The sequence below is a fragment of the Dermacentor silvarum genome, chromosome 11 (genome assembly GCF_013339745.2).
Source record: "Dermacentor silvarum isolate Dsil-2018 chromosome 11, BIME_Dsil_1.4, whole genome shotgun sequence".
Taxonomy (NCBI): Eukaryota; Metazoa; Arthropoda; class Arachnida; order Ixodida; family Ixodidae; genus Dermacentor; species Dermacentor silvarum.
Genome location: NC_051164.1, coordinates 36,806,558 through 36,878,646, shown reverse-complemented (window position 1 = coordinate 36,878,646; position 72,089 = coordinate 36,806,558). Strand labels below are relative to the sequence as shown.

Here is a 72,089-nt window from a genome sequence, read left to right as displayed (position 1 = left end):
CGTGTCGCTAAAGTGGACACGCTATGAATTCCGGTGCCGTGCACACCATAAGTGGCTCCAAGAAAATCAACGTTGCTCTGCAAACGAAGGAACTGCCTCTATTCGCTTATCGAATGTGCAGAAATGAAAAATGGTGATTACTTACTTGAATTCCGACGGCGTTTATAGCTTCTTCACTCGATCGTAAATTGTATTTCGCTGAAACCCAGAACTGTCGTTGTCAGGTATCGCTTTCTGAACCAAGAAAACAATTTACTTTATGTAATCCTCGCCCTTCTCGAGTTATTTTGCATCAAAAGCTCTTACAGTGAGCCGACGCTCTCGAAGCCGTACCGCAACGCAATCTGCCGTGTACGCTTGCAGCTGCTGGTGCATGCATGGCTCTCATGCAGTTTCCTGCGCAAGATACTTATAGGGGTTTTATTGCGATAGCAATTATATGGACACTCAAAAGCAGATTTCTGCCGTCGGCGTCGCCGTCGCCGTGAGGTTCCGTATGACGTCAATGGAGATGAAATCGTCGCCGCGCGCCGCCGAACGCTGTATGTGCGCGTGAAAGGGCGCGAGGGACGCGCGCTTTCACGGGGAGTGAACGCACGGCGGAGAACAAACGCGCGTTCTGCGCCGTGCTCCCTTAAGGGCTGCAGAAGTAGGCGTCTCTTTCCTCCTTTACAATCACCATATATGTAGAGCAAACGCGCCTTCTTCCGACGCGCGAGAGGCCGTGGGGGAGGGGGGAGGGGAGGGAAGGGAGGCGTCGTTTAGCTGTGGCACCAAGTGCCTATTTATATCACAGGCTCCGGCAACAGTCACCAATGCCGCACGCATTTTGAGCGAACGCGGGCAAAACGCCGACGGCGTCGACAACAGTTCTGCGTGTTGCCGGTGCTGCTGCATGTCCAAGTTTATACAGCTGACAAAGCTAATATCATTACTCCTTATAGCTCTCTACAAATTTGCTATCGCAATTGATGCTTCGCCTTTCAGGTGAAACTGCGACAACTTTTTTTTAACAAGGAAATTCGTCCTCGATGATCGGAACCTCTTCACTGTTTTCAATTTTCACGCTGAGAGAAAGGACAAAGAAAGAGGCCAACATTGCTACGGTTACAGTTTCGTAAAACGTTAGAACAACGTTTTCCCTGCGGCCCTGCGTTAGTTCGGGACACTGAAAGTTGCGGCGCTTTCTCACTTACGGCGCTGAAGACATTTTTCACGAGCGCCCCCTGGGCAGCGCTGGTTTCCTATTGACCCTTTTCGCGGCGAAGTTTGTTTTAGAGAAATGAAATGGCGCTTTCGGCGGCGCGCAGCGCTTGGTGTCAGTGGCCGCGTACGAATACGAAACCATGACCACTTTGCTTCTGTTCGATCAGCTGTGGGAAATTCTATCGAGTTTTCCCTAACGCACTGCGCTCGAATCATGCTGTATTGAGTCATGATGATTGAAGACGTGTGCAGTAGATGGCTGCAAAAATAGTGACTGGCATATTAATTGGTACGGACAGAACTTGTTTGGGTACTGCTCATTAAACCGCTCGTTAGCGATCGTTAAACAATGACAAATGAGTAGCACCGCTTCCTTTCATAGTACGTTTCGAGCACAGTATCTACACACATCTACCCTAACTGGCACGGAAAGTTAGTCCACTTTATCGACAACGTGTGAAGAATAAGTGAATGGACGCACACTTGAATATATGCGCGCTATATAGGCACAATAAATGACCGACTACACCGATAGCGCACATATGGTCGAAGCTGAATGTTTCGTGTTGTTCCACACGACTAAGCGAGTTACTAGCGATGATACATATTTGCTACAATATATTGCAATGCACAAAACAGCTACGTTTCAAGCTTTCTGCGCAGCAAGAACAAATTTATTGGGACTGAGCACACCCGCGAGTGATTAGGCAGAAAATAATCAGGTAGTGACCGGGCACCGAGGAACTGAGTCAGAAACGTGACAAGCCGCTGCTTCAGAATATTTGCCTATTTAAGAACGAAGCGCAAAACACACTAATCCTGATTCAATTCATGAGCGTAAAGCTTGAAAAGCTTCGTATACATATTTGGCCCCTATTTTAACACAATTAAGCACCATATACGCTGCTCTCGTAGTTTGGCCATAACTGTATCAGCTCCGAAGGCGTTTTAGCATGTTCTCTGAAGGTGTGACCAAAGCTTCGTGTCGCCCATTCAGTCACGGTCTACGCTATCTCTCAAACTAGATGTTTGCTAAGCCGAACCGGCGTCATACACATCAATTGTAAACTCGGAGGCAGCGGATGCATTGAGGCAAGCAATGGACGTGGCACCACGTGATTATACATGGCAGCGCCCGCAGGATCGCCGCGAAAAGGGTCATAGATACACAAGGGCTCTGCACTATACTTTCTGACGTCATGCCAGTACAGCCGAAATTTCCATTGCCAAGCCCGACGTGCGGAAAATGGTGGCGTCAAAATCATCACGTCTTACGGGGAAGCATTTGCATTAGAATCTATGGCAGTCGCACCTAGTATAGCATGACGTCAAAATAAAGTTAAATATGGGGTTTTACGTGCCAAAACCGCTATCTCATTATGAGGCACGCCGTGGTGGGGGACTCCGGAAATTTGGACCACCAGGGGTTCTTTAACGTGCACCTAAATCTAAGTACACGGGTGTTTTCGCATTTCGCCCCCATCGAAATGCGACCGTTGTGGCCGGGATTCGATCCCGCGACCTCGTGCTCAGCAGCCCAACCCCATAGCCACTGAGCAACCACGGCGGGTATAGCATAACGTCGTAAAGCAGAGTGCAAAGGGCGTGCTGTCTAGGTGGATTTGCGTGCACGCACCCTCGATTGTCGAAATAAAAAAAATGTTAAATTTAGATTTTGAACTAACGACACTCATAAATTGAGACTTTTCGATCACCTCGAGATCAAAGCACTAACTTCATTGCGACCGCAGCGCAAAGAATTAGCACAATGCAGTCAAAGCTACGCATCTGGCGCGCCACGAAGTAATGATGTGAAATAAATTAAAGAACGCAACCTTAACGCGGGAGAAATTGCGGAGATGTAATGACTACTAGACAAGTTCAAGATTGAAATAAGCTCAGACCAACTGGCACTCAGCCAAGGCTACCCGAACCCACTCGTATTCACTGAGACTCGTGGGTGGCTCTCAGTCTACGCAATTCAGGGCATTTACATGAAGCCGACAGAAGCAGGTCGAGTCGGTTTGCCGATTTTGGGAATCGACCAGACGGGTTCACGTGAAAGGCTGGTCTGGCTGAACGGGCGTCGTGTCGAGCTCAGCCAGCCCGACTGCATGGGACAGGTTGACCCAATTAGACGCGTTCGCTGCGCGCATGTAAACGCGGACAGGTCAGGACGGCCACCGCCTAGACATAGGTGGGACCAATGAGACGTGTTTCATGCGCCCGTAGCGGGACAAGTACTGTGCCGTGCAATCTCATTTAATGATAAGACCCGTGAAATAAAGATGTTACGCACAGCGGCGAAAACCAGAAGCACAGTTCGAACGCGTCGATGTCTCGTCTCGACGCTGTGTGCCGCTGTGGTCCATATACACGTGGGAAGTCAGTTATGTGAACGCGGTCCCGTCGGGCTCGCTCGGCAGGATGTCTCACTCGATCCGTTCGCATCAGTGTAAACATAGTCGGATTGAATCTAATTCCGTCCCACCTATCTTCCCGCCTCTGCAGGTGGCGCGAGCCATCAACACACTCACGCTCCTGCTCGACGGCGACCATACACCGTCGGCTTGGGTTCCTCCAGCCAACGCCACCGACGGCAGCGGGGCACCAGGTCAGGTCCTTTGGAAGCTTGGCGGTTGCGCTTCCTCCAACGCGTCCGCCCACGTGACGTCGCTCTACCCCGCACTTCCGGCGCTGGAAATCGCGCACAGCGCCTACAAGCGGTTCCGCAACGTCACGGAGGACGTGCCCCTCCGGGGACTGGAGGCCTACAGCGCAGAACAGGTCTTCTTCCTGACGGCCTGCCACGTGACCTGCTGGTCGACGAGCACGGGGCACCGCATGTCGCCGGAGTGCACCAACGCCATGAGCAACTTCGCCCCGTTCGCCGAGGCCTTCGGCTGTCCCGCCGGTTCACCCATGAACCCTCACGAGAGGTGCCAGTTCTTCTGAAGTGCCCGCGCGATCTCCAATACGATAGAGGGGCTTGGAAAAAAAGAAAGCATTTTGGCGCTTCGCTTTTTTTTTCTTTCACCCTTGCTTTTTGCCAACGCCGTGCCCTGTGGTTTCCGCTTCAGCTTCTTCCTCCCTTCTTTTTTTGTTTTTTTTTATCAGGACTGCGCGAAACAGCTGCCACGTCATTTTACAAACTGTCCGCCTATTCAAGATACAATGTGAGCATGCCCTATAATGATGAGGCTACCGTGTTACTATATTTACTTCACGACATAGGACTGCTGTAAAGCTCCTCGGCGGGGTGCTTTTTCTTTGTTCTGCCGCCGTATTGTTATACCTTTTTTTTACTGTTAAAGTGCGTGTGTTGGTCTGCTAACGAAAGACGCAGAGGAAATGCTGTGAACACTCTCTACACAGGCTGTCTATACATTCTTTCAATTACGGCTCTAATATATATGGAGCAGGTTGGGATCATTCAATAATGTATTTTGGTGTTTTTAAATGCTAAGCATTTCTTGCCGGCGGCTCTGTCAGTCGCTCCCGCGGCGTCCCACACCTCCACAACGCATGCGCGTCCCCTCCCTCTTTCTCTCTTCTCCTACGCTCCCCCTTTCTCTCATCTAGGAATCCTGAACGGAGCGGCGCCCGCGTCCTACACCCCCACAGCGCATGCACGTCCCCTCCCCTTCTCTCCTCTCCTACGCTCCCCCCTTTCTCTCCTCTAATAATCCGGAGCGGCGCGCACAACAGGTGGTGCGACCGCTGCATACTCCGCTGGTAGGGCCACGGTTGTTCCGCGGTATGAAAATGACCGAGCACGCGCGCCTCATTTTCTCTCCTGTGCAGCGCCGCGATGAGGGCTCGGGCTACTGCCGCGAAACCACCTCCCGCTCAAGCTAACCATCTCCCCGCTGCTTCGCATCCACACATGGTTCCCTTTAGCGGGAGATGGAGCAATTTTTTTAAGACCGCACTCTAGGAAATGTCTATACATGCAGCAGTGACCATTTTCCGTCGTTACCGATGTTTTTGCAGAGTAGGGGGCTGTGACAAGAGGTATGAGAAGCGTATAAACATTTTTTTTCAGTAGTTCAGCCTCTTTTGCGAGTTGTGCACTGCGAGGCCTGAAGAGAGCCTAATGACGCGAGGCCCTGGAGAAACACTGCATTGGAGGGGCTGTGAATTTAAACCACCAGGATTTCTTGAACGAGTAGTGTCAAGAGCCTTGTTGCGTTCCGCCTCTGTCTAAATGGGCCACCGTGAATCCGCGACTGGGCATTGGACCGGCGATCTCGCGCTCGGAAGCGGAACGCACTACCTGTGCTTGACTGAGAACTTTCATTTATTGCGATAGCAATCATATGGACACTCCAAAGCGGATTTCTGCAGTCGGCGTCGTCGTCGCCGTCACCGTGAGGTTCCTTGTGACGTCAACGGCGATGAAATCGTCGCCGCGCTTCGTACACTGTATGTGCGAGTGAAAGGGGGCGAGGGGCGCGTGCTTTCACGGGGAGCGAACGCACGTGGGAGAGCAAACGCGCGTTCTGCGCCGTGCTCCCTGAAGGGTTCCAGAATTAAGCGTCTCTTTCCTCCTTTCCTTATATAGAGAGCAAACGCGACTTTTTCCGTCGCACGAAAGGCTGTGGGGGGACGGGAGGGAGGGGAGGCGACGTTTAGCTGCGGCACCAAATACGTATTTATATAAAAACGCCGTGCGCGTTCGGTGCGAACGCGGGCAAATCGCTGACGGCGTCGACAACAGTTCTGCGCGTTGCTGGTGCTGCTGCATGTCCAAGTTTATACAGCTGATAAAAATACTATCCTTACTCCGTATAGCTCTCTACTAATTTGCTATCGTAATTGATGCTTCGCCTTTCGGGTGAAACTGCGACAATTTCTTTTATTCCAAAAATAATAGCTGATAACCGCGACGGGAATAGACCACAGCACGTCAAATGGAATGACGGAGTTTACTAATTAAATTAAAGAACTGTATAGAAGCAAGCAAATAGATGTAGGGTAAGGAATTATAACGACTAGCACATAAGAGTACATGAAAAAAAAATTGCAGCCGAGACGGTGCCGCGCTATCCTGCCGGCTGCTTCTGAAAAATTTGTGTGCCCTACAGAACGTTTTCTGGCTGCGGCTAAATATAGAGGCTAGACCTTCCTAGCCTTCATAGCTAAACTATACAACAACGAACGATAATAAATTTGGAACAGTCATCGAAAAAAAAACACCGCATATCCATGGGGTGAATGATGATGAGTGGGCGAAGCTCCGGAGGGAATCATCAGTAAACCGTGAATATTCCGTGTAATTCGCCCAGTCTCGCCGCACTAAATCGAACAATTGACTTCCACCAATGACACGCGCCATATGTGACGTCATTCCTATTAAAGACGATAGTCTTTCTTAGGGAACTTAAACGCTGAAAATTTGGTCTGTCTGTCTGTCTGTCTGTTTGTCTGTCTGTCACCCGATTCAGCCACCCGGCCAAAGTTGGACCACTTGCTTACCGCCCACACTACTTAAACTGGTACGGCTGTTCATAGTTGTGAACGTTATCGATCACAAAGTAAATATTACGCATATCTGAGGCGCAACATCACTAGGTAAGTATTAGGAGGTGTGTTCCTTTAATAGAAAATACATATAGATACGTAACTCTAAAGACCCTAGTTTCTTAAGGTGCGCTGAAAATGCCACGCTATGCGCGCCGACGAACGATGTTCCCCGACTGCGGGCCGACGAGCGCCCTCTGCCATGGAGGAAGGAAACCCTCTGCACAAGCTCATGTTTCCCGATGTATTGCCAGATGGCGTCCATGTCTCACGCAGCGCCTCCTCAATTTTATCAATGCCAGCCAGATGCGGCCGATTCAACATAAAGGAACCGCTGTCTGAGGCAGGGCAAAACATAAATGGCCGCTTGATGAAATAATGCGGTAAAATGAAATCTGTTCAAACAAACCTCCATTGCATTTATCATGCCAGGACGGAAATGGTACGAGAACAGCATCACGGGTGGCCGCGGATCAGACCAGCACTCATGTAGTACGGCTGGCAGAAGACTATCGTCTTTCGACGACATTTGCAGCGAAGCACGCAGATACGTGGCAATTTTTTTTTATAACAGCGCCCTTCATTACAATTGCACCATTTCCCGCTTAAGGGGACGCTAGCACAAACGCGTTAGAAACGCGCAGTACTCTCTAGTAAGGGGGAGAGGCGAACAGCGTTTTACGCAACCGTTTACACATGCCGGAACGTGCATCGCGTTTGCCGATGCCATCACATGACTGCTGAGAGAGTATAGCCCCCGTATTCATAAACGCTCCTCGACTTGAACTTGACTTGCCACCGCCTTCAACGCGTTTCGAACGCGTTGCCCAAGGCGGTGGAAAGTCAAGTTCAAGTCGAGGAGCCTTTATGAATGCGGGGGTAAGGCGGAGAGGCCACAGCGTCTTACACCAGCTTCCTACACGGGCCGTAACGCGCTAGCACAAACGCGTTAGAAACGCGCAGTCTTTTGTTAATGTTGGGTATTTATTGTCATCGTGGTGCGTGTGTCCATGTGCGCTTCGTGGCGTAGTGGTTAGCGCCGCGCGTTCGGAAGCGAGGGGTCCCTGGTTCGATTCCGCGCTACGGACAGAACTTTCGGAATTTTTTTTTCATAAAAATAGACGTGGCTACCTACTACTACTACGACGACGACTACTACTACTACTACATACTACAGAGGAGAAACAGACGCACACCCTAAGGAGCTTCGCCCCTAAAAAACATTATTGGATGGAACTCTAACCGGAAGACTTTGAACGCTGACGAGGTGCAGAAGTAGCACAGAGAATAAGATGCGAAAGCTTCATTGCATCCTCGTCCACCGTTCGGCACAGCCGTGCGCAAGATTCAAGCGCCTTGGGGTGCTTTTAATATCGCCGTTGTTAGCTTTCAGTAGACCTGATATCTTTAAATAGTGTCACTTTGTCAAAAGTGATTGTAATTTTTTTTGTCCTTACAATCGGGCATTGCGGTAAAGAAGGAGAGACGATACAGCTACCCACGCAAGCCTCTTTCGAAGTTTATGTACAAGCGTCGGTGCAGGATACTGAAGCAAGGTTATACAAGGTAGCAAATTCCTTAAAAAGAAACAGCAAGAGCTTGATTATAGCACATTTGGCTAACTAAAGCCTTGGCAAACTCCCTCAGATGTGCATGACAATAAGTTTTTTATTCATAACTTTCTTTCGCCCCTTTGTTAGCGGGTGCAGGCTGCTGCTGTTTTGGCGAGTAAGCAAGAACTTGTGCCGTTGGCCATGTGTCATTCGGAATGATGAAGGCGATCGCCAGTTGGGAGTGAGCGCTTATCGGTGGGCGGTGATCCCGTTTAACTCCACAAACTCCAAGAGTCTATTGGAGAGATTGGAGGTGTGGAGGTGGGAACAGTAGGTCGCTGGTGATGACCCTTGAGTGGTCCATGTGCAAGCACTGGGGAAGCACAGAGAAGGTGCTCGAGGGTCTCGGGGTCGCCGCAACGTTCGCAGGCCGGTGAGGTGGAGCGTCCAATGGCGTGCAGCCGCGCAGCCATCCAGACGCAGCCCACGCGCAGTCGAAGGAACGTTGCGCGTTCCCTCCTGGTAAGGCCACCCATGATTGCATGAGATTCCTGCTGCTTCTCTTCCCTCATCTTTATCTCCCACTTCCCCTTCCCCTGACGCTGCGCCATGCTCCGTATTGGGCAGCAGAAATGAGCGTCATTTTACTCAATAAACCACTACTACTACATTCGGCATGTGCCTGAAAAGACAACTTGGGTCGCTGGGTATGTGCACGGGCACATGAGCCCATTTTCTTCCCTATTCGCAAGAATGAATATGTACCTCTGCGTATAAGCGCGAATAGACAAGCACCGCAGGAGGTAAGAAGTGTAGAAGTTGCCAACAGAAAGTTGAAGTTGGCTACAGAGAAGTGAAGTAGTGGTTTACAGAAGCGGCTGAGTGTGGAGCGGAAAATATGAACAAATAGGATGATGATGATAAAAACTGTTATTAAAAAAAGTTTTAGTTACGCGAAGACTGGTCAGGTCCCTAGTCCGGGAAACCATTGGCAAAAGCCGCTGCTCGTGCTCTTTCGACGAGGGCTCGTTGCTCCTCAAGATGTGAGCTAGACGGAGCCGCCTCCCAGCCCTCCCACGTTGGCTGGTTTATTACGGCAAAACTGCTATTTTTCTTACAACCTCATGTCACATGGCATAAGTCTGCCTTCGGGCGACAAAACTTTCACTGCGCTGAAAAATACTCGGGATCAATAGCGTTAAGCCTAGCTGGATTATTAAAGGACGTAGCCAACGGAGGTGTGTCTTCTGATTCATTAAGACCCTTAGCGGGCCCTGGCAGTGTGTGCCGCTCAAGAAGCAAATGCTGCAATATATTTGAGTATACTGTTAACGGAGAGGGGGAGCCTAAGTCAGCAAGGGATGACGTAGAAGGATCCCGGGGAAGAAAAACTCGGGCCGAAGCATGTGCACGCTCATTTCGCTCAACCCTTCGGTGACCTGGTACTCATATCAGCTGCTTCCGTTGAGCTCAAGCCTTAGATTGACTGAACGTAATTGAAGTGTATGTCGAAGGAGTTGCCGCCCTGACACTTGTCGATACAGGAGCCGCAGTATCTGTAATTTCCACCAAACTCTGTCGCATACTAAAAAAAAGTTCTGACGCCTTTATCCGACCTCTCCCTTCGAACCGCGACCGCTCAAAACATTGCGCCTCTCGCTGCCTGTACTGCGCGAGTCTTCATTCAAGGAGTTCTGTGTACCGTCGAACTCGTCGTGCTGCCTTCGTGTTCCCATGACATTATATTAGGCTGGGACTTCCTTGCAAATAATAACGCCGTTATTGACTGTTGCCACGCCGAACTTCAACTTTCTGCGCTTCACGATTTTGAGACAATCGACGACCACCCTTCTCGTGATAAACTGTTTGTGTCCGAAGACAATGCCGTTCCTCTGTGCTCTTCCCTGCTTGTCCCTGTGTCGTGCGCCGCTATTTCTTATGGCACTGTTCTCTTTACGCCCTCTAAAGTGTTCCTTCACCGCAAATGTTCTCTACTGCCCTTTGCTCTCCTTACTCTTCGCAGTAGCGCCACAAAGATGCTCGTCGACAATCCTACGGCGTGTCCTTTACCTTTATTTCATGGCAAATGCCTAGGCCTTGTTCAGCCGGTTGACACCTTTTGCATCTTTGACGCTACTGCGGCTTCTACTCCTAAGGACCATAGTGCACTTTCTTGTGACCCTGCGGTTGATCAGTCCCTCCTCAACGCTTTCAACCGCTCCATCGACGATGAAACGTCATATTCACTAAAACGCCAGCTGCTCACTCTCCTGCATCAGTTCCGCGCCTCTTTGGACAGCCCTGCTTCCGGTTTGAGTCGCACAACAACCGTTTTTCACCAAACAGATACTGGCAGTCATGCACCTCTACGGCAACGCCCTTATCAGGTATCCGCCTCGGAGCACCGTGTAATTGATGACTAGGTTTATGACATGCTCAAGCTCGGCGTTGTATGGCTTTCAAACAGTCCCTGGGTGTCACCGGTCGTTCTTGTTAAGAAAAAGGGTGGCTCTATTCGGTTCTGCGTCGACTACCGACGTCTGAACAAGATAACGCGCAAGGACGTTTACCCGTTAGCGCGCATCGACGACGCCCTTGACTTTTTGCAGGGAGCAGAGTACTTTCCTAGGCTGGATTTACGTAACGGATTCTGGCAAGTCCTTATGGAACCATCTCATCGACATAAAACAGCATTTGTGACACCTGACGGATTATATGAATTTACCGTGATACCTTTCGGCCTGTGTAACGCTCCAGCCACTTTTGAGAGGATGATCGATAATATTTTACGCGGCCTCAAATGGAACACATGTCTCTGCTACCTGGACGACGTCGCTGTCTTTTCCACTGACTTCCATACGCATCTCAGCCGTCTCGAGCATGTTCTGAAATGTCTCACTGACGCGGGACTTCAACTTAACTTTAAAAATGTCAGGTTTGGTGCCCGAAAGCTCACCATTCTCAGGTCATGTTGTCTCGCGAGACGGCATTCTTCCGGACCCAGCCAAGCTCCGTGCCATCACTGACTTTCCAAAACCGAAGAAGTTAAAGGAGCTTCAAAGTTTCGTTGGTTTGTACTCGTATTTCCGACGTTTCATTCGAAATTTCGCATCCATAAGTGCACTCCTGACAGACCTTCTAAGCGGCGACAAATAACTTTCAGCTTGGTCGCCCGCCTGCGATGACGCCTTCAGGAAATTACGCCGCCTGCTAACCTCGCCACCTATCCTCCGTCACTTCGACCCTGCCGCCCCACCGAGGTCCACACCGATGCCAGCGGCGTTGGACTCGGTGCTGTACTCGCGCAACGGAAGGCGAGGTTCGATGAATATGTCGTCGCCTACGCGAGCCGAACTCTGACAAAAGCCGAGGCTAATTACTCGGTTACTGAGAAGGAGTGTTTAGCCATTATTTGGACCCTTGGGAAATTCCGCCCTTATTTGTATGGTCACACTATCGACATCATCACTGACCACCACGCCCTTTGTTGGCTGTCCACCCTCAAGGACCCATCTGGCCGACTTGCTCGCTGGGCCCTTAAGCTACAGGAGTGCGACATCCGCGTTCTTTACCGTTCTGGCCGCAAACAGACGGACACTGACGTCCTTTCTCGCTCACCGGTCGCAGCTGACAACGCTTGCCTATCCGCCCTTGAGCCCGCACTTACATCACATGCACTGCACAACATGCCGTCGGAGCAGCGGCAGGATCCCTGGATCAGTGCTCACATCAGCATCCTTTCTGATCCATCCACCTCTTCACCATCTCGCGCTCTTCGCCGCCAGGCTACCCACTTCTGCATTCGCGATGGCCTTCTTTATCTACTTTCTAACTACCTTTCTAACGGACGCAAGTGGCTTCCTTGTGATACCCAGACATCTCCGTGACCTTATCTGCGACGCTTTCCACGCCGACCCACACTGCGCGCATGCCGGCCTCTTCAAGACCTCCGCTCGACTACGCCTCCGATTTTATTGGCGCGGCATGTATAACTACGTGCGAAAGTTCATTCGCTCCTGTACTCAGTGCCAACGCCAAAAATTACCTCCCGGACAAGTCTACCCGTCCCAACCCCTTCCTTGCCCTAGTCGTCCCTTTGATCGTGTTGGTAGTAACATATACAGACCGCTACCATCCACTCCAGCAGGGAACCGCTGGATTATTGTTGCCGTGGATCACTTGACCCGTTATGCTGAAACCGACACTCTGCCGACTGCCACCGCCCGCGACGTTGCATCGTTTCAGTTACACCATTTCGTTCTGCGCCACGGTGCCCCTCGCGAACTTCTGAGCGATAGAGGCCGAGCCTTTCTTGCCGATGCTTTGAAGGCAGTACTCGACGAATGCCGAATCATTCACCGCACAATTAGAGCATACCATCCGCAAACTAACAGCATGACAGAACGCTTCAGCCGTACTCCTGGTGATAGGCTGTCAATGTACGTCGCCTCTGATCATTCAAATAGGGACCAAGTTCTCCCTTTAGTGACGTATGCGCACAATACTGCGGCCCAAGCAACTGCTGGATTTTCCCCGTACTTTTTCTTATATGGACGAGAACCATCGAATACGTTCGATACAATTCTTTCATATAAACCTGATGCGTCCGAAAGTACTCCGCTGTCTGAAGCTGCTCGACATGCTGAGGAATGCCGCCAGCTTGCCCGCTCTTTTTCCACCGAGGACCAGTGGCAGCAGGCAATCCCGTCAACCTGCCGACCGTTCTGCACCAACATTTTCCCCTGGCTCTCTGGTCTGGCTTCGGGTACCCGCTACCACACCCGGCCACTCCGCAAAACTTGTCGCGAAATACCTCGGACCCTACCACGTTCTGGAGCAAACGTCATCCGTCAATTACCTCGTGGAGCCCCTCAACCCACCGACAGACCTGCGCAATCGCGGCCGTGAACTTGTCCATGACTGTCGCATTAAGCCGTACTATGACATAATGACTTAGATGGGATGATGAAGTTACGAAATTTGCAGGCGCAAGTTGGAATACGCTAGCGCAAGACAGGGGTAATTGGAGATCGCAGGGAGAGGCCTTCGTCCTGCAGTGGACAAAAATATAGGCTGATGATGATGATGATGACATAATATGTCTTCGCCTTAAGCCGTCAGGATGGCGCATTGTTCGGCGGAGGGCGATTGTAATGAAGAAGAGTAACCTGTGCCTCAGTAGCATCGCCACCGGCATGAGCTCGTGGTTGCTGTCCTTCCATGAAACAATCCGCTTCAATGCCCACCAAAGAATAATCGTTGCAAGACATGACTGCGCCTGACTGTAAAAGTGCAACATGCCTCGCTAAAGCGCAAAATATTGTGTTTTTTGACACTGAAAATCATTTGGTGAAGTAAACGAGTCGGCAGCCTCTACTGGAGCTTACCTTCAAATGTACTCAAGAGGCCGCGTTGAAGAACGCTTCGATTTCTTCAGTTTCGCGGAAAGGTACCCGCTTTCTTCGAGCGCCGCTGGTCTTGAAGAACTCAAGTGCGCGTTGCACGCACACCACTTCTAGCTTTGCCGATGCCACGGTTGGCGGTGTTCGTCCAGACGCTGGGTTTCGTAGACAGCAGTTAGCCCACCGGAATGCGAAGCGTGGCCGTCGCAAAGCAACTGCCATCGCCCGAGATGACGAATGACGAAGTCGGCGATATAACGAGGTAAGGCGCTGAGAGAAATACACGTAAAAAATGATCGGCATTGACGTCACATTTCTCAGGGAGGTTCCTGTAAACAAAGCGAATAATGCCTTTGAAAAAAAAAACGATTTCGTATATTTCGGTCTGGTTGGCAATTGAACCTGCGCCGCCGTGGAGCGAGACGAGCAAGCTTCCCCGACGTCACGGCGGCTCCATGTTTGTGGATTACTAAAGGTGTGCTTAGTGCGTGCGTGATTGCACACGTCACGTCGCAGCCATCTCGCTGACTAAAGGTGCGTGCGTCTCCGGACATGTCACGGCGCAGACAAAGGGGGCGCTACGTCATTGGTGAATAAAATGAGTGCCGCACACCTTATCGATGGTGCCATTGATCAACAGACGCGCGCTACTCTGGCGCCATCTCGCAGCGATGGTCCCCGCCGAACACGTCTTGCGCTGCACTACGCTTTTTTTTTCTGACGGTTTCGTCATGCCCTCCTCCTCTGCTTTCCGCCTCATGGTTCCACTGGAACCTCCTATCCACTTTCGACCCCCGCTGCACTCCGCGTTCGCGCTTTCGCTCGGTGCTCGTTAACTCGGTTACGCCGAGGGACGCTGAGGTACGCCGACGCTCAACGCAGGCACGGGCGCTTAAGAGCCGCGCTCTATAAATAATAGCATAAATTATTACAATTACTACGAGATTTCCATGTCAACTTTCTGAACCATTAGTCATCGCAGCTGATGGCTACGAATGCATTGTTGTTCTTCTTACAGACAACAAACCTGCACAACGACTTTAGCACTGGCGACTGTTAACTGCTATCCTTTATTGTAAAATGCAGTAATTGTGTGCGTGTGTTCGGGGGGTTTTCTGTCCCTCCCCTCCCCTAGCCACCAGGGTAAGGTAGGAAACCGAATTATCCTTCTGGTTAACCTCCATGCATTTCCTTTCTTTGCGATCTAATTATATGAATCCTTATGTGGGCGAAACCCATCGACACCACCCATCAGCGGACCAGCCGTGGAGCAGTGGGAGGCCCAGCTGACATGCCCGAGCCCTAAAGACCTGCATCATCTGGTGAGCGGGGCCAAGCTCACCAGATGATGTCCAGGACGTCGTGAGGCTTAGGCTCACGACATCCTGGACTAGGGACGCCGGTCACCTCGGACGATTCTATCATTACCTCATTTCTACAAAAAAGTGTACACATCCTCCTTCAGAAAGTTGGCATCGTATTCGAAATAATTTTAAGTGTCATATTTTCTGCCTAAGGGTAAATTCGACATTCTGCTGTGGGTAATTGACTTCAATATTAATTGTAGATAATTCCACAGAACACTGCCTGACTTGCTCTTTCAAGTTGTGTCTCTCCTCCTTACTTTTTTCTTGGTCCCGTAGTGGATATGCGCCATGGTATAGGAAGCAAGCAATCACGCGCATCCCTGCAGGCTCGTGAAACCCTCGAGACACTGCGAACCCCTTTTTCAGCGAGTCTGCATTCAGTAGCTCGTCGCACTGCACCTCGTGTCGCTGATCTCGGCGCCAGGCATCCACATCTCTCGTTCACCATGGACGCACACAACAAGAGCGCCGACGAGTCTAGCACGGGAGCCGCGGCGGCCGATACGACCACTAGTGCGGCTGGGACCAAGCCTCACACGAAGCACAAGTCGAGCGACAGGAAGCGCCAGCGCCCGCAGTCCATCGATGAGAAAAGCAAGTGAGTGCTACTCTGGCCCGGCCCCTTGTCTTCAAACCCTCATCAGCGTGTCGCTTGCAAAGACGCGCGCAATAACCGCAATGGCCCGTTACACGCGTGTTCCTTGAAGGGGGGCTTTCGTTAAAAGGAATGGGATATATTGTCGGCACCGGTGTGGCAGCCCCCGAAAATGGTTTCTGGCAGTGTTAATTGATTGATTGGGCTTCTAATTGATTTGGTTATTAAAGCGTTAGCCTGCACTGTCACAGTGCAAAAATGGATATGAGAAGCTTGGCAAGCCGTTCACGGGTTATATATATATATATATATATATATATATATATATATAATGCTGATAATCGCTCTTCATCGGGGTAGTGACATCTGTCTTTGGACGTACGGGCAAATAGGCTACTGACCTTTTTTTTACATATAGAGTGCATTCAGGCCTAGTGTGTATAGTCACTGCATTTGGAAAATCTCGTACTTCAGTACCAGACGTATTGGGCATCGGCGTCGTTGCAGTATATAACACGCCAAAGTGCAAGGTGAGTGAAAGCCCATTGGTCGGAGATACTTTCGTTGTTACTAAATTATTTGATATATTAAAGCCTCTACAACCTGATTGTTGCATCTGCAGTTGAAGACAAGGAAGTGTCCACTACGGTGTGTATTGTTCTGATTTTACTAACAGTTTAGTTTCTTCTCAGTGGAAACAGGCCTATAGAAACTTCGTATTGCTCATGCATATGGACACGCCAACACATGTGAAACCCAAGAAACTTTTGGAAAGAGGCTTCAAGAACCATACGGTACGAACCAGTACAAGGAAGCAGAACTTGCTATTGCGAGTGAGAAAAAAAAAGTGAATGGCAAATGTGCATGCTATCTCTTCGTCTGCACCTCCCAGGAGTCCCGACTCGGCTGTGTCCAACACGGAGACCAGCACCAAGACCAGCAAGCGGCCGAAGAAGAGTCGCGAGCCTCGCGACGACGGTGGCGCGAGAGATGCGCAGAAAACTCCGGAAGGGGTCGCTGCTGCACCCGAAGCTCAGGAGAAGCCGCAGCCCGAGCTCCGCCTTCCAGCCCTGCCTTCTACTTGTACCGAACATATCCTGTTGCGCCTGGTTGCTCAGCAGGCTCCTGCGTTCGACGTAAGAGGGCATGACTGTGTGGTCTTTTGTTCGAGATGTGTTCTGGAAATTTTGTAAGGCGGCTGGGTTTTTTCGGCATTGTTGTAATCAAAAACTATCTTCCGCGGGCGTTAGATGCAGATTGCCAAAGCGGAAAACACATAGGACGAAAGTAAAAAAAACCACTAAAATGCATGTTCATTTGAGAACGCTGAAGCCTAGTTATAAACTATATAAATGAAAGCTTGTGAGAAAAAGAGTTGATAGGCTATCAGCCATATGTAGCCAAATCGCAAGTTGAGGAGTGAGAGGAGTGTAGCGGAAAGGCGCGAAACGGACAGGTCCAGACGCGCACTTCACTCGAAGCAATCGGTTCCTCGAAATGTCGCGAAAAGAAGCCCAGGCCCTTTTCTCATGAGCTGCTCGACGGCGAGTTTTGTTTTCTGCATATCGACGGTTGACTAATTTCTCGTGCCCTAGAAATGTTGGCAATGATATCCTAGTTTCAGCCTTTCTACAAAATACAAAATGTACAGGAAGTCTTCCAGACGACATGCACGAAGAAAAAGCAAGAAAGACGGGGGTGGGGGAGTAGGGGGCGTTATAAACTAGTCGCCTGACGTCATCTTCCCTTCTAAACCCCGTAGAATTTTGTTTTTTTCGGCCCTTTGGTGTTAGGTCAAGCCGTTGATGTAATAAGTGATACCAACTATGGTTCTCAGCTGAGCTAGTTGGCATAGGAGGAAACGAAGACAATCGCTTGTACTAATGTTATCGCAATGATCCCGCTAAACCAATCATCCAAAACTGGCCATAATTGGCTAGAAATGTGAATGAACTCGCTAAAAATCTGATTTCAATGTTAATAAGAAAGATGAAATGAAGCTAACAGGAATTTTAAACGCTTGAAAGTACTGAAGATGCTATCGAGAGCCACACTGAAGAAGAGATTATTTGCAGCACTGAGTAAGAGTTGGCGGGACGTCGCGGCCCTGAAAGGACCAGGTGAAGATAAGAGACATTAAACTTGTGTTGAACCTAAGGTTGAGACTTCGAAAATGTTGACAGCACAGTATCTCCACGACACGTGATTTTTCTTAATGATCTTAGATTGGTGATAGCATGAACATAACTTAAAATCAAATCCCGGCTGTGGTAAATTGTTAAAGCGCCCTGACCGCAAGCAGACATCTGTTCTTGTGAGTATTTTCTTTTTTTTTATTGTAAAATAGGATTTGTCGTAAGCGGTGAGGGGATAAGGAAGGAGCGTCTGAGTACACTGCTTTACGATAAAGGGTCGTCTTAATCTTTAAAGCATCGTTTGATACAAAAGATGCTACGCTTACAAACGTTCAGGCGCTGGTAGCTTCTACCTTGGTTACTTCTCTTACGCCTTCATCTTTAACTTCCGAAAGTGATACACTTCTAAACAAAGGGGTGCTGCGGCATTCCTGTCCTTGCATACAAACATGACCATTCATCGGGGTAATTATTACACTGACACTTTACATCCTTAGTTGGTCATTTCAAATAATGTTCCCTTTGACATCTATGTATTTGCTTCAACCTGATTATGGAGATTCATGCACCAAAGCTCCTGTGAATTCAGCGAACTAGTTGAGTAGCCTCTACGAACAAACAAGCACGGTCTTGTGGCATTGATGTGTCAACTTTATGTTGTGCTGAAGAAGCAACTCTTGCACTCAATCGAGGCGCAATCTTATTGGAACAGCACACGTTTCTATGCAAATATGGCATAATTGTTTGCTTGACCGAAAGTTGTTGATTTGAGAGAATGTGACTGGAAATGTGTGTACGGGACTTAATAAAGCCCTCCGAATATGATATCTGCAAGTCATTCGGATACCTAGGTGAAAATAAATGCACAGACAGTACTTCTAGGCATCTGTACATATTTTGATGGCACAACTTTTTAGGGAATTATCGAGGCAGAAGTAATCAATTTGTGTTTTAAGCAGTCTAGAAGAGGCAGAGTTAAGGGATGGCCGGGGCTTATTAGCTCTAGGATGATACATCCAGCAGGAATTCTCGCTAGACTAGCAAATCTGCCCATATAAAAACTGCAAGACACGATTGGCGTGCAATTCAAACGCGAGAGCGACATGGGGAAGGGTTTCTATGAACACCTTTCAAAACTATCTGGCATTGAGTGGAGCACTAGGTTCAAAGTAAGTACAAAGTTGTCGACATGTCTGAAAAAAAAATAAGATAATTTACTGTGTTAGGCAACACTCTGTAATTCTCCATACACAACATTAGGTAGGTTTTAGCAGCACCTTCTAACCATTGAGCTAAACACTCGATGAGGTGGCCGTTAATTCTCCAAGAAATTGAATTGCTTTATTGGATAAATCACATAATTAGGCTAATGAAGCTTTTTCATTATTACGGCACATATTTCAAGGTATGAATTGTAGCTTGTGAGTTTGCAAGGCATAAGCAGTTGGAAAGAATTCTGAGCATAAAACCGGTTTCGAGATATGCGGCATCAAACTTACCATAAAAATGCACTGTTGTTCGAGTTACCTTTTTCAGGACAACGTAGTTTTATACAATGAAACACAAAAGTAACTGAAACGCCAGTATATCTTGTTACACACCTTAAAAATAAATATATCGAAACTGGTGCAGTCCTGAGAATTCGTACCAAGTGTATACGCCTAGCTAAATCACTGACTACCATTGGTAAATTGCAATATGGGCCGTCAATCAATTAGTAAAAGTTAATTAGTGTGATTATGGTACTATTTAAATTAAGCATTTTGCTTTCTCGTAGAAGTTTTGGCCACCTCATCGAGTCTCTTACCTCGAGGGTTGGAATTGTGAAATCTCCCACAGGCAATTCTTAAACATTTGATACAGCTAAGAGAAAAAAAATTGGTATAAAGCTGCCGTCTTCAACGGTTCCTTCGGCTTCGAAAGTTCGTCACGAGCCTTCGTTCACATTTCCGATCACCATCGGGAAGGTTCACTTGCTTGTATATTAAATAATTACAATCGCCCACTAGAACGAAACTGTTCAATACAAACCCCTCGTTCTCGTATAAAATTGCAATTAAATCAATTCAGCATATTTAGTATCGAGATAACAGCGGCATTTTCGACCACATTGCAAGGCAGTGGCGTGTTAGCTGCCGCAATATTACATGCTGTAAGTCATGTACTGTTTTTTCTGTTATCGCTTGGAGCAAACATTGCCGGATATACGTATGCAATTTTCATTTCATAAAAAGACGGCAATATTCTGCAATGTCGACTCTAGTTCATGTCGTCTTCGATTGTGGAGGGGGAACTTCCTATCGATGGAAATCTCAAACGCAGAAATATGACGGTTAGACCACCGCTGCGGAAAACCTGCAAACTTTCTTTTATTTAGGATACAAGTAAAACCCTTGTCATATTCTGAAGTGGTCTTCAAATGTGTAGAAAAGTGAACAAAAGTGCAAATTAAAGATTCAAATTTAAAGAGCGACGTTACAACTCCACTAACTCACTGTATCTTGTCCGTACAGTGTATCGATAATAATCTCTCGGTATGGTGTTAAATTCTTGCAGCATTTTGTCCTTTCGAAGGTCCTCTGTTGTCGGCAAAGCATTTTATCACCTTTCAGATAATGACAAGTGGGACACGTAGGCACCACGGTGCCCGAACAGTTTATTCGAGGAATTTTCCAAGCACTTGTTACAAACGAGGCGCATTTGCTACCATGCGCTCATGCTCGATAACCTCACAATATTTCTTGTTGGTAGATTTCATGAAAGAACATTCTGGCAAATGGTTTCTTGTTTGTTTCTTTGTTTGTTGGTTTTTCACGAAATAACTTGTATTGCTCCTCACTGCATAATTATAACTAACCTGCGCAAGATGAGTAGAATAATGATTGCTCCGCAGTTGTGTTTGCGAATTCAACTGGCTCGATCGATTGTTCAGCGCTTCCGGGATCTCCTTTACATTTACTGCGGTAAACGCATGTCCAAAATTTTTGGACATTTTCCCTTCGGCTATCTCTCGAACTGATATTTCAGAAATCGCCTATTCAGAAATGAAATGATATTTCAGAAGGTTGCCCGAATTTCAAGGGCATTCATTTATCAACGTCATCGAGGTACACACTTTCATTAGCATGCGTATTTACTGCACTTATTCGTAATGCACTTGCCGCGTTATAGCAGAATGCGGTTCAGGTATAAAAAAAACTGCTATAACGCAGCGGAAAAGTTAAGAATAAGTGCCCGAAATACGCAAGTTATTATAAAGGCCTTTTTACATTGTGAACTGAAAGTTGTTGAAATTCGAGCGACCCTTAGAAATATATCAATTTTTAAATGATGCCCAATGAGATACACTGGGGCATTGCGGTGAAATTTGAATAATCGGCGCAGTGACAATTCCTAAAATTTCTGGGCATGTTATGGGCTATATTCCTTAGTCGTTTTGATGTCCGCTGTTGGCGCTGGTGACCGACGCAGGAATCGTAAAGTGGTTTCGAAGTAGTTTAAAAAATACAGTAGCAGGTTTCGGCAGTGTTTCAGTATATTCGGCAGTGTTTCAGACAGAGCTTCTACCTTTCAACCAGTTCGCTGAGGCTTCAGCTGTGAATACGATGCCATTAGAGTACGGTTGCGCCACTAGCTGCTGTGATTTGCTGACGCCAGGCTTTGCGGCTTATTGATAAGTTTGCCCGGAAATGAAAGGTTTAAAGAATCTAGGAGGAAGTAACAAAAGGCTGATAATGAAAAGGAATCAACATCAACACCAAGAAAAGCAGGACATTTAGGAGAAGGAAGAACACGGGTCTCTACCAGTGATCTCTGTGCGCTTTAGAACCGGCAAGTTCCACCTCCATAAATAAAGACATGAACTGGAGTCGACATTGCAGAAAGTTTCCTGGAACTTCTGCAATGCATATTGCTCAAGAGCGTCTGCTACTGTTCGCTCCAACCAAACAGAACAGCAGAAAACAGTACAGGACTACCAGTACATATAATATGTCGCCAGCTAACACGTTAATGCACTGCATAATGGTCGAAGGTGAAGCGTTTATCTCAATTCTAAACATTCTAAATGAACATATGGTGTTTTTATTCAAGAGCGAGAAGTGTGTACTGAATTGTTTCCTTATAACGGGCGATTGTAAATATTTGACGTACATGCAAGCGAGCCAGCATGGTGGAGATTCGAAGTTTGAAAGAAGGCTCATGAAGACACAGAGTTCAAAGTTTACCTTTCTAGTTACACTTTCATTTTGCACTTTGGTTCACTTTTGTAAACGCTTGAAGACTACTTCGGCCTATGACGAGGATTTTACTTGGACTTTAATTCAAAGGAATGTATTGCAGGTTTCTATCGGCGCTGGCCTAGCGAACTTATTTCTGCGGTTCAGATTAACATCGATAAGAAAATGGGAGTTAGCGTTGATCTTAAGCTCCTTCTTGTCTATTAAGGGCAGATGTAATGCAGCCTGCTCTTTCGGGCACATCTGGTTAAGCGAGGTGTACTGGAAGCGAAATACCAGCAATAAACTAAACAGTCTAGTCGCGGCTTTCTTTGATCGCGCTTAGCAAGTTCAACTGCAGCCAGTGAAAGAAGCATCGAACATTTGGCTGGGAAAAGTGTAAGAGGCATATGGCCTTTTTTTTTCATCCATCTTTTATAAACGTACTGGCTCCCCTACCTCTCTTAATCTACATTCGTTCATTTTAGGGCTCTTTTTTTTTTCATGCAGCGACCTCCTCCAACTCGGCTGCGCCTCAGGCTCAGAAAGATGGCGCTGCCGTACCGGCCACTGAAGAGAGGAAACCTGACCAGTGAGTCAAACCGGGGAACACGTTCCAATCAAATACACTGCAGGAATAAGAAAAAGAAGTTAACGCCATCAGCAACGCTGACGCGGACTTCCTCGTTTAAAGGAAAAAAAAAAACAATGTGCAGATGTAACGCATAAGTTCCAGTCAGCGAAATTTTAGTGATGCGGTTACCTGAATGTCAAGCACACAACGTGATTCGCGCTGTTGTGTTTATGTTGATGTTATGCAACGTGTAATGTGTCGCAATGTTTATACTTATGCACCGCACGGGCCACACCGTTTAGGACATTGCTATGCGGAAATGCAGACATGAAATCAAGGCCAGCGAACAACCCGCGCTGCTAAGCACGACGTTGCGGGTTTAATTTCGAGTCTGGACGGCGCCATTCCGATGAGAACAAATCGAAAAACTTAGATTTAGATGCACGTCAAGGAATTCCAGGTGGTTCAAAATTAATCCGAAGTGTTCCCACTACAGCGTGTCTCATAATCATACCCTGATTATTGCACGTAAAATCCCAGAATACTATTTACTTATGTTTAAAAACGGTGTGAGACGGGTACGCAGCAATGTGCCGTTTGTGTAAACGATATATGTATGATGCTTGTCGAGAGGAAAAATGGCCAGGTGATGAATGCCTTAATTCTGGGGTTTTACGCGCCAAAACTACGATTTGATTAATACATATGCATGGTAGGCTCCGGAATAATTATGACCACCAGGGGATCTTTAACGTGCCCCCAATGTATGGGGCAAGGGCGTTTTTGAATTTCTCTTCCATCGAAATGCTGCTGCCACGGCCGGCATTTGATCCCGCGACCTCGTGATTAGCAGGGAAACTCAATAGCCGTTAAGCCACCGCGGCTGGTAAATGGCCATGTGCACTAATTGTGTATCACGTATGTACACGATCCTGCCCCATATGATAAAAATTAACACCCAGCTCTCCATTACACGATGCCTCTCATAATCAATTCTGTAGTTAAATGAAGTTAAACCCCACATAATTTACCCTGTATTTTTTTTCGGAAGATGTGTTTCTAGATTGTTTGTTGTTCTAGGCAGAACGTCATTAGGTTGTCGAAAGTTTGCACTCATCTGCACTGTGTTAACTGGTTCATGTATTGTGCCAGCTGCGCAACAACCTTACCGTGAACAAAGTTAGCTTGCTTGCTTGATTTATTCATCTAGCTTAACTTGTTGACTAATTGAATGGCTGCCAAGCTAGACGGACTAAATGACCGATCGAATAAGCCCTATTAACCCTGTCCACCATCTCTCCACCGCTAAGCAGCGTCCTCCTGGCGGGTGTGGTGGCCTCCATCGTAATCGTCGTGGTCCTCGCGCTGGCACTGGTGGGCATCATCTTCGGAATGGTGGTGCCGGCCGCTGAACATGGTTGCCCACCGCTCGACAAGCCGCTCGCAGAGGGCAACGTCATGGTGCGTTCGTGGCGGTCAAGTACCGCGCGGTTCAGTCACTACCTACACAGTAAAAAACCGCGGCGTCAGAAACCTGTTTCCTCTTGTCTTGTATCACGTGACTAGTCACTATCGCATTTCAATTTTGGGTTCACACGACGACGCGCAATTGCTATTGGACGAAGCGGAAAATGGTTGGGGCCACTTTATAGTCCGACGTAGCGTTGACGCGCGAGCGCGCTCGGCACGGCGATGCCACGCCAACGAAAGTGCAGGAATCTAAAGTCCGGCGCGAGGCGCGGCCGACGCATCCGGCGTCCGTCGGCGTGCCCGGGCTTCAGTCGGCGCGGTGCGTCGGGCTATAAAGTGGCCGCTACAAGACGGTGCATATGCAAGAATATAAAAAAGTCAATTGCCGGGATCGTTTACTTTCAATACTCGAGCGATACTCAATACTCGAGTCATTCCAGCCTGCTGGTGTTTATGGGGCTCAAACGTGGAAGTTAACAAAGAAGTGTCAGAAGATGTTAGCGACAGTTCAACGAAACAAAAAACGAAGAAGAAGGGCGTAGCCCAAGTGGCAAGAAGGTAGCGATGCTTTCTATAGTCGAGATTGAGAGGAGAAAATGGAGTTCCGAAGGTAACGTGCAAAGCAGGATGGCCGACTAAGTAGCCAAATGGGTTACCCAAGCAAAAACACCCGCAGGATAGCCAATGAGTACGTGGTGCGATGAAATAAAGTTAACTTGCAGTCGTAGGATGAAGTCAGCTGGCGCATATCAAGCGTAATGCTGTGGAGTTGTTAGCTGGACGGAAAACAGCAGCCCTCATTAGCTGAAATGAAACTACCTAGTGATTTTAGCCTGGAAGGTAATTAGAACTTTGCGCGTAACCTTGCAAGGGCAGCTTCGCTTTTAAATTACGCGCTTTTAGTGTTACTGCGATAACGACATTCTCGTCTGAATCAACCTGGTGATCCTGCAAACGTGCTCTCACTCTTAATAGCCTAGCTTGTTTAATTGAATTCGTAAACTCATTCGTAGAGAATGAAATAATAAGAGACGGGGATGTATGGCTAAAGTTGGTTATGTAAAGTGCACATTACCTTGCTATTTTAACCTCATTGTATAGCAATGCTGGCTTTTTTATTAGTTTGTTCAAGATTCGCAGAGAATGCGGTAATATTTAGGCTCCACAACAATTTTAGTAGAGCAGGTGGAATGCCAGCGAATCATGCACAAGAAGCCTCAAGAAAGCGTCGAAACACACATTGTTTGGACGAGTGCCAATGCCCCGTTGAATGGAAGTTTGCGCTTCTTTCAAGTAAAACGAAACGGCCCATTTGATGCAATATTGTGGCATTGGAGGGTGACATATAATCAGTTTCCTGCAGTCATCATGCTTCACTGCCATAAAATGGGTTCGAATCGTTCCCAGCACAATGCCACCTTCTACACTGCAATGCCTATCCACACGACCGCCTATCCACATTAACATCCATGGCGACGGAGGGGCCACCTCCATCTCTCGGCGAATAGTGAACATATTTACGTGGATGATGACTAAGCGGTGATGGAGTTCTGTTGTTGAAATCAAGCACGCCAGCTTTAATCTGGGCTGCGGCGACGTCATGACGAAACAGGAATACGTAGTTTCCGTACAGTATTTTTGCCGACGTTATCACAGAAGCCTTGGTGCTCCTACGTACGTATACCTTGGCAGTGCAGCTTCGGCCACAGATCAGATACGTTTATTTCATGCACGCTGATTATAATCATAACAGCTGCTGAAACCGTGGTACAGCCAACTTACTACTCGGGAACCCACCTTTCCCCATATATAGGCGCTTGGATGATGAGATAGCTCGTGCGCTTGCCCATGCAATCGCAGAAAATCTTGTGCATCACTGACAAATGTGACACTGTGTCAAAATTTGTACAGTATAGCCGATACCTGTATTTCCATATCGCTGTACACAAAGCAGAAATTAAATGTCTAAGTGGATACCTCAGTGTGTATCTTTTCATCAACATCCTTGGCGAGTAAACGCCAGACGCAGTGGGGAAGCTCTGTTCGCTGAGCTATTTAGGCGATTAGCAAATAAACGGCTCAAACATGCGCAAGGAACAAAATACAAGTGTGCTATACAAGAATATTTGTCGCCCCATTTCGTCACAATGGCGAGGCCAGTAATCAATCTGGCGTGCTTCAGCTCGAACGCAGCACTCCGTGACAACGCGACACACTGGATGTATATACTTTAAATACAGGTATGGTAATTTCGGAGTCAAATGTTCCATAACTCCATAAGTTTAAATTGTCATTGCTTTGCGTATTCTATATTACGAAAAACCATTTTCACGGTGTTGTTACTGGCGACTACAAAAACAAGAAGTGCGCGATACAACTAACATTTGCAATCTATTAGAGACGAAGCTTTGCTGAAACAGTAATGCAATGTTATAAGTTTGCCCATTTGTTTCTGCTTTTTTAGCATAAAGCAAACTGGTGCGTGGCCAGGTGTCGTCGCACACCCGTGCTACACAATGTGACACAGACGGCGATGATCTCAAAGAGCTAGTTGTGTTAGCACGACAGAAGCATAGATGCGATTGTCGCCTATTGGTTTAAGCGTCATGCTGCCGTGCTCATTCTTGTGCTGACGGGTGAAACATTCTTCGGGGAAAAGCATCACGCTATTAGCGCCTTCAGTATTTAGGCAACAAGAGTACTCTGCCATGTATTTCCTTCTGGGGGAAGTCAGCTGTAAGTATAAGGCTTTAACTCGAGAAATGTCCCACCATCGGGCATGTAATTAAATATAAAGTAGGAGCTATTCCGCAGGCTCGGTTAAACTATTGAGTAGGCTCGCAAACGAAGTTTTGCTTCAAAACAAGAAAAAAGCAAAACATCGCGGAGGGCGTCCATTAAATAAAGAAGGCACATGTTAGAATCAGCTGCCTTCGCGTGCTGACAAACCGATGAAGCCCTGTGGTCACCTGCGAACCTCGATCGGTAGTGTCAAGGCCCATAGAAAAGCTTGCAAGCATGGTGTTCGTTGTAACGAACTGTGTTCTATGTGTTTCCACCCACCTTTGCCATTTTGAAGAGTACGGCACGTTTCGCTCAAATTGCGCGAAAGTGATGAGGAGCAGTTGCTGAGACATGGCTTGTGCACTGGCGACTGTGGAAACACCGTTCTGCTTTTTCCTAATTTCTATCCTGCGTGTTTGCTAAAAATTCACCGACGATTACGATACTTCCTAATGCGAAATTTGAGTGGAGCTGTATATGTGTTTTCATTTTACGATATATTAGCTGTCGCGGACAGTCGGTCTCATGCGGCACGTTGCAATCGGAGCGAAGGGCGGCGTGACTGCCTCGCTATTCTGGATAGCCAGCGCGTCGGTGACGCGTGGGTGTGATTCAAAGAAGCCGCTGCTGACAAACATCCCACATGACGCGTGCTACAATGGCGCACTATCGTAGCCATCGTCGCTGCAGTCCGCTTTTCTTCTCACGCTTTCGCCATGCGCTCCTCCGTTTTCCGGCTCATGGTCCCGCTGCATCCTCCTCTCCGCTTTCCTTTTCGCGCCTCTTCGCTCTCACAATTTTTTTCAACCCCCGCTGCGTGCCGCATTCGCTCTCACCTTTCATTCTGCTCATTCGCTCGGTCACAAGTGACGTCAATCCTCGCCGCAGGAACGAGCGCCTAAGAGCTGCACTTTAACATAGGTGACCTCCGAATGCATGCGATATGGTGCTATGTTGTGTCCGGCTATGTTCGGGCTCCATTCGGAGCTATACACTCCACTTTCTATGGCTGCAAACCTACTGTTGGCTGCGGCGTGACTTTGCCGCCTTGCACGCAGCTGGCGACCAAGGGTGGCCGGCTGGTCGGCAGCACGGTGACCGTGGACGGCGTGGCCTTGTCGCGCTTCCTGGGCATCCCCTTCGCTCAAAGCACGGTGGGCGATCGCCGATTCGCGGTGCCGTTGCCGCTGGCCGAACCCGGAGAAAAGTGCGCGGTGCGGGAATACGTCGAGCCGCGGCCGCCGTGCGCCCAGTGGAACAACGGCCGTGTGCTCGGCTCCGAGGACTGCCTGCACGTGAACGTGTGGACGCCCGCGGCCACAGTCGGAGACAACGCCCGCGGCGGAGGCCGGGCCCTGGTGGTGGCTGTCTCCGGAGAGTGGTTCGATACGGGCTCCAACGATGATCCCGACTGGCCGAAGCTGGCCGCCAAGGGTGGGTGCTCCGCACCCGAATTAAATATATATTATGTGGTTTAAACGAACGCTGCATTGCTTATGTACACCTCTGAAACGCCAGAAATTTCAGTCCTATACCGTGCGAGTAAAATTGTTACGGTCAAAAATTACTCAAAAATCAACGATGCATCCACTCGAAGCTTCCTACAGATTTAGCGGAAAACAAGGATTGCATCGCATTCTAAACGAAACATTCCATTTTCGAACACGCTGGTGCGCTTCTAAATCGTTGAATTTCCAGTCGCGCCCCGGAGCCGCTGCCTGCTTTAACATAATAAACAAGAAGCTAGCAACAACTTGGTTTGGGCGAGTTGGTTTATCCTGAAGGTACTCGTATATTCAAGCTAAGCTATCGACCGAGGACAAATAATCAACCTGTCCTGTCATGATCATGGTTTCTTTGTTGTCCTGGTGCCATAGCGCTGCTTTAATAAACATTGAACAAGAAGCGAAACTATCGCTTTCAATTTTCTCCGTTATTTTCCGAACTACCTGTTTCCATCAAATAATGTGAGCCAGTCCTCGAAAAAGTATTCAAATTGTCGCGTTTTGTCAGAAAATGAATATCCAGTCGTCAAGCTATCAGAAACCACGACCAGTCGGCGCTTCGCGCAGGAGACGTGGTCGTGGTGGCGCCAAACCACCGTCACGGTGTGCTGGGCTTTCTCCACCCGTCGTCCGTGGTTGGCGTGGCCGAGGACGGGGCCGTTGCTGACGTCGTGAGCGGTGTGCTGTGGGCGCGCGACCACGCGGACAGCTTCGGCGCCGACCCCAAGCAGCTGGTGCTCGTCGGCCGCGGATCGGGCGCTTACCTGCTCTCCGCGGCCGCGCGCAACTTGAGCAAGGACACGGCACGCCGGGCCTTCTACCACGGCATCGTCTACGGGTCGATGCTGCCCTTGGATCCGGTGAGATTGACGCACAGTGTAAGATGTTGTGGTCTGACATGTGTCTTAACTGTGTATTAACAACGGAGTTGAATGTTCGAGCTTGGAGGACAGCATTTACATTTTAACAGCGGAGCTGTTTAAGCCGGAGTTTGGCCCGTGTTAGCCTCGAGAACGAACAAAAGCGGCGCTGCGAGCGCCACTCGCATGACGTCATGGCAAGGATTTGCGCCTGTCGTCTGCTACAGTTCGGCAGCGTCCGGCCGCCTTCTGCAACGTTTCGGTTTGTTCGCTTTTGTTCCCTATGCTGGTACACATACGACAGTCCTCTCAAACATATTTTGACGATGTCTTCGTTTGTAAAAATTTATTGAAAGAGCTTCTTTTCTTAAAACAATGTATTTCTCAAACGCAGCATTACTGTGCCGGACAACATGCGGCTTCAATGCATGTGTTTTGTGCTTCAATGCATAAAACAGCGTTTTCCTCAAAAAGTTAACGGGAACGCTCATGCATTTCGTTGGACACCTTCAAAATAATATATCGAATCTGGTTCAGTCCTGAGAGTTCGTTCGAAGTGGATACGCCTTGCCAACTCAGCTGCTATAATTCGTAGATTGAAAAACGTGCGGTAAATTATTTATCAAAAAGTTGATTAGCGTATTTATGTTAAATATTAAATTAGGCGTTTTCATTTGTCCAGGAAGTAACGGCCGCCTCATCGAGTAGTTTAGATCAAAGATTATAATTGGGCTGGGATTATAATTGGCTTATAATTATAACGGCCAAATTTTTAAAAATTTGGTGCAGCTGAAATGAAACACCCTGTATAGTGTCTTCCTTATGAGGCAGGTATTCGAGGGAGTCTTTTATGGGCGGACCTAGCGAATAGTTCTCTATTCGTATAACTAAACACCATTTTGTTTTGAGACGTTGTCATGCAGACGGTAGTTGCGTGACGATGTTCCAAAACGAAGCTGCCAGGAAAAGGCAGCTTCTGCTTCCTCTTCCAGGCAGCCGAAGCTGCACTCTGGTGACTCGAGTATGTTATAAGCATTCCAGATGGCGCTGTAAAGGACTCGTTCATGGTTTCAATTCGAAGTTGTAGTGAACTGAAAGGTTTCGACAACAATGCGCCCGTCGTAATAACGTCATAATGATTGTCGGTTGCTTCTATTGCGGGAAGGTGTTTACCATATTGTCACGCTTCTGGCCACTATGCAACATTGCATGGCATGCCATGGCTTGGCTCTTGATCTTAACTATGAATCTTTCAGGTGATTGCTACACATGCATGACACGCAGTCGTGTTAAGAGACATGTAGACAGATTTTTCGGGGTGGCTGTTTCGGAGAAAGATGAAAGTAGTAGCAATCTTGTTTTCGTAAAACATGTGCGCCTAACTTTTGTTTTTCCGCATTACTGCAGTACGCACATTTCAGTAGAACAACTCAACAGAGCAGTAAGAAGCTTGATAAACGCTACGCAGGCATTATCCTACTCTAACATACTGATCTATATATATAGTTGACGCCAACTAAAGTACTGAAGGAATGTTAAGTTTCGAGCGACGTGCATACAAATAATTTTTTTTTCATACTCAATTTGCAGACATTTTTAACGCAATAATCATGAACAGACATGGTGCGCTTGCAAAAGAAGTAACCGCTGCACCTCTATACACTTCGATATCCAAGCAGTAAATTTTCACGATTCACGAAGAAAAAGAGATTGCACTTTATGCGTGACAGCAGAACGCAGCCAAAACATCATTCAAGAAGTGCGGCTTGCTTCCCATACACCGAGCATGCACGAAGCGAACGAGCGCACGCGGCATCCGAGCGAGCCGGAGCGAGCGGCGTCCTGGTCGTGACGTCACTCGCGGGAGGGCGCCACTCGAACATCTCGCCACTAATAGCGCAGACCAGAAACTGCGCCTAGGGATGACGTCACCGCACGTTGGCTAGCAACCACATGACACAGCTGCCTCTCGCTTCGCGAGAGGCAGCTGTGTAACCTACTGCAAGCTACTGCAACCGCGCACCTCATAGAGTTAATATAACCTACTCCAGGGGAAATGCTCCCTGTAGCGCCAGTGCAATGAAATCGGCAATCGCAAGGGCGCCGCCATGTTGCTACTCTGTGCCGCCACGCTTGCGCAGACGACGAGATGTGATTCAGATCAGACCTGCCATTGAACGCGCAATCAACGCGATTACAAGTCTCTCTAGGTATGGTTGCGCTCTAATTCAGGCGCCGGCAAACGCATCATTTCACGCACCGTAAATTTTACATCAAATTTGATAAATTGCTCTCCGATCTCTCTGAAAAATATATGGAATGAACTTTACACATTGTCCATACGTACGGTCTACGTGTAGATGTTTGTTTTTGCATAGAAGTTTGAATTTTTTAGAATTACAGAAATGGGTAGTAGCAATATGGAGGAGCCTTTGCGGTTCCCACTTTCTTAACTCAGCTTTTCCTCTATAGTTAGTATACTAACTCTATGGCGCACCTGCTCCGTCAAGCGATGACGTCACTTCTCGTCGCCTAGCAACCATGTGTGCTTCGCTTCGCCTAGACATGTCGCGTCTTGAAGCGCGTCGTGTGGCGAAGCGAGAATCTGCGCGTCGGCGGCGAGCCGAACCGGAATACCGTGCCGAAGCTGCAGCCGAGAAGAGTTGTCGTCTAGTAGAAGATCCCGAGTTTCAAGAACGAGAACGCGAGAGTCTGCGCTTGAGTATCCAGCGTCGTCGGGATAGCGAGCCTGGCTGTTGCTTGGTCGATCACAAGCTCCTCTGTTTCGTCCAGCCTTGCACCGCTATTGCAAGCCGCGCTCACTTATTCGTTTCAAAACCAGGTGGTAGTGGGAAGTATTCGCATGTTTACACTTCAAACCTCAATGGACTTCACGTGGTTACAAAAACAGAAAGCGTTATCGAACGGCATTTCCCCAAGGATCACTGGGGAAGTTAACCGACCGACCATGAGAGCATCAAGACTTAACCGGCTGTAGCATGACCTACATGACATGGATGTCATGACATTCCTAGGTTCATTTCATGACCGATTATTCATGTCCGGACCCATTTAAGTGGTTTATGAGTGTTAATGATGTTTCGCTGCGTCATTGTCATTTTTGCTGAGTCATGCTCATGACTATGATTTCTACCATCATCCATTAGTGTTTCCTTCCTTCGTTTAATGCCAACGTTCGAACTTATTTCAGTGGTTTTTGAGTGTTAATCATTTTTCGCTGAGTCATTGGCATTTTTTCTGAGTCATGCTCATGACGATGACTTCTACCATTATCCTTTAGTGTTTCCTTTATTTGATGCCCACAATCGAACCCATTCCAGAGATTTTGCATGTTAATCGTTTTTGCTGAGTCATTGTAATTTTTGCTGAGTCATGCTCATGACTATGAATTCTACCATCATCTTTTAGTGCTTCCGTCTCTTAGTGCCCATGCCCGAACCAATTTCAGTGGTTTTTGAGCGCTAATATTTTTTTCGCTGAAGTATTAAAATTATTTGTTGAATCATGGTCATTATTGAGTCATTATTGTATTATACTATCATTATCGTTACTATCATAAGCGTACTCGAAAACATTACCGTCTATAATTCTCGATTCAATGCCACTTTGGTGCCGTTTTTTTTTTTCGACCCATGACCGAGACGTAGGCGGTTGCTTCATGAGCTGCATGATACACATGTCATGACATTCATGTCATGAGCTATCATTTATGTTCTTTGTACACCCTTGTCATACCATTCCAATTTTGGTACATACCAAATTAACGAAACGACCATGAGAGCAGCAAGACCTAGGCGGCCAGCCAGTCGGCCGGACAGACGGACGGACGGGTAGATACATAGACGAATCGATAGATAGACGGATCGATAGATAGACGGATAGATAGATAGACAGATAGATAGATTGATGGTTAGATAGACATGATCAAAGTGGCAAATGTTAGCCAAGAAATGCTTCGCATTGAAAAGTAGTAGTCTCGCCGAAAAATCGAAGCATACATAGCGACAACAAATTAATAGACAGTTATATGAAGTAAGGATAGTAGTTTTATCAACCGTATCAACTTGTACACATTCGCATACTAACTAAATTAACGATCATGGTGTCACGCGCGCACACCTCGCTCGATGACCGCGGAAACTCGCTGTGATAACGCTGGAGGAAACGCTGCAGTAACAACGAGCGAATTGACTTTCATGCTACCTCTCGCTTCAACGCGAATTAAACAGTGAAAACACAGCCTCCGGTGGTCTCTGTTCCCGTCGCAGATCGCTTTCGAGATATGACGCAGCAGCAGCCGGAGTAGAACGCCCCCCGTCTCTTCCCCGCGGCGTCCTGGGTGCGACGGAAGACAGCGAGCGTCGTCCCCGCTTTCTCCCTCGCGCGCGCGGTTGAGCCGCCACCGTCGGCTCACCCTGGCACGCATTCATTCGCACAAACAGCATACAGCGCGCTGCGACGATGTCATCGCACTTGAACTTTAAACGGAACATCACGGCCACTGCAAAAATGTGCCTGGAGTGTCCATATAATTGCTGTCGCAATAATAAACGGGACTAATAATAAAACACTCTAAAGGAAAGTCTCAAGGGCGAGCTGCAGTTTCTAGTCGAAGAGCTCGTGCATTGTGGAAGCGATAACGCTGCCGTGACTTTCAAGGTCCTCCGTTTCGTTAAAGATGAATATCTTATCAGGTTATATTATTGCGAGCGCTGAGAATGCAAATCAATCAATAAATCAACCAATTTCAGCACTGCACCGCAGTCTCTCTGAGGCATCAATGGAAATGCACCTTACATATATCGCGCCCACATTTCGATGATAGCATCGATCGATGGGCTCGCAGGCGACGCCGTACCAGCACTTGGCGTCGGCGTTGAACTGCAGTGACGCGGACAAGTCGACGTCGGCGTGGGTCTCCTGCTTCCGCGCCGCGCCCGTCGAGGAGCTCTTGAAGGCCGCGCAGACCCCGTCCCACATGCCACTGAAGTTCGCGCCGCACTTCGACTTGTCAGCAGTACTGAAGCCGGATACCTCCACCACGCCGCAAACCGTGATAGCTGGAGCGGACGCGGCCGACGACAAGGCTTTCTTCAAGGAGCGCATCCTGCTGCCCGCTCAGGTACCCAGTTCGAAACAGGTGTGCGCATAAAGGACTCCATTCGTCGTACGAATACTCTCATAGCTTGGTTCCACTTACGGATCGGCGTAGTACCTGGAACCATTTCACAAATGATTTTCACTTACATAGACGTATTTGCGTTTCACATAAATGAAGATACATATTGAACAGTTACAAATCGCCATATGGACGTATAGGAAACCTTGTTCCATGTTAAATTCTGTAAAACATTCTGAAGGTAAATTTTGTCTGGCACTCTGTTCCAGACGAGGCATATCCAGTAGCGATGGGAATTTTGTGCCAGATATGCTGCAGACAAAGAGACAAACTAAATCATGAATAAATCTCGAAATAACCAATAATTATCGCGCTATACACAACCAATTCCCAAACACGCGGTTGTCTAATTCCGCCGTAAGCTTCCCCGTAATCGTCCGCTGTAAGCTTCCGCCGTAAGCTTCGCACCTGCGTGAACGCGGCATTGATTCTATAAAGTGAAGATAGTTTACTTGGCAGGCATGCAGTGTTCGAGCTGCCGCCATTGAAAGTGATCAGATACATGAATAAATTTGAGTGGGATGATATCTATTTAACAAAATACTACCCAATACTTCTGTTTAGTTTTCAGTTGAGGTCTCATGCTCCATTTGCACACGTACATTATAAATTTTAATAAGACAGAACTGAACCACACGCACCTTCGAGAAATCGTGATACTATTACAAGTTTCGAGGACTGTCCTCAAAAATGCGCGGTGAAGGGCGGAAAGTATTCATTGCAGCTATTGGTGAATGAACAGACATGTAGCAAGTTTTTAATGATGCTTCCCTGACTTCCAAGTGTACTTCAAGTGCCGTTGTATCCAATGCCACCACGGCCAATGTCAGCAGGTGGCGTGACCAGTGGCCGCGTGTCTAGGTATGATCTGCCCGTAATTAATGAATAACACGTAATAAATCTACTGACGTTAGCCAACTACGATTCCAAACAAGTCATGTCAACCTTCCCATGCAACATTTCTTAAAGTTACTGATTACTCTACTGGGTGGCATCTTTAACTGATATTTCTTTTTAAATAGTATTAACCGACCCAAGCATCTTTTGTTACCAACTGTTTCCTTCGGCGCAGCGTACACGCGATGGGTGATTAACCATCGCAGTGCATCTGATATGTAACTGAAGTTCTTACTATTTTAATACTTGTTGCAAGTATTGCAATTGAAGTACTGCGGGAGGCCTCCCCGGTGGCTAAAGAAATGTTATGCGATTTCAAAAGCGCCATCAATGAGATCTTCAGTACGCAAGAATTAAACCCTTTCGTCCCTAAATCACAAATGCGGCATTAGAACAGCACCAGGAGTACTGCCCCTGTGATGCTTACCGCGTTGTCATCGATGCTGTTGTTGTTTTACACCAACGGGTCCACCCCCTGCGCACCCCTCTTATCTAACGAAGCTCATCTGTCGACGACTCACCGTCGCTTGTCGCGCCACCACGCAACGACGGCGCAATCTGCGATTCACAACGACAATGTCGAGTAACGTCGACAGGGCTTTATCGGGCTTCGTGCTCCTCGTTAGTCACGCAATTTACAGACGTCTGCCTCACGGCTGTTCCCGCTGTAATCCTTGCACACGTACTGCCAGCCGAATTCTTGCCGTAAGGTCTCGGTTACTTCAGATGCAGAATAGTACTGATGAATATCTATGCTCAGCAGCTAAGCCTGCACAACGCTTACATCCGCGGTTACAACGCCGAAATAAGCTCGCTCTCTTACATTTGCGATTGCGCAGCTTCGCGGCAATGCTTCGACATTGCGGGCTCTGAAGGACTACATGTTGGATGTCTTCAACGTGCCCTCGTTCCAGAGGCGATTCATCAAGAGTCGCTTCAACGTTTTCACGGTGGACGATATCGCCGAGGAATTCTCAATATGGGTCTCCATGTGCGCCACGCTGAAGAGGGCCACGGCGGTGGACCTGGGCTACCACTACCGGTTCGAATCGGCCGTGGCCAGCGGGCTGCTGCGTCCGCCACTGGGCATCGACCAGGTGGCGCAGTTCGCAGCCCACGGGTGAGTGGTAACCAGGGCGCGATATTTCACGTAAATCTGTACGACTTCATGTGCCATGCAGAACTCTGTCCCATGAATGAAAGAACGTCAATAAGAATGAAGAACGTCAACGGGAAGCCTTTTTAACAGCGAAGCTGTTTAAGCCGTCCGTGAAGTGTGCCGCCGGCCACTGCGTTGCCTAGTAACCACCTCGTGGAGTTGCGTGTGCCTCGCCTCCTCCCTGTGCCATGCACATGTTGCCTTGACATGGGGCGTTAAGGAAAGGGAAGGAGAGCATGCGCGCGGCGCGCCCGATGCTGGCCCGAGGGAAAGAGAAAATGAGAACGAGATAGAGCAGCACCAACGAGGCAACACGCAGAGCTGCTGCCGACGGCACCCGCGTTTTCCTCGTTTCCCGTGTTCGCGCAGGGGAAACGCTGGCGGCGCCGGCAGCAGATCGGCAGGTTTCGACCAGCCACGTTCCGGCAAGTGTGAGGCGCAGCTTGGTCTTGACTTCAATGGGGGGATAAAGCTCGGAGCCGCCGCGATGGCAGCACAACTCTCGTTGACTCTGTGGCGAGTACATGTGGCCTTGACATGGGACGACCAAAGAAGATCCGGACACCCGAAAAAGAAGCCGCTCCTCTTGAAGCGCGCCGCGTGGCCAAGCGAGAATCTGCGCGTCGGTGGCGAGCCGATTCGGAATAGAGTGCCGAGCAGCGCTTAGCATGTTTTAGCAAAATAGCCAAACCTAGTAAAACCTGGAAGAAGCTAGGTCGATCACCAGCTCCGCTGTTTACTCCAGCCTTGCACCACTAGTGCAAGCTGCCCACATTTTTTTTAAACAGCGAAGCTGTGTATGCCAGCCGTGAAAAGTGCGCGTCTCACGAAATTATCATCATCAGCATTAGCTCGCCCGTCGTCGTCTGTTACCGTAGCTGGCCCGTTGTGGCCCCTCGATTAGCGCTCGTGCCACTGCTCCCGCGTTCGTCGTCGTCGTCTCCTTTACAGCTGGTTGCGTTGCCACTAATAATCCCAGCGTGCAATTTCACTTCTCTTCTGTCGTCGTAATGAGGAGGCAAAGCTTGCACTAGGCCGCGCAAAGTCACAACGAAGCTGGCCGATCAATTGCGTCTCCTGGTAGCAGCTAGGTTTAACTCGGCTATGGTCGAGGTTGAACTTGGTAGCAGCTAGGTTCGGCCTTCGCTATGCCTGAGTTGAGCTTGACTGTGCCAGGTATCTCTTAATTGATGACGCAATCGATTCGCCAGCTTCGCTGTGTTTCGCGCTGTGCACCGCCTAGTGCAAGCTTTTGCCGTATTTTTTTTTCTCGTGCGTGAGCACTGTAGTCCTGGCGTGCTGTTGTGTTTGGCCAATATCAGTGTGCGTAGTCAAATAGCTCAAGTTTCCTATTCACCATAAATATACTAAATTGTAGGTTTTTTTTTCTGCCCTTAGGTCAACCCCGTTATTCTACAACGTTCATCCACTCTATATACTTCACATCGACAACGGTAACTGGAGGGCCTCACCTCTCGGCAATGGAATTTGTCGCTGCGCTTTTGTTAGAACTACTCGGCGATTCCTTAGCCCTGAGTTGATCAAACGGTCATGGCTGGCTAGGCGTTCCTAATTGTGAAGTACTTGCCAGAACTGGACCGTTCTCTGCGTGAAGCGCGCCCCAATGCGAATTTCCCTGTTGTTTCGTGACTCCTTTGCTGTCGTGTGGTAGCTTTCTCAATCTAAAAAAATGTGCGACGTGCTATGCCAGTTGTACACCGCAGCAATAGCGATTCAGAAGAAGTGCAACGGACTTAAAATTTTTAACAGCTATCGCTTTAATAATGCGCGACAACTTACTTTTGTTTGGTTTAGTGACTCGGGGTAAGGAAATTGAATTTAGCTTAAGAGGCTGTTTGGTCTAATGTTAGGGAGGACCTTAAAAATTATGCACATTCCACGCGTGAAGTGCGCTCACATAACTAAATGCGCACATATGGTTATGACGCGAAAGAAACAGCCGTCTCGCTTTAGATTTGAAATCAACAACGAAACAACACTAATGTACGTGTTCTAAGATTTCGAAAATTCAGAAAATGACACTTTGTCTTCCAGTTTCTTTTCTAGTAATGAACTTACTATCAGGAAAAAAATATTATCGCAAAGTTAACGAAAACGGGGTTTTCAAACAGTTCTTTATCCGTCTAAATATTTTTAGTGTTTTTTAGTGTTCCCTAAAGTGAAGCATTCTACAAATAGCTCCATTGTTATCCATGATTGTTTGGGCTTCTGCACATTGTTAAAAGACAAACAAGGACGTTTGTGTAAAACAAGCAATTGTGAGCACGCTACGCTAGCGTGTCTCTGACGACAGCAGGAAGGCGACGACGATGGTGATGACAATAGTATGACGGCGATGACAATATGACCGGTATGACGGATGACCTACTCTGACGAACAAGTGTCACGGTTGTTGTGTCGTAGCATTATTCTCGTCCAATATTTAGCAACGAGCAATTCTCAATCTATGCCAATTTTTTTTGAAGTCAATAGCCGTCCTCCGTTCTTTGAAACATTATCGGATTGTGCCAGGACTGAACTTTCGAATCACTAATCATTAACTCTTATTTTATTTTTCTCCTTTTTATTCCTTTGCGTGCGTCTAGCACGGTGCCACCGTTGGCTGACAGGAGTCCGTGGCGTCCCCTCAGGAATGTGTCCAAGACACGAGTGGTCATCGACTATGGACACGAGAGCCACGAGTGGCTAGCCGACTACAATATTCAGTGCACAATAATATAGCGGAAATGAAGAAAATAGTTCACAGTGTCATAAAAAAAAAGCGATGAAGACCCTTGTTGTTGTAGTGTGAGTTGGTCTTTGTAACCTTCTTTCACGTAGAGTCTGTCCCACTGAACAAGAAGCAGCGAAAAGTGTTTCTTCCAAGTCAAGGCGGACTATCAGGTATAAAAGTAGGCGTAACTGCTCTTTGAATACATGGTGCTATACAGCAGGGCTGGGCAAAGATACTTCGCAGATGTATCATGATACAGATGCACCATACAGGGCCGATTAGTAGTTGAGACAATTAGTACAAGTTGTGCGATTGACGGCACACAAGGCAAGAAGGGTGCAGACGAGCGCATACTTGCATCCGAGTTTATTATGAGTAGACAACATGATTCATGTTCCTGTGTAGCACGAGAGCGTATATAGGCTTATACTCCTTGTCTGATTGATTAATTGAAGGGTGGCTAACGCACCCCTATCCCCTCATTTTCATATTGAATGCCTCAATGATCTTACGCCGTATGAATCAAATTTCTACTATGGCGCTCTCGTAATATGGCTCGAACTTGCACTCGCCGTTGTAAACTCGGTTGTGAGATACATACAAAGTACTGGAAAACAAACTGTATCCGATACAATATTTGCTATTTGTACATTAAGATACTTTGATACTATAGTTAATTCCTCATTATTGTTCCACTAGGGGGCCGCCACAAGTTTGTAGGTGTTTAATTGCAAGTTTTCATCTCCCGCCCTCAGACTTTGTTCCTTTCAAATTCGTTCTACAAGCGTAACAAGGTACTTAAAGACGTAGAAACACAGCAGTTAAAAGAATGAACTTAGCGAGATATGCCACCACCCCGCGTCAAATGAGATGCAGAAACCTTCAATATCATCATCATGATAATGACAGCGTGATCTCTCGTGAGCACAAAAGCTCTACCGCTAGGCCACCACGGCAGTGGCCTATGGCCTTGTTGAGCATCCACCGTGGCTATGGGAGGCAAGTGCTGCGGCCGGGTACGTACCGGTAAAATAGGTACAAGTGCACTCCCGGCCTGATGCTCGGCCATTATGGGACGTCATCGCTTGGAAAGGGGTGTTCGTCTCCAACCCGAACGCGTTCCCACATCAATAAATGCATTTAGGGCACCGCATGGGAAATGGCAGACAGGGGTAATTGGAGATGGCAGGGAGAGGCCTTCGTCCTGCAGTGGACATAAAATATAGGCTGCTGCTGATGTTGATGATGGGAAATGGCAGCCATGGGGGCGGTTCGCCTCTGTCTTTAGATGCGAAGCAGCTTATGTTCCTCCCTCCATCCGCCGTGCGGCGTATACATCCGCACTGCGGATGCGCATCCTCCTCCCCTCCTCTTCTTGTATGTATATGTATAGTATATATACGCCAAGCTCCGGCTTCCGGATTCCGGAACCGGAAGCCGGCTGCTGCTTCCGTTTCCACTTCCGGTTCCGCTTCCGATTTCACTTCCGGTTCCGCTTCCGGAACCCAGCTTCCTGCTTCTGGAGAACGCTTCCGGCGTTTTGCCCGAATGATCCCCGGTGCTTCGCCCACTCATCATTCACTTCGTCCTCTCATTCTCCTGCCGCAACACCGCGATGACTGCCACGGACAGCGCCAGCGTCAACGCCAGTGTCAGCGCCATGGACAGCGCCGCGGAGAAGAGGGCTCGAGCCGCTGCCACGAAACGGCAGCGGCGACAGGCTGATCTGAAAACTAATGGGAACTTGAGTCGACCCCATGGCTGCTTCACATACTACTCAGGGTTCCCCTACGGGAAGATGGTGTAATTTTTTTGTGTTCACGAGGGCTTCGACGGGAATTTAGGGCGCAGGCTCCTTTCGCAAGCGTATCACCCCTGAAGGAAGCCGAACGCCAGGCCAGGGTATGCGTGTGCCCTTTTGAACCAGTGGGTGCCCGGCGGCGGTGAGAATCGATTCCTCAACCGCGGCGGGCCCTCTACCACTACTTGGGCCCGACTGCGGTGGCCTAGTGCCATGTTCTCTTAGATGCCGACTGTCATTAGCCATGCTCAGAAAACATGCACGCAAACAGTGTGAGCGATTTGGGCGGTCGCTAGCATTTCACAACAAACCCGTTTTTATTAGAGGGTTTGTAACTTCGAAAAGCTTCACTCGCAGTGTAGAATATGTGCAAATGTGCCCACGGGACTGCAGTCATTAAATCTTAAAATTCATACTGAAGAGAGGTGACGGAGAGGAAACCAGTAATGGAAGTATACTGAAAAGCAGATAATTAAATCAATAACGTCGTGATACTTCGAACCGCTGAGCACATTAATGTCCCAACCGATATAAGGATATCTGATGCTCTCAACAAGAGCTCTGGCGCAGTTGTTATCCCAACGTGACCAATCAGCATCAGGTGCAACATTTCCCATGAAACAACACCGACGGGCTCGGAGCTAATTGCCCCCAAGGCACTGCTGGTTATATTAAACAGCTATTAGGGATTATTAGTGCACTAACATACGCGTCAGCGAAATAACCGCTCATTTCCCTTCTTTCCTTCCCTCCTCCCTCTCCCTGTCATCTTTGTGTTCCCTCTTCCCATTCCCCCGGTGTAGGGTAGCCAACCGGACGTTATTCTGGTTAACCTCCCTGCCTTCTGCCTTTTCTCTTGCTTCCTCCTCCTTAAACAGCAATCGTCTATTCAGTGGGAAATATTCTGTGACGCAAAGGTGACCCTACAGTGTCTTTTGTCAACTATTCGGGGCGAGTCTAGTGAACAACTCGTGTGGGAGATACGAGACACGTACTACTTCGTGATCACGAAAGGACATTATAACGCGTTTCAGCGCTTGCCGGGTTATTCCGTTATCTCCGACAATGACCACGCCGACGAAGGTGATAGAAAAATACATTAAGAAGCAAATCTTGTTACTCTAACTTAGTTGAGAACTGACGCAGCAGAGTGCCTAAGCATCCTAGCGCATGATTTGACTTTACAGACGTGGCCTGTACCCCTCGCTTAACTGGACATTAGTCGCATTCATTAGACCCTTCTACGAAATTCACTGCACTTGTTACCTGGTTTTTCCAAACTAAAGGAAAAAAAGCAGTACTATGCCGCTTGCCTTGACGCTGCATTCATCAATGCGTACTAATTCTTGTTTAGAATGACCGATAACCGCCGAATGTAACGCCTGTGGTGACGAAGAAACTGTAGAACACTTTCTGAGCTACTGTCCGTTTTTTTGATTGTCCTTCGCACAGATCTAAACCAGATAGACGGACGACCTGTGTCATTGGACAAGATCCTGTGACCATGGGTTTTTATATCACTGCTGCACTGCTGCGATTTCTAGAGGCAATGGGACAGAGCGACCATCTGTGATGCAGGGCAAAGAACTTTCACTATACTTCGGTGGCACGAACATTCGACTTTCAGTCTCCTAATCGTTTCCTCGCCTTACCCTTTCGCCAATGCAGGGTAGTGAACCGGGCTCAGCCCTGGTTAACCTTACCTCTTCTCTCTGAACGCGATTGTAAAGGGGAAAATAGCCGATGATAATTCATCTATACCATCTCTAAATAGCGCTGAGACTACTTAGCATGTTTTCTTGCTACGTCAGAGTGCTCATATCGAGATAAATAAGGTGGTGTTTATCCAGTCGAAGGCCGTGAGTTTCAAAGATAGTAGGAGAAAGTAAGTGAGCCCGCGTTTGAAATAGTAAAAACGGCTGGAGTGAAATAGTAGAAGCGAAAGCAGATAAACGCCGTGTTCGCATAACATGTGCCCTGTTTCCATGAAATATAAACAAGGCGACCTAATTACTTCCCCGAAGACACCGCGGTGGCTTCGTAAAGCATTACAACAGGCAGGGAAAAAAGGGTTCAGAAACTATTTGCAAGCTGATAATTGAGTCAAGAACGTTACTTTGCCCCCACATAACATGCCCCCTAACCACCACAATGTGAAATCGTGATTCTCTAAGGAGTGATGGGATACGCAGTGCCGAAAAGCTGGCGGCTTCACGAGTTGTGTCCGGGCAAGCGCCCGACGTCGAAAAGGCTAAGTGCGTTTTTAAGTGCGTGGACGCTATTCCATTCAAATTACATTCTGGGGCTTTACACGCCAAAACCACAATCACGTTGTGAGGCACGCCGTAGTGGGCGACTCCGGATTAATTTTGACCACCGTGGGTCTCTGACTTGCGACCTAACTCTAAGTACGTGAACATGTTTGCATTTCGCCCCCCTAGAATTGCGTCCGCGGTGGCTGGGGTTGAACCCGTGACCTCGAAGCTCAGCAGCGCAACGCCACACCCACTGCGCTACCGTGCTGGGTGCTTAAGAGAGAACAACGTTTAATCTGGCTAGGTTACGTCCAATTTGTAAATTTGTCAAAAAAAATAGCATGGGCTTAGTTGTGGCAAAGCAAGAAGGCTTTTTTAATGATTTAGAATAAATGCTTTGTTTTTGCGAGGACCTTCGGATGTGATATTTTTCATGAAGACGAACAAGCCAGAACTACCGTTCAGGGCTATTGTATCGAAGGGCACTTGGCAAAATATAGTGCCGAAGTACTTGCAAAAAAGTCTGGATACCCTTTCAACGTCAGGTCCTTCTCGCGTCACAAATTCAGGAGAGGTAGCAAAATTTCTATTAGAGGGCTCTCGTAGTAATAATTACCCTTCCATCATCGACGTTGAAGATTCCGTTCCACATGACAGGTTGACGGCTTTTAAGGGAGCCTGAAATGGTTTTTGTCGTATGCCTTGGCACAAAGGGAATCATTCATGAAATGATTTCCCACTATATACTTTACTGTCAGGTGGCTATAATTACACAGGTACGAGTTGTTAAACACTATCCTCCCCTCTAGCCGCGGTGTTCTCTCTCAACTTTTACATCGTGTGGCCACCGCTGCAGTCTAGCCTCCTTAAAGCGATGACGCAACTGTTGTCTGCTTCCGGTTGATTTGAAAGGAGTGTGTTCCCGTGTCTCTTTCCTATGCAGTTTTTAGCGTCAGGCCTGAGCTGCATGAAGCGAAATTTAAAGCGGAACTGTGCGCGGCGGATGAAGACGAGGCGGCACTATACGCACAATGTCCGTGGGCTTCATTTTCATTTTTCTTTCCTGTTGTTTTTTGTGCTTTTAATGCTACATGAAGCTTAAGTAGACGGATTCCGCCACGGGAGTTCGCCGCAATGCTTGGAGCATATATGCACCGTATACAGCTGCAGCGGAAAAAGATTAGCACAAGTGACCAATCACCCGAGCATATAAACTGCGATACGCGACGCTGTTGTTTCCTAGCATGTCTAGAAAGAGAGTGCCAGGCACTCCTTCTTTGAAACATGAATTAGCTGGCACTTTAGATACCAGTGTGCACAGGAACACGAGCATCACGTACAGCAATTTTCCCGCTTCGGTCATCGGTCACTTCTGCAAATTTTTTTCCGCTGCCGCTGTATACGAACTACGAAGCATCTGCTTCCGCTTTTATTTTGGTTTGATAATTACCCGATTACAAGAAAATACTGTCACGTTTGAGCGCTGAAGACGGCAGCGATGAGGCCATGACCTAACGTTCGAGCTAGACGGAAGCCTATGTTTTTCTACTGGGTAGTTTAACGAGTACCAGCCAGCTACTGCCGAATATATTCTCCTCGTAACATCTTATGGAGGAGGTGCAGAGTAAGCAGTCACCATCCTTCTGCAACTTTACAGATTTGTAGCACATGGTGTGCTGTGGGTGGCTCACCTGTGTCGCAAGTTCCACAGGTTTGGTCAAGCGACTTGGCAAGGTGTCTGCTATGGACATGTCCTGGCCTGCTGGGCTCCAGAGCTCAGTCATTACAGTAAACGGCTGCATCCTACCAAGAGGGACCCTGAAAACCGCAAAGCTATATACTAAAGCTTGCGGCTCTACCTATTAAGGACCGCAACAATTCACCTAACCTAGACACCTCGCCGGAAAAGAAGAAAAAAAAAAAAGAACACTGGGGCTGTCTGAAGACTTATACTTATATTTTTTTAAATAATTAACCGCTTTCTCTCACTCACTCGCTCTCCATATTCGTAGACTAGAGAGAGCGTGTACTCCTGCAGTCGTAATGGCGAACGGACGAGCCTTTCAGTGGGATCATTAAGGGTTGTTTTATACTTTGCGGACACGATCGCCATCCTTCATGCACGCGTCGCCGTAGTTTGCTTGCAAGGCCCAAACCCAGTAAGGAACCCTCTAAGGGTCAGGTTGAAAATTTCGAGAGGCAGGTTACCGATACAAAAGTATATTCAGCTCCGCGTGAAAAAAAAACTCAGCAAAGGAAAAAAGAAGGCAGAAAAGAGTGAACAACTTCCGAAGGAACCAAGTCAGACGACCGTAAGAACTCGGCCCTCATGGCGAGTGTGCACAAAACAGCACCATAGATTGAAGCATGTTCATATCACGTAGAATATCGATGAGTTGATGAAATAATCATCCACATGTTCATCAAGACATCAGCCAGCAGTCAGAGAGTTCGGGGAAAAAGCTTCGCTTTAAATGTGGTACTGTGTTGAACCGAGCCTAACAGCCAAACGCCACTATATCATCTGGCTAATGAAAACAGTTCAACGCCTTAGTGACACATTACGCAAGACAACGGCCAGCAGTGAACGCCCGAAAGGTGGGATGAAAGGAAATGTTAAATTCACTCTAAAAGAAGAGAAAGATTGCATGAAGCAGCGCGAAATGTGTAAAGACGACGTACAGTATTTAAACTATTCTTTCTCAAAACTCAGTTTAGCCTTCGTATTTCCACGCTTTCTTTTAACCTCTAATTTATATTTTGGTATTACAAGTGTTAAACACCAAGTCACTAAAAATACCCACTAAAGCCTCAGAAAGATTCAATAACAAAAACTTGTATGCCCGCCAGCTTCCAGGGCTTGTAGAGGGTACAACAATTGTTATTGAGCAACAAGAACTTTGCGTTTCTTTTTTCCAAATATGAAATTTCTTTAGCTACCTACTGCCCGCAGATTCGTGGCCTATCCCCCTTAGTGGATAACGCTGTTATTTTCCTAAACATGAACCCCTTTAGTGGGCGCGAGCCATGAAAGAGGTTCATCATCATCACCATCAGAAGAAGAAGAAGAATGAACTTCGCTGCGAACCGACTGGTCCGGGCCGACTGACGTCTAATCAAGGTCAGTGTTTCTGCGCTGTGTTCTATTCTCACTCCGCGTATATTGCGGCAGCAGTCTGCCACGACAATTTCACATTTTAGGATATGCACGAAAGAACACTGAAGGAAGGTGAGGTGATGGCGCTGAGCCAGCCGGTGGGCAGGTTGGAATAGCGGCCAAAACTGTGGCACTGGCGCGGATATCTTTATAGAATCATTCGGCTGTTCGTGTACCTTGACAATCATTCTCGATGGTTACTGCACAATTCTCTGGCAAGCGCGTTCTGCAGTGCGCCGTCGTCGTTCTCTTGCATTCTTATCGTTGGCTAAGATCGCAGTGGCCTTTCCTAAAGTGCCAATCTTTTTTTTTTTTTTTTTTTTTTGGGGGGGGGGTGGTTTGGTTGGTCAGTTGTTCGCAGATATCGCACCGCGATTGGCTGCCCCGACTCAGACACTTGCTCGAACTGCATATATTACATATATCAGGATCGGGCGCAGAATCAAACCCCGGCCGCGGCGACCACATTTCGATGGCGGCGAAATGTGGATGCGCCCGAGTAACGGGCATTGGATGCGCCTTAAGGAGCCTCAGGTGGACAAAATTATACCGAAGTTCCCTACTACAACATGCCTCATAATCTTATCGTAAAATAATATTGCTCAATCATATCGCTATTCATATTGGCACGTAAAACCACAAGATTTATTTTTCTAACACAACACATATCAAACGCATGTAGCTCATATGCCAATAGAGCTAAAAGAATGAGGTGTTTAGGCAGGTACGGCATGTAATTCGTATATTATACAAGCGATCGTCTATTAGCCAGCACAACGGGTTATACCCAGGGGAGGGAACCATATAGTCAGAAACGGCCGAGGTTAAGGCAATGGAATGATGTTGGTAATGTTGGCAACTGATGAAGACAGCTCACAAGGGTAATTAAAGATTGCGAAGACCGGCCTACATATTGCGCTGAACAAAAGGAAAAGGGATTACGATGATCAGACGGTTGGTGCCTTACTCACGACGACAGGTGCAGGAAGCCAGCCGCAAGTGCTGCATCTCATATCTTCACCTATAGGTGGTCAATGCTCAAAGGTTCTATGTGCAGAACGGTGAAACCCGGTTTAATTTCCGATATCCGACGCAGCCTTACGAATATTAGAGTGATGCCATCGTGTGCTTCTGTTCATGCCGTCTGCTGCATCATCATCACGCGAGCCTTAGCACACTGCATGCCATTGTGGGGATCGTGCCTCGCGCTTTAAATCTTGTTCCAACGCGTGAAATGCTGGTAAATAAGTGACAAGTAGTATGCGTGGTTCGGATCAAGCGAACAGCAATGGGTCTTTTATGATGCGCAGGAATCGTGCGCGTCAACAACCCAGAGATGGTGGGCCTCTACATCCGGGAGTACACGCGAACGACTAACGGCTGGCTCAACGTCGTCGAAGTCGTGAGTCTGCGTATTTCGTAAAAGTTAACCCGCATCATTCCATCATAGTGCGCTCACGTCGCCATGAATTCGTCATTACCGCCTCAGAGTGCCTGCACCAGGTTTGTTTAATTCTGCAGAAAGTAAGATGCCTGTGCGCGGATAAGACATGTGCGTGGAACATGTGCGCGTAAGTCGCAAGGTAAAAGTGCTCACTGTTACAAGAAGGACATTCACAAGGATGCGTACTGTTCGGCATAGGTATTCCTCGGCATGTTCGAGATGCCTCGTGAAGTCGTGAAATTCTCGAAGAGAGTTCTCTGAAGACTTTCCTGAGTGAAACAACGTTTTCCAAGCACCCCATCTGAAGATTGCCTAGCTATGGGCTTACTTATTCACGATCTTGTTGTCTGCAGGTTGTCGGGGCTTTCCTGTGGCTCATGTTCAGAGCCTTGGACGCCAGCACGTGGAGCGAGCAGCTGCTCTACACCGCAGCTGTAGCCTTCACGACGAACGGGAGCCTCTTCCTGCTCGGCTGCATCCTCAGCGTACCCACTGCTCTAATGCTACCCAAGCTACTATACGTAAGCTATTGCAATCTATCACATCTTCGCAAGTATCCAGGTCACACGAAACTATATTATTCGAAAGCTGCACGACCATCCTTTACAGCTGTATACAGCTGACCCACAAATAGGACAGTATATATTGCCGGGCATATTATTTCGTCGTTGATTTGTCCCGAACAAGTTAAACATTGACACATCAAAGCTACTGCCTCCGTAGGGAAAACAAATAGTGCGGTTTTTCTGGTCCGGTAAAAAAGCGAAGCGTCACGAAAGCTGCGGCGCACTAAATTCGAAAGTATTCGCGCTTCGTTCCCTCAACCGATAGACATTGAAAATTTACGAAGAGGAAAGCATGCTATTTACGGTCTCCTACAAGGTAAGCGATGGTATACAAAGAACATAGAACAGTTTGGGCTCGTAAATGTTGATAGTCTGGCAAAAAAAAATAATGGGCAGCTTGAACTAGTGCTGCAAGGCTGGAGTGAACAGCGGAGCTGGCGATCGACCTAGCTTCTTCCAGGTTTTACTAGGCTTGGCCAAGTTTTGCTAGGCAATGATAAGTGCTGCTGGGCACGGTATTCCCTATCGGCTCGCCGCCGACGCGCAGATTCTCGCTTGGCCACGCAACGGGCTAGCAGACGAGCGGTTTCTACTTCGGGTGTTCGGATCTTCTTTGGTCATCCAATGTCAATGCTACATATACTCGCTACAAAGTCAACGAGAATGCTGCCGCCATCGCGGCGGCTCCGAGGTTTATTTCCCTGGTGACGTCACAGCCAAGCTGCACCTCCACACTTGCCGGGGCGTGGATGGTCGAAACCTGCCGAGCCGCCGCCAGAGGCGCTTGCTGAAGCCACGAACTCCGCGCGCGTTCGGCGCTAATGCGGGGAAACGGGGAAGCGCGGATGGCGTCGGCAGCAGCTCTGCGCGTTGCCTCATTGGTGCTGCTACAATTTGTTTGGTGCTGCTAGAATTGACGTTGGTGCTGCTACAATTGATGTCATGACCTATCAGTCATGTTAGCCATCCGTTTTTGTACTGTACTAAGGCACAACTTGCGGGAAACCGTGACACATGGAGCCGAAATACTGATGTTTTTTTTTATATACATGCGGACACAATCCTGGGGGAACTAGCCATTAACAGCTTCGCTGTAAAACATAATACAGTGGTCATAGTATGAAACTACGTGAAAAGACCGTCCCAGAATGTAGAGGAACGCGATACGTAGTACCTGACAAGGGTGCGTGCAGAGAACTTATTCCTGCTTTCGGCAGGCTCTTTCACGTGAACAAAGAACGCAGAAGTTCACAGAAGCATGGAGGCTTGAAGTGATAAGCAGGTGTTCGAACAAGGAGTGTCACTGAAGCCAACATTTTGACAAGGAGGCTTGTCTTCATAAGAGCAACAAACACTTATAGAGCTGCGCTGAAATTTCGCATTAGGCAGTATCGTAATCGTCGGTGAATTTTTTCTCGAACGCTTCAGAAGTATTTTTTTAATGTTAGAAGCATCGGGTGTTTGCTGAAGCCACATCGACATGGATTTTAAAGATACAATTGTTAGCAGTTTCAAATTCGTGTCTCTAAATGCTTCCATTTATGTACATTTAGATAGCACTCGTAAAGTTTAATTCGGCCTAATTTAACATCTCCAATTTATTAGCAGTAAAGAATATTGTATGTAATAGCTTTTACAACAATTTCAATAATAATGCACGATAAAATCTGAATGAGGATGTAATTACGTTGTTACCTTGTTCTTGTAGTGTTGAAATCACCTTAGAGATCTGAATTTTTCAGTTTGTGTTTGGAAGGTTTCACTTGAGACAGCCAATTCGGCATTGTGCTAGCGGTGTCGTGTGCTTGGGGTAATCAACATTTCTTTATCTAGACGTTGGCAATATCATTCACTGTGCTAACTTTAACGAGAGAGTACTTCTATGGCTTTTTAAAAAGTTGTTTTCGAATGTTCACTATTAGCATTTTCGGTTGTCCCGTTCGCTGCATGAGCGTTATGAAAACTAGATTTAAAAAAATTATGAAATATATTTGCTAATGCAGCACCTCGTATGCACTGATTGTTCAGGAATAGTTCAGTCATAATTTAATGTGCACTTGGCCTACATGACATTTCGCTAACTTAGTTGAGGTGGAGCATCTTGCTTATGAAGATGCTCCACCTGAAAAAAAATATTTAATTCTAATCCCGATTTCATGTTTGTAAGTGCGTTAGCTTACCTCCTATGTATTTATTTTCTACACTGTGTAAAGGCCTTCCAATCCTCAAAATTGCGTGTGTTAAGAACGTCTTAAAAAGTATTTTTTAAATCATTTTCCGAAATTATTTGCTATCCATGTTTCCTGGGGCCTAGTTGCTTTATTTATAGAGATAAATGCAAGGTATTCAGCGTATTCGCTCTTGAATTAAATATATAAATTTATTTATTCTAGAACTGGGGTGCAGAACTAGGACATGGACGATAGATCCTACAAGCACATGCGCGAACTTTTAATTTATCCCCAAATTAAGCAAGACCTTATACGTGATTAAGATGTGAAATATGCTCCTCTGAATATATAGCGCACATCGGAGAACCACTGTATGACAAGATGAAATATAAACCCCTGACTGTGGGTATAGGGTCTTCCAAATTCTACACCACGCAGTTGTTTCTTCGCAAATCGCTCTTTTCTGTTCGAAATTCGAAAACGTTTGAAGAAGTTTTCGGCTGCAACGATCCGTAATTTTGAATGGAATACGTTGGCAGAGCGAGTAGAACCTCATCCGCAATTCGTCATTTTCTGTTTAATTAGTTATTAGAAAAAAATGTGGTTGATCCCTCTTATATAGGAATCGGTATAGAACACGAAAGTGAAACGTGTCTTCACAGAAGTAGTGTAATGTTTATTGCACATTGATATATAATGTCTATTGGTGTTTTGTGGCTAAAGCGCCCTTAGGCGTTGATGCACCCACGCTGACACCTGGTGGCACGTCTCCTCCATCACGACTACCAACGTCGATGACCATGAGCAACCGTCGTGCATATGGAAGCTGCACTACGCTGCACACGCTAGCACAACGCGAAAGACGAAGCACGTAACTGACACACTAATACAACGCGCAAGACAAAGCACGTAACTGAATCGTCACCGAGTCAAATCAGCGCGTACAGCGCGTCGTAATTGCAGCCTCCGCGATCAACTTCAGAAACATTTTCAGAGCTAATTGCGGAGGCCACGCTCCGCTGTGCTGAGTACGGTGAACGCCACCTAGGTGGCGTTGGTAGTGCTTCTTGAAGCCAGCGTCCCTTCGAATGCTGGCATCGAGGCGTCGTAGGGCTGAGACCACCGAAGCGTTCACTGTCGGTGCGCGTTAGTGTCATAATGCAGTACTTCTCTTTTCTGCTCGTAGGCGGCGGCACCGCCCCGAGCAAGAGCGCGGGTACACGGAGGAGTGTTAGATATATAAGGCGCGTCTGTGTAGCTCTCTGCAAATGCGTTTGTGGCGCAATGGGTTAAACGCTCGGCGATCTATCGTCGCGGACCGAGAGGTCGTGGGTTCGATTTCCAAATTTTGCATGTTTGTGGAACTTTTTCTTCTGGTTTCTTTCTTTGTATTATGTTCTATGACGTATTTCCGTGACGGAAATACGTCAGTGAAGTCTTGGTGGACCCCGGCATAAAACACTTTCGTGTTAAAAATGTGTGCTTCATAGCGTGTTTCACGTTATCGGCCACTGAAGCCGACACCTTGTCAAGCCCTGGTTTATGCTTATCTACCATTTGCATTATAATATTTCCACCATAAGGTTTGAGTTTTCTTTGGCATCCCGTGCCGACATTGCCCCAACAAGAATTGGGGCAATAGTTAACCAGAGGGCGGGAATGTACGTTAGCGTCATATTATCAGTCTAATTTAGGGTTTACAGTCCTGCCGCACGTCCATACTGAGGAATTTTGGACATTGTCCCTGTGCCCATCTGTCGAACTTCACTGCAATACACCCGCCCCACTCAATGGACAGAATTTTTGAAAGTTAATGTTTTAAAGGCCGACCGTTTGTCAACATGGTTCAGTTTGCAACGTCGAGAGGCTACGCCCTTCTAATAGCATGCGTATTTATGCCACTCATCCTGCTGCATAATAGCTGTGTTTTAGTCCTGACCAACACACTGCTATAACGCGGCAACGACTTAAGACTAAGTCCCGCAGATACGCATGTTAATAAAGGGGCGGGCCCTCTCGACGTACCTAACTGTAAGTTTTGAAATCTAGATGGCCCTCTGAAATATAATTTTTGAAAGCGCTGCCCACGTTACGCTGGTGCGCTGCGGTGCAGTTCGAAAGAGATCGGAAGGGTCCATGTCCAGAATTCGTGGACATTTCCCAGCATATTTCTCACTATTGATCACTCCTCGCGTATAGATTACAGTCCTCATGGCTTTGCTTACAAACGTTTATTTATTTCAGTTCACCATCTACCATCTGGTTGCCGGTGCGTCCTACCTGTACGGGGGCATCGGCAGTGTGCGCAATTCTTCGTATATAGATGGCGTGAGTTGTGCTTTATTACACTGCCGCCATGGGGGATCACGAACACATCACCGACTCTTGATGTTTGCGTGCCAGCCAGTTGTTTTATTGCGGCAGAATTTCATGCAGATCTCAAGTATTTTCAATATTCGCCTGAGACAAAATGTGGGCTGATCCTGAAGGCAGTGCAGTCTAACACAGCGTCTCGAAGCGCTAGCTATTTGAGCAAAGAATGGGAGAAACTGGCGCTTGAAGCACCCGACAGAATGTTTCAAAGGACGACTTTAGCACGAGACAAGCATGTGTGAGATCGTGGCCTAATGACTGCTGAAATCTGGCAATAAAGAAAAATATAAAAGCAATCATGGCCTAATGTTTAGAGCATTTCACTGCTGTGTTTCGAAAACAGAAGTTCGATCCCTCGACCATGCATTTCCTTATAGAATTATAGGCAGACCTCACACGCCGGTCTGCTTAGAACTCGAGCTGTGTTGAATGACCACGTCACTAGTCGGCACGTAATCGCAAAATAGGTACGGAGTATAGAAACGTCATTTTAATAATCAGAGTGTGCAAGGTCACCTTAGACGCACTGTCATACAACTTCCAGATGCCACAACCGAAATAAGATAACGCGTTCTCATAGAGAATTGACGGTGCTAAGTTCTGGAGTTATTTTTTCCCTCTCGTCTCAGAAAAGGCCATAGTGAAATTGAATTTGCGAGATGGAGAAGAATGAAGAGCAGAGTACTCTAATTATCGCTTTCCCTTGATCTAATATGTGTTTTCACCTTGGTGAAATCATGCCTCTTTAATCCTTCAAGCCACAAGAAACAAATCAGAATAAACAGATTATATACGGCACCATCATTGACGTGTACTCCTGAACTTGGCGTCGGGCGCTCAACGCTGCTTAATCGGAAGCCGGCTTTCTATTGTGAACTAGGGATCTGTACGGATGTCGAAACGGTCATCCTGTTTTTAATATGGTCATCAACCTACGTTTTTAATATTGATAATAATAATAAGAAGAATAAACTGTAATAGCGGAAACATGGTACGCTAATAGGTGGCTCGAAAGGCTGGACCGAAATGCTGAGGCCCGTCATTCGCCAGAGCGTCTCATAGCTATAGCCATCTAGAACTGGAACACACACACACGCACACACAAGTACAGGCACACACACATGCACGCACGCACAGGCAGGCACGCACAGACACACACACACATGCACACACTCACACATACACAAACACACAAACACGAGCAGTGCTATAGAGAAAATCACCAGGAAGCAGAGCAGCCCTATAAGAGAGCCGCGCCTGGCTGTCGTGTACCTTGCTTACAGTGGCGTACACCATTTCCCAGAATGGCGTGCAGCCTATTCCCGAAAGGATAGAAGCCGTATCCAACTATCCTTCTCCAACCTGTAATGAGCAGCTGTAGCCATTTTTAGGAATTGTGTCGTTCTTCCCCAACTTCGCAGTTGGCTCACCGACCGTCTTAAAGAAGGAGCCCATTTTGAATGGGGACCGCCGCAGGACAGCGCATTTCGGACACTCAAGCAGCAGCTGGCGCATAGCTGTGTTCTTTGCCATTTAAATGAAGATTGCGTCACAGAAGTTCACACCGATGCAGGCCAGGTTGGTGTCGGGGGAGTATTGATTCAGCACGACCCGGATGGACGGGAGCATGTCGTCACCTATGCCAGCCGCAAACTTTAGGACGCGGAGCGCCATTACCTTTCCAACGAAATGGAGTGCCCAGCTGTTGTCTGCGGTGTCGAAGAGAAGTTCCGGTACTACTTTTTTGGACGCAAAGTCATGTTTGTGACGGATAATGCCGCTATTGCATGGATGTTTACAAAGTATCTCCTCAAGCACAAGTTTTCACGCTGGATTATTCGGCTACAAGGTTATGATTATGATGTTCAACACCGTACTGCTGTACTAAACCAGGTTGTAGGTGCTCTTCCCTAAATCCAACTAATTAAGGCTTCCCGCAAAACCGAGAAAGATGGATAATGGTCTCCCAGGAACAAGTTTTAATACCCAACGCGTCGACGGAGACTTGCTCCCCATTATGAACTCACTTACGGATACAGGGAGCAATTCCAAGTTTGTTTCACGCGAACGTACTTTGTACTGTCAGCACAGGATTATTAAGCAAGACGAACACAGCTTTATAGTTATTCCTGGCTTCCTGCGTTCCTGTATTTATCTCCCATCCATGACACACCAGAAGCAGGCCACGTCATTCAATGAACTACCCTGTGCAAAGTACAGAGCGCTTTTGATGGCCGAGGATGGGCCAGGATCATTCGTTCATACGTCGCTAGTTGCGAAGCATTCCAACAACGCAAACGGCTTCCATGGCGTCGACCTGGGGACCTTACAGCCATTACACCTTCCCAGACAATATTTGACACTGTGCGAATGGTTCACGTCGGACCTTCGCCAACAGCAACCGCGGGTAACCGTTGCTTATAGTCACTGCATTATAGGTTAGGCGCTATTCTTGCTCAGCAAAAAGATGGGTTTGAAGAGTACGTCGTTGCCTATGCAAGCCGAACTCTTACCAAAGCCGAAGGCAGCTATTCTGTCCCCGAAAAAAAAATGCCTTGCCATCATTTGATCCATAGAGAAATTTCGTCCTTATGTGTATGGGCGCCCATTTGACGTAGTGACCGACCACTACGCCCTGTGCTGGTTGTCGTCACTGAAAAGCGGCGTTTACATGAATACGACAGAAGCGTATCGTATCAGCTTTCAAGCGTATCGTATCTCATGTAAACGAGGTAATTCGCTAGGAAGGCGTATCGCATCCAATGCGCCAAACAAGGGTAGTTTGAGATGGAGAATGCGCATTTCAGCTGCGCATGTAAACAGGAGCGTATCGCATCAGGAATTATGGGAAAGCATTCTCTGCGGGATTACAACCGGTCAACCAACCAGCGGCGCGGCCGCTGCCGCACTGCGAGACATCAAAACAAACATGGCGGCTGAAAAAGCAGGTGCGTCGCACGGTCCTGTTGCTCGCGAGTGTTGTGTCTGGCGGTCCTTCAGGACAAAGGAGGCCTCGTCGACAAACGTGAACATATCAAGTGCTCTTCGCGCTTGTCGTTTGTCGCGGCCGGGAAGTGTCACCGTCAGTCACCTGGGACTGATGGATGTGCAAATAGTCCCCAGACTGCAATGGGTCATCGGCCTCGTGCGTAGCTAAAACGACAACGTCGCTCTTGGTGTGTTTCGTGAAGCACCAGCGCCCGCCCGAGCTACGACGAGGCCCGGCGCCGACTGTGACGCGCCAACCTGGAGCCCCTTCTAAGACAACAGCCACCGCTCTGCCTGGAAATGGTGGCTTCCGCGAACTGACCGCCACGGAGAGGCGACTAATTCTTGCAAGGGGCCAGCGTGAAGCATTCCCGTGGGAACGACATCAACGTTTGGTTCCCAAGGTGTCAACCGTTGCCTGTGTGCGGGGGCGATCAGGCAAGATTGGAGGCGGAGCCCGGCGGGAAACGATGGTACATCATGAGCGAGATATGACGAACTAGTCGAAGATGGTCTTTGGCTAAGAAGAACCAAAGTGCATTCCCTCGTCGAGTGAAAGAGGGAAACGAAAGGGATAAAAAGCGCGACTTGAGTGTTTTGAGACGCTCGGAGATATAAACGCTAGAACTTGCAATGATGTTAGCATGTAGACGGCTCCAATATCATGGAGCCCTACTTGTGAAATATGTACGTTTGTATATAAAACCGTTTTTGTGATTTCTCTGGATATCTCCTTCTCTCGGCACTTGGCGCGGCACCATCAATGGAACCTTCGCGGCCGCTCGGACTTCGCAACACGAGTAAGTGTCAACTCGCGTTTCCTTTACGCACTCGGCCCACTACCGGAAACCAGTTACGCCGGAAGTGGGCTGCACTTACCTCATACGACACCATGTGGCGCTACGTTCTCGCGACAGTTGCGACAGTTAATGCGCTACATGTAAACGGCGTCTCATCACCTTCCCCAAATGCGCTTGGAAATGCGATGCGCTACTGTCGCATTCATGTAAACGGGGCTAAAGATTCAAGTGGTCGCCTCACCCGATGGACATTACGCCTTCAAGAATACGACATACGCGTCGTGTATCGCTATGGTCTGAAACATTTGAACGCAGACGCCCTCTCCCGTTCACCCCTGCTTGCTGACCCTGTCTGCTTCACAAATACTACATGCGATACCACCACTCTCTCCGTCTCTGACATGCCATCTGAGCAGCGCAAGGACCCGTGGGTGGCTTCTATTATAAAATTTCTGTATGGCCGAACTCCTGCTCCCACTTCTATAGGACGTTGCATCGGCAGGCTGAGCACTTCACCACTCGGGAAGACGTGCTGTACCGCCAGAATTACACCCCCGGCGGCTGTAAGATGCTCCTCGTCATTCTCGCCACCTGCGTTCCGAAATCTGCTCCACATTCCATGACAATCCACAATGTGGCCACGCAGGTTTCCTGAAGCCGTATTCTCGTATTAGGCTTTGGTACTACTGGCGTGGCATGTACCGTTATGTTCGACAGTATGTTCGGTCATGTTTCACGTGCCAGCGACGCAAGACTCCTCAACACCCCACCGGTACCTTATTACCTCTGCCATGCCCGGCCCGCCCGTTTGACCATGTCGGCATCGACATCTACTGTCCCTTTCCCAGCACACCAAACGGTAACCGTTGGATAATTGTTGCGGTCGATCACCTCACACAGTTTGCCGAAACTTCACCTCTTCCGTCGGCTACAGCAAAAGACGTTGCCGCGTTCATTCTTCACAACCTCGTCCTCCGTCATGTTGCTCCTCCAGAGTTGCTGAGTGACCGTGGTCGTGTGTTCCTCTCGCACGTCATCGCAGCATTGCTTCGTGAATGCCGCGTCGTTCACCGCACCACCAGTGTCTATCAACCACAGACAAACGGGATGACAGAGCGTTTTAACCGCACCCTAGGTGACATGCTCGCTATGTACGTCTCGTCAGACCACTCTAATTGGGACCGAGTGCTGCCTTTCATTACGTTCGCTTACAACACCGCCATTCAAAGCAAAACTGGATTCTCGCCTTTCTTTCTCCTTCACGGACGCGAATTTTCTTGCACCATGGACACTGTTCTTTTATACCGACCTGACGCCTCAGAGTCCACGACTCTATCTCAAGCAGCTACATACGCTGAAGAGTGCCACGAAGTTGCACGTTCATTCACATCACAAGACCAGTGGCGCCAAAAGCGACACCACGATGCATCCGTTACAACTACATGCTATGCTCCTGGCTCGCTAGTCAGGCTCCGTGTCCCGGCCACTACTCCGGGCCTTTCCACGAAGCTGGTCTCCAAGTACCAGGGTCCATATCGTGTACTTAAACAAACATCTCTGGTGAACTACCTCATCGAGCCGTTAGAACCATCTTCTGACCATCGTCGTAGCGGCCAGAAATTTGTCCACGTGTCCCGACTCAAGCAGTGCTACGATCCCCCTGTGTTTTCTTGCGCCTAGGTCGCCAGGATGGCTCCTTATCCCTTGGGGGTTATTCTATGGAAGACCAATGACAGGCGCTTCAATGTCTGAGAAAAGAAGACGACGATGATCGGTGGTTGTTGACACTCTAGCTCGCGCTGGCCACTAGCCAGACCTGCTTTTCGGATAGCCTTCTGCAACGCAACGCCCAGGCCTGCTTGAAGACCAATGCACTAATTCGGTAATTAGGTTTTTAACTAATTACCTGATGGAACATATTGCAATTTACAAATTGTAGTCGTGGAGTTCGCAAGGCGGATCCACTTGGAACGAATTCTCGGGATGGCACCAGTTTCGAGATATTAATTCCCGAACTTTGCCGAGAAATGCATTGGCGTTCCAGTTAATTTTGTGCTTCAATGCATAAAGCGACGTTTTCCTAAGAACCTAACTGGAACGCCAATGCATTTCTCCGCAAAGTTCGGGAATTAATATCTCGAAACTGGTGCCATCCCGAGAATTCGTTCCAAGTGGCTCCGCCTTGCGAACTCCACGGCTACAATTTGTAAACTGCAATATGGGCCATCAGGTAATTAGTTAAAAACTTAATTAGTGAATTTTTGTCAATTATTCGCTTTTGCATTTCAATTTTTTGTGCAAGTAATGTCCACCTCTTCGAGTAGACCAGCTCATTAACTATAATTGGGCTATCTGCCACAGGCAACCTTTCAGAATTTTTGAAAGTGTTCGCTGAAACACCCTGTATATAGTGTGTGTGTGTGTGATGATGATGATGATGAAAAAACTTTATTTAATTAACACGGAGGAAGCTTGAGGTGGCCCGGAGGGGGCCACCTCTCACACTCACTAGGTGGGCTTCTCATTACAGGAGCCCATTGGCGGCCGCCGCGGCTTGTGCTCGGTCGACCAGGGCCTTCTGACTCGCCAGGTCGGAGCAGCCGAGCAGGGCTGCCTCCCAGTCCTCCCGGGTGGGGTTTGGTTTTGGGGTGAGGTTCGGGGTTGATTTACATGCCCACACCATGTGGAAGATGTCCGAAGACTTCTCCGCACAATGCGGGCATTTTCCTGTACAGGCAGGATCAAAGTGCTTTAAAACTGCCGGGCACAGCAGTGTTTTGGTGTAAAGGCGGAGGAGTGTACGTTCCTCTGCCTTTGTAAGGCCCTTACAGGGCTTAGGATAAATTGCGTGGCCGAATTGGTATAGTTGAGTAATTTCTGGAAAAGTTAGGGCCGGATTGGGTTCGGGATCCATTTCGGAAGGGTCTGAAGGCGTTGCCCGGAGAGTGAGCGCGCGGGCAGCGGCGTCTGCCGTTTCGTTGCCTTCGAGGCCCATATGAGCAGGAGCCCATACGATCATTCGAGACGCGGGGGCCCCGAGGTAGTCACTGTTTTGAAGGATGCGAGACGCAATGAGAGGAATGTACCCCTGTTCAATATTTCTGCAGGCCCCTCTCGAGTCGGTAATGATGTGTGTGTGTGTGTGTGTGTGTGTGTGTGTGTGTGTGTGTGTGTGTGTGTGTGTGTGGTGTGTGTGTGTGTGTGTGCTGTGTGTGTGTGTGTGTGTGTGTGTGTGTGTGTGTGTGTGTGTGTTTAGTCAATTGCAGTCGCGCGAGACCCAGCCGAAGCACCCGAGGAACCAAAAGATGATGAGTAGTATAGAGAGATATACAGACCCTGTCCTAGGAACTAGGAGCGGCGAATGTAAACATTTAGGCACGCGATGTGGACGTTCTGTACTGCGGCGACGATCGTCAGCAGCCGAGCTTACAGGAGCGACGCGATAAGTGAGGGCAGACGTTCTTTGGAGAAAGGTGCATGGGCCGATATAGCGACGAAGAAATTTTTTACCAAAGAAACATTTCTCGCGAATTGATGGGGATGACTAAGCGAAGTAAGAGAATGAGTAAGTGAATTAAGGGAGAAGACTAAGCGAAGTAGACTAAGCGAAATAAGGAGGATGCGTACCTCATGTGCCCGTGTTTAATGCATCGGCACTTGGGGTTTCGCCTTCAAGACGTCTTAAAAATAATATAAGAGAACCTGCAGATTTTTTTTCTGCCGCAACAGATTAGGAGTGTGTGGGTTCATTCCTTTTGCGATATATTTCACTCCCAAATCAGTCCCCCGGGAGCGTCCAATTATTTCTACTCACTTCCTTCTATTCTATTTTTCCCCCGTTCTGCAGATCACGGCCATCGTCTGTGGATGCATCCACATTGCTCACTTCGCGTACACCATGTACGCGAAGTGAGCGCTTCCAGCACCCATGTATCATCATCCAATCGAAATTCAAGGCTTTACGTCTACAACCACGACGCATTTTTTTCGCACCTTCACGAAAGCAAATAAAGCACGTCACTGCCGTCCCTTACAAACGTAGCTGAAAGCCAATGTTACGAAGAAGAACAACATACAGCACGCAACACTGAAAATAAATAACGACTCACTAAGACACAATATTTCTCTTGTTTTCGAGTCACACGACAGCGAATCTTCCCAATTCTTATTTTTTTTCTCTATACTTGGCGTGTATACAATGAAGCGTTTCGGCTAAAAGATTTTCAAAGGCTCTCTACACCTGGGATCACCAATCACCTTTTAAAAAAGATCTATGAAGCAATGAAACTACAGACACCGACCAAAACAAAGTGCTAAAAATGAATACAAGACGTTTAGGCTTGGATACAGAAGCCTTGTTAAGAATGGGGAGAAGGGAAATTCATGGAAGCCTATGTATTCTTCAGCGCGTGATGTTAGCAGCGCGTGTATGACGGGGGGAGGGTTTCCTCACTGCGATTGAGCGTGCGAGAGAACCATCCCGTCACAGAAAAAAAGGAACAGAAAACACCTCACATGCTGATTCGAAGTGAGGGAACCCTCCCCCCCGTCGTACACGCTTTACTAACGTCACGTGCTGAAGAAGCTACCGGGAACTGCCCTTCACCCCATTGTGAACAAGGCTACCGTACCGAAGCCTAAACGTCTTTTATTCATTTTGTAGCATCTTCTTTTGGTCGGTGTCTGTCGTTTTATTGAATCATGTTTCATCCTGACCAGACGGGCTTCCGTCAAACCCTCGACTTCATAAAAAAATATCTACCATAAGATTTCATTCCATGCCCATTGTTGGCGACAAAAAAAGTGGAATCAATAAATTCAGAGCCTTTAGAAACAAAAGTCGCGTCTATAACAAGATGCTCATACTTCGAAATGGTGTTACCGGATCAAAATGCGCATTTAGGTTTCGGTTGTAGTGTGCCAATTGTTTTATTGAATGTTTGAATTGCCCTGTAATTAACAGGCAGTGAACAATTTCTGAATGAATAGCGCTCAAGTTGCAATATTTATTTGGCAATAAATCTACTTGAAAAAATATTGTCGACGTCTGAGCTAGCGTTTCTACAAATCGCACTTTGATGACCTGATGACCTCCGTCTGCAGTCATCGAATGCAAACCAAAGGAGCAACTTCCGCAAAGCTATACCAAGTACGAAGTACGTCAGCAGCACTTTTGTAGATCTGTAAAAATGGCCACTTGAGCAATTGGCTGATAACAACATTGGTATATATTTCATCACCATGCCTAATTTTTGGTCTTGTCTCAAAACAGTCGTTTTTCTTCAGAAACTCTAAATGCATGTGGGCAGTGCGTCGAGTTATTCGGATTTTTAAATATGGAGCGTGCGAATAGCAGTTTTTGAGACCAAATCGAATACGACTCGAATAGTCCTAAAAGTGAAACGAATCGAAAAAGCGAATAATGTACACCTTTCTCACCATTATTATCAAGTTGTTTTCACATCCTGGTCTTCACAACATTGCAAAGTTTGTCATTATACTACACATTATAAAGCATGCGTGATTAAAAGCCTACAGGGAGCAGTATGAATAACAATAACAATATCGGAGCATACGTGGTCATGAGTTATCACATCTAGATTACAAAGAACTTTGTGGGCCAATTAGTATACGTGTATACCTGGGCTAATTGTCGGTTAATTGTCGGAGTCATGAGGGAGGTAGTGGCCGAATACTGCACCAGAGAAGCCAATTCCTGTTCTGGTGAGGGAGTGACTTTGATGAAGCTTAGTGGGCCTTCCTAGTTTGGTTGCACCTGAACTAGTATAGCCCCACTGGCCCTCGGCGATATATATTTTTTTTCTTGCCGGTGTCAGGCACCACTCCATGCCTGAAAATTTGAACTTACGACCTTCAGATTTGAAGCCGGGTATTCTACCTGGGCATGGATAACCGGTGGACCATTAGGGTTACAGAATGGATACCAAGAGAAGGGAAGCGCAGTCGAGGTCGGCAGAAAACCAGATGGGATGATGAAGTTAGGAAATTTGCAGGCGCAAGTTGGAATACGCTAGCGCAAGACAGGGGTAATTGGCGATCGCAGGGAGAGGCCTTCGTCCTGCAGTGGACATAAAATATATAGGCTGATGATGATGATACCTGGGCAACCAAACTGGACAAGCTTGTCGTCTGCGGCGAAGGCGGAGCGAAACAAAATCGCATATTCAGCTTTCATGGATATGTAACATCTAGCGCCCCAAGTGGCCGCGTCGTGAAGCTTGCGTAACACTCTTCAATGAACCTCATGCCAACTTGGGAAAGATGAGAAAGTATTATTTTTTAAGCTTTTTATTCACAGTGGACAGTACTGTACAACCTACAGCGATGTAGCTGCAACTACCATGGTCTTACTACAGAGCACCGACATTCTATCGAAACCGTTTTAACAGCCTTCTTTATTTACCTGTAACTTGATGCAAGTACCATGGACACTTGCTGTAGCTAACCTTCGCTTCAACGTAACATAAAAAAAGCTGTTTACTTAACCATGTTTCTGCTTGGCGCTTTTATTTGGTCTGTTTTTGAGCGTAGCTCACAAAATATTTATCAGCTGTACCAAACTATTCCCAGGGCAGAACTCATTTAAAGTACCAAGTGAAGAGTTATACGGCTGCTTTTGTTTTTGTTTACATTATGTGAACTTAACTAAATTTAAGCTCACTGCTACATCCGCTTTCGAAGGTAAGTGTCCAAGCTTTAGCTATGGCACCGGAAAGGACGCTCTCAAGACGCAGTATCCTGGTGGTAAAGATACTGCGCAAAAAGTAGAACTACCAGAGCTTCAGTCGTTCTTGCTTCTCTATGAATGCATAGGCGGACGTTGTTAGCGCTTCCAACGTCGTGTGGCGGGGGTTTGCCTGCAGCGTCGGCCCTTCAAAGCTTTTGACGACAGCCCGTTTCTTCTTGAAAGTCACGTTTAAGGCCTAGGAACAAAAGAAAGCGGTCGCAAGTAAACGAAATATTTAGCTCTCTAAGCAAACCCGATTTCTTTATGTTATTTTTTTTCTTTCTTGTCAACTTGGAAGAAACCTTAAGAAATGTATTTCCCGTCACTGAAATCACGTATATGGTCAACGTGGTCAAAATTTAGATGTGTGTTTTTCTTTTGTTTCAAAATTGCCTCTGTCAAACATGTCACATAGCACTTTGCGTATCTCATATAAAAACATGGAAACAGCTTGTCACCCAAACTTAAGGGTCCTGTTAGCAAAATAGAACCCCTCAGCCGTAGTCTCTGAACGTAGCATAATGACCAGAATGCAATTTCGAAGCCTGATATTGTCCGCTTGAAGTTCATTATCTGGAGGGCCATCCTGACAATATTTCAAACCGAAGCTTTCATCGTGCATATAATGCCTTGATGTTGACCGTGTGTTTCTCGGCGAGTAGCGTGTATGATGCGTATATTTTCTGCACTCTAAACACTAAGCACGCATAATATGTCACCATACACCCACTTTATTCGGTGATTTTCTTTGCCAGTACTAATGAAGAAAAAAAGCATTTATCACAAACTTTTATAAATTTATCACAGCACTGACGACTGCGATACAACAAATGAACAAGCATACTTCAAAAGATATGCGCACCGTACGTGCACATGTAAACAAGTAGCCCTGAGCAGACGACGCGACGCGCCATTCACACTATCATGGTTGAGCCAGTGTCCACCAGGCAGTGATTCCGCTCAGTCTTGCGGCCAATAGGCACAACAATAATGCGAGCACAGTCGGCCGCTGTCAAAATTTGAATTTGCGGCTCACGTGCAGCTGCAACATTTGCATGTGTCATTATACATTCAGGAACAATCGCTGGTGCTCGCGTACAATCTAGAATCTATAACACCATCATATCTTCGTAGCGCGCGCAATCTGATTAGGCAAGACACTTTCTGTATTGCAGCGGCAAAAGGTTCAACACGTTTCAAATTAGGTATGCGCATCTCTCGCCGGGCTACATATTGATAACCGTGGTATTCCGATGATAAACGGTTACCGTCAAAAACGAAACAAATCACGTGTGATAAATACGTAAAAACTTATTTAAAAACATTGTTTAAACTTGTTAAGTAACATCCAAATAATTTCATTGGCTTCATAATTCTGAATTTTAAGTAAGCGCACCCTAAATAAGAACGTCAAAGGAGTTTATGCTGAGTGCTGCTGCAACTCATCGCCAATACGTTTTATGCATTTTTCCGACATTTGTCTTCGATTTATGGACCAGGGCATTGGCCGTCTTTCCAATAATATTGCCTGAATACCCTGTTTCTTAGTACTGTGTTGCAGCAAAGCACATGCCGTGTTTTATTTCAATTTGCGTTTTAAAAGCTATTTCCGTGCACTGTGATTACAAATATTCTTTATTTCTTCTGCTTAATGAGCAGTATCTGGCACATATCGCCACATGCGCTTGGATCTATTAAACTATTTCGGTAACAAACGAAAACCTTGAGTCAACTTCTCCGTTGGTTTAAAGGCAGGAAATGCTCGTTCATTAATTTATTTTACCGCGTCGTCACATGTCTCTAGCTAAGATTTCCGAAACCATTTGTTAACTGTACTCCGGTGTCTTGCCTTAAAGAGTCATTTCACCCGCCGTGATTTTGTAGTGGCTTCGGCGTTCCGCTGCTAAGCCCGAGGGCAAAGCATCGAATGCCGGTCTTAGTGGCCGCATTTCGATTGGGGCGAAATGCAAAAACGCCGGTTTACTGTGCACAAAGTGCATGGTATAGAACCCCAAGTGGTGAAAATTAATCTGAAATACCCCGCAACGGCGTGCACACTAACATATCATGGTATTAGCAAGGAAAACTCGGTTTTATTTTATTTTAGAGATTTGCCAGTTTTCACCAAGTGCAATAGTTCTGTATAGTCCTCCAGTCACCATTATTCTACGACAGTCATGCAACAGCATCAAGAGAAAAACTAACTACAGCCCTTAGCAGAAAGTGGAGGGTGGCGTCCCTTGGTTCTAACATTAGATGACAGAATACCGGTGCTGAAACTAATGGCTGAATATGTGAATACGTATGCACTGACAGAGCCAGCGATCCGTGCATAACTTCGCTACCGCAAGCATATGGCTTTGTGGTTGAAGGACTCGAAGTACCATAGTTAATATGAATCGAGATTACGGCGCAGTATAAATTTTTATCCCTGACCCTTTTTTAGCCAATGCGAACTCTTCATTAAGCCCAACAAACACCTAATAAACAAGCTATTCAACAGAACACATTTGATTGCGGAATGTGTGAGTTCTAGTAGAGGGCAGGGTAGTGCGCTTCTCCGCTTCTGCTCCGGCCATGGCTGCGGATGGTGCGGGCGGCTGCGCGCGTCCTATCTTGCAGGTAATCGGCGGTTGGTTCGAAGGCTAGCCGACGTGAGAAAGCTGATGGTTTCGCTTGTGCTGTGTGCTCGCGCGCCTAGTTTGTCTTGAAGCGAGGGACAGCAAGAAGGGCTATTCGCACACCGCTACTTCCGCCCTTTATTATGTGAGCGTCCTGCTATCGAGTGTCTGCGGTCATCGGGTGAGATGTGCTCTTGTTGCCTTGCGCGGCCGTGGTAGAGTGCTTGGTAATTTAGTAAGTAAGTGATTGTTTACAGCTGTTTACACAGCTCACGATACATAGACGAATTGCAACAAAATATTGGGGACTTTAACCGATAATGTGTAAGAGTGAGGTTGAAGAATAAAATGCAGAAGACAAAGGTAATGCTCTATATAGCCTGGCCAGAAAACAAGAATTCATGATCGCCAGTCAGCCTCTAGAGTTTGTAAAGGAATATGTAAATCTAGGTCAATTATTCACGTGGGAGACTGACCATGAGGTGGAAATTCACAGAAGAATAAAAATGGGTTGGAGTGCATATGGCAGAGATTACCAAATCCTGACTATAGGAGCATACCACTGTCGTTGAAAAGAAAAGTGTACAATGATTGCATTCTACCGGTGATAACATATGGGGCAGGAACGTGGAGGTAAACAAAGAAGCTCGAGAACGACAACTCGAGAACCCGCAAAGACCAATGGAACTAAAGATGATAGGCGCAACGTTAAGACACAGGAAGAGAGGGGTGTGGATCAGACAGCAAACGGGGATAGCCGATATTCTAGTTGACATTAAGAGAAAAAAAATGAAACTGTGCAGGCCATGTAAAGCGTAGGGGAGATAATCGGTGGACCATTAGAGTTACAGATTGGGTATCAAGGGAAGGGAAGTGCCATCTTAGATGGCCGAAAATTAGGTGGGATGATGAAGTTTGGAAATTTGCAGGAGCAAATTGCCATCAGCTAGAGCAAAACAGGTGTAATTGAAGATCTCTAGGAGATGTCTTTGTGCTGCAGTGGACATAAAAACAGGCTGATGATGATACAGATGATAAAACTACTAACCTTACTGCATATTGCAGTATAATTTGCTATTGCAATCAATGCTTCGCCTTGTGGGCGAGTCTGTGACTTTTATTTTACGATCGCAACTTTTCGCAATCTCACGTGCAACCTAATGGGAGTGATCAACCTGCTTTTAACTATCGGGTCAGCCAAGGGCTACTGGTGGGATTACTTTAACGTCATTTTTGAACGCTGCAAAAGTCATCTAGTTTGCCAGGACACGTGTTTAACCAACAGTTGGACTTCTTCTCTTTCCCCACCTCAGGACAGTGTTCAGGATACCTGATATATTATTTTATTTTGCATTCGCACTCGCACTCGCACTTCCGTTTTATTGCATAAGAGCAGTTCATTATTTAATGGTCCCCTGGCACTGCTGATGGTAACTCACAAACTCTGATCAGACCAGCAAGCTGGGCGAGTTGGTATGTTAAGATCCTCGTAAACAAACGGGCGAAACGGACAAGGGACAAGGATTTGCGCAACCCAAGCGCTTAGTTCTGATCTGATCATTAGTGGGAGAGCACTCTTAGTGTGGTAGACAGCTGACTCCAGCAATATCTTCTGCAAGCGTGTCAAGGAATGGCCTCCCACACGCTTAGTATCATGCGTTCTTCTACACGCTCGCTGGTATAGAGGAGAGCAACAAAAAAGAACCGCCATGATAGACAATGGCTAAGCTACCGCTGCCAGCAATAATCCCACCACCCTTTGCATTTGCGGCCCAGGGATCCTTTGTATCTTTCACGTGTTACACTAACCAGGGGTGCGCTGAATGTCGGGGTTTAGCCGTCTACTCGCTGTAGGTGACCAAACTAATGATTATCCGTGTTATTTAGTCCTTTATTCGTGAGCGGCGCTCACAGCAGCTTTTCTCCTACCTTATCAATGAACAAACAAAAAAAAACACTATACGAAGACAACTCACTACACTCATCTTGCCATTGTGCTCTTCAATGGAGTTTTCATTCTACTGGAGATGGTAAACCATAGGCAGCATTAGAATAACCCAATGCAGGAATGCGGTGAATGATTCTCCAGCTCTTGCCTCAGTATTTATTTAGCTAACTAGCGTGTTAGCACATGTACTTCGGGAAATGGCCATTATAAAATTCCTGGAACTTAGAAAATCATTAGAGACATTTTTCAGCAGTGCTTTAGTAACATACTATAGTGGTTTCCCATATTATTTCGTAAAACGACTTTTCTAAACTAATTCGACGGGCCTGAGAAGGTACGTAGTGTGTCACAGTGAAACGGAAGTTCTACGAGGGGTTTCGAAGGGACGTGCTTGAGGTCCACCAGCCAGAGTTGTGCTGCCTGGCAAAGTACATTCCTGATGATTATCATAAGTTGGTATCTTTTTGACATGCGCATAGCCACTCATTTTTGTTAAATAAAAATGGCTAGTTATTCAGGAAATTAACAATAACACCAAACATTACGCAGAGGCTAAGAACGGAAGCATGACACTGCTTTTATATTTTATTAAGTGTTTTGACAAAGTGGTCACGTATTTGTAGGCTCATGTATTTGATTGTTTGAGTCATTCGTTATATAATTGCATTCGACGGACCAAGCCACCACATATGCTGTGAGAAGCACCCCAGTAAGAAGCTATGAAACATTTTTATTCTTCATGGTTTCTGTAGCTCTTAATAGAAATACCAATGACTGAGAATGTTTGCATGCCTCCCGCACAGCAACGTTGATTCCACAATAACCAATAAAAATATAACTCTAACTAGACATGTACTGTTCGACTAACTATAAACTTAAACTCACGTGACCTTTGAAGAGGAAGCCCTGAAGTGAATAAAGACAATTGAAATGCACATAAAACTGCATAGCTTGAAAAAATCATATTGGAAAGACAAGTAAGCATCCCCATATATTAGTAGGAAGTACGTGAGCAACCAGAAACATTTTTAGACTCTCTCTCATTCTGTTTTATTAGCACCACTTCGCAGCCGAGCTTTACATTGTTTCAGCAAAAAACCACGAGGATGCTTGCACCGTGTCTTGAAATGAAACATTTAGTTGCGCTGTGGGCCCCAAACTCAACTGACGTTAGTAGGGCGATAATTAGGCAGATATAAACTTCCGCTGCGCCTTCGGTCGAATTACACCTAACACGGAAGTAGCAATCAGCTAAACAGAACCAAGGCGAGGTAAATGCACTCAAGGGCCATTAGGCACATAGGAATACCGCAGATCTTAAAATTGTATGTAGCGCAAAGGTTTTTTAACCTTTTTTTTAGTTGCAGAGTTTTGCTAACGTTAGCTGGGGCACCTTATATTTATTAGAGTCATTACAGTTTCCTCCGGAGAAAGCCGTAGGGTTGCTACAAAATATAAGTTTCTGTCTATTTTTCGCCAGCAAATCAATATTGCGGCAAGCAGGTAAATATGTTTAGGATAACTTGTACACCAGCAACCCCTATACCTGCAGAAGGTTGCTCGAATTGAAGCGTCAGGTATACCTGCATTTTACGGCTAAACCACCGACTCGAATGCGTTAGTATTTGCCATATATTGCGCTTTTAGCTGGCTAAAGCAAATAAAACGAGGGTTTCAACAAACCTGGCATGGCTATCACGCCCGCGACTTTGGGCTCGGATGCCGCTGACACACATGCGGTGATTGAATATTGCTAATGCTTATGTGATGTACATTTCGGAGACGGTAGCAGCTGTGGTACCATGGGCAGCCACTTGAGGTTCAGGTGATTTCCCTCTCTCCCAAGAAGCTGATGAATTATAGAATACAGGTACGCTCACCAGCATATATTTTGGCACCTGAACATACATTTGATCACTTAATTTTCCTTGTGTTGTAAGGCCTGCTAGCACAAGTTTAGTGGCGAAAAGAACAAAATGCGGAAAAAGATAAGACGCTGCTACCGTTGGAACACCAAGCTGCAAATATAAAAAACTGTCATTGCGGAGAGCAAGTGGTTTCGTTCACGGTCATTCAACGCGAAATGTGCAAGACACGTCGCTTAGCTATCGCAGATTTTCTTATAAAAAATTGTAACTCCTTGTGAGCTCACGCAGAGTGATTGCCCAGTGTATTTATACAGCAAGAAAATTGTTGTCAAGTGAAATGTTTTAATGTACGTGAAACATGGTTTTGCGACAAAACTAATATCAAAGTTATCTTGTAGTGTATAACAACAAGTTTGCCTATTGAACCCAGAAATGTTTCGCATGAATATGTATTGCTGTTTATTGGGAATACTGGTCAGAAAAAGTGATAGAAGCATATGAATGTTAAGAAATGTTGAAAAAGTGTAATTTAGGTGGCAATATAACTTGATTGATTTATTAAATTACGTTCATTAAACATGTTAGTGCTGCGCTTTCAATGAAAATTCTCGTAAGCCAATATATTGCGCTTATTATAAAAATAGTAAAATTAAGAAAATAGGAATGCCGAATGTTATTGCAAGGTATGTCGAAATTTTAACACTGTTATCATTTCGCTAAAGTTCAGAAAATCACAAAAATCTTCGACGTGCCTTCGGCTTACCATCCCCCATTAGGAATGTAACGTAGGACTGCGGATATCTCCCTTACGTACATCGGGGTCGAAGAAATAAGGGAGGTAGAGATGAAAGAAAGGCAAGAAGATTAACCGTATGCAAGCTTCCGGTTTGCTACTTTGCACAGAGGGTGAAGGAAAAGGACCTTATAAGTGAGAAGGAGCAAAAAAATCAAAGCCCCTTTCTTAAAGAAAGATTGTCGAACGCGAAGCTTTCTCCCATGCAAACTTGAAGTCCAAAGCCAACGACCACGTAACGAACCGAAGAAATGCTAAGCTACCCGATGTGATGCATATGTGATTTGATTGCTTGACTAGGATTGTATTTTTTGAACGTTGAAGTTGAATGACGACACATTTCGTTAAGTTGCATAGTCTTTATGTTAGATCATGTAGCCGTTCATTACATGCACACTCACACTTTCACAGACGACTCTACACTTGCACACTATAGCCTCGTGATCGCTGTGGTAGACGGTCATAGGCTCTACCGCTGCCGCGACACGCACTACAGTTTCAATTCGCAGTTTTACTGATAAGAACAATGGGAACTGCAACGCCACGCTACCCAGACGTACCATATATATCTGCATTGCATTACGCGCGTTGAAGAATGCATTCCTGACCATCACAACGGGTAGCTTATTACGGAGGTTGACTGGGCCAGTTGCAAGTCAGCGCTTGTCCGTGTCTGCTACTCATCCCTCTGTTTCTTCTTGTGCTGCGCATTACCTCCATGGGTCGGCCGCGTGTGCAGCGCACGGCAGCAGAAGCTGCCGTACGCGAACGTAGTCGCCAGCGCGATCGTTCCCGTAAGGCCGATCCCGTATATCGGTACGGCAGATATACAGTTCGTCTGGGTAGCGTGGCGTTGCAGTTTCCATTGTTATTATCGGTACCACTGCAAATGTGGACTGTAGTGTTTTACCGTACGTATTTCGTGCGCCGTTGATATATTGTGCGCACAGACGCGCAGAGAGTTCTATTGTGTAAGTTGGCTTTCCTGCAGTGCGTTTCCAGCGCTCACGGACGAATAAGTGAAGCATAGTAAGCTGCGGTGTCAAAAAAAAATTGGAGGACGCTTAAGTTTCGCTATTAGGAGTAGAACGCGATAGCATTCAAATATCCATTACTGCTTTTCACGGTTCCTGCAAGTGCAGCTTATGTAAGCGTAATGTTTTCCGGGAAAATCTGGCGGCGAATGCTATGCACAAAGGGGAAGCGTTCTGTTAGAAACGCGGCCTCTTGCATGGGCCGATCCTGGAGAAAGTGCACAGAGGCGCCAAAAATTGCATAAGTTTGAGGTTTCTGTAATTGTTTCGCACAATTATTCTTTCAGTCTGAGAAGATCCATCATCCAACATGAAAGGCATGCGCTGTAGGTGTTTTGTTT

At 47.1% G+C, this 72,089-nt stretch overlaps 3 protein-coding genes across 3 annotated transcripts in view; all 3 read left to right on the top strand.

The window, feature by feature from the left end:
- LOC125941285 (endothelin-converting enzyme 1-like) overlaps positions 1-4,161 on the top strand; it is a 7,016-nt gene extending 2,855 nt beyond the window's left edge. The window contains exon 2 of the mRNA XM_049658270.1: positions 3,718-4,161. Within this exon, the coding sequence (XP_049514227.1) occupies positions 3,718-4,161 (444 nt within the window). The remainder of the gene's footprint in view (positions 1-3,717) is intronic.
- Positions 4,162-15,497: 11,336 nt separating this feature from the next.
- Positions 15,498-39,189, top strand: LOC125941284 (uncharacterized). Its single transcript, XM_049658269.1, has 9 exons — positions 15,498-15,649; positions 16,539-16,782; positions 22,509-22,590; positions 23,846-24,033; positions 27,885-28,260; positions 28,899-29,191; positions 34,059-34,334; positions 36,128-36,408; positions 39,054-39,189. The coding sequence occupies exons 1-9, from the start codon at positions 15,498-15,500 to the stop codon at positions 39,187-39,189; spliced, it is 2,028 nt and encodes a 675-aa protein (XP_049514226.1).
- A 7,075-nt stretch (positions 39,190-46,264) lies between these two features.
- LOC125941283 (uncharacterized) lies at positions 46,265-60,649 on the top strand. The gene is made up of 5 exons (XM_049658268.1): positions 46,265-46,358; positions 47,705-47,796; positions 48,192-48,359; positions 52,820-52,903; positions 60,584-60,649. Exons 1-5 carry the CDS (start codon positions 46,265-46,267, stop codon positions 60,647-60,649), a joined length of 504 nt encoding a protein of 167 aa, XP_049514225.1.
- Positions 60,650-72,089: the final 11,440 nt, after the last annotated feature.

Coding starts and splice junctions, on each gene's coding strand:
- LOC125941283 (XM_049658268.1), top strand. CDS start 46,265: ATGAAAGAGGTTCATCATCATCACCATCAGAAGAAGAAGAAGAATGAA. Junction 46,359..47,704: donor CCGACTGACGTCTAATCAAG/GTCAGTGTTTCT, acceptor TATGATGCGCAG/GAATCGTGCGCGTCAACAAC. Junction 47,797..48,191: donor GGCTCAACGTCGTCGAAGTC/GTGAGTCTGCGT, acceptor TGTTGTCTGCAG/GTTGTCGGGGCTTTCCTGTG.
- LOC125941284 (XM_049658269.1), top strand. CDS start 15,498: ATGGACGCACACAACAAGAGCGCCGACGAGTCTAGCACGGGAGCCGCG. Junction 22,591..23,845: donor GAAGAGAGGAAACCTGACCA/GTGAGTCAAACC, acceptor CGATCGAATAAG/CCCTATTAACCCTGTCCACC. Junction 34,335..36,127: donor GCATCCTGCTGCCCGCTCAG/GTACCCAGTTCG, acceptor GCGATTGCGCAG/CTTCGCGGCAATGCTTCGAC.